At 42.3% G+C, this 72,089-nt stretch overlaps 2 protein-coding genes and 1 long non-coding RNA gene across 5 annotated transcripts; 2 read left to right on the top strand and 1 right to left on the bottom strand.

Moving 5' to 3' along the window:
• The first annotated feature begins 29,775 nt into the window (after positions 1–29,775).
• On the top strand, positions 29,776–68,474 carry cfap96 (cilia and flagella associated protein 96). 3 transcript variants are annotated; one of them, XM_079670423.1, is made up of 10 exons: positions 29,776–29,877; positions 39,702–39,921; positions 40,009–40,146; positions 40,334–40,409; positions 41,158–41,343; positions 41,493–41,656; positions 46,912–47,038; positions 47,248–47,384; positions 47,468–48,533; positions 48,631–48,964. In XM_079670423.1, the coding sequence occupies exons 1-7, from the start codon at positions 29,778–29,780 to the stop codon at positions 46,913–46,915; spliced, it is 888 nt and encodes a 295-aa protein (XP_079526549.1). In that variant the 5' UTR covers positions 29,776–29,777; the 3' UTR covers positions 46,916–47,038; positions 47,248–47,384; positions 47,468–48,533; positions 48,631–48,964. The 3 variants fall into 3 exon arrangements, with proteins under 3 accessions (XP_079526549.1, XP_079526548.1, XP_079526550.1); XM_079670422.1 differs by lacking the exons at positions 46,912–47,038; positions 47,248–47,384; positions 47,468–48,533; positions 48,631–48,964 and adding an exon at positions 67,646–68,474; XM_079670424.1 differs by lacking the exons at positions 29,776–29,877; positions 46,912–47,038; positions 47,248–47,384; positions 47,468–48,533; positions 48,631–48,964 and adding an exon at positions 67,646–68,474 and having other exon boundaries at positions 39,062–39,921.
• LOC307032446 (uncharacterized protein) lies at positions 32,293–34,468 on the top strand. The gene is made up of 2 exons (XM_079670421.1): positions 32,293–32,951; positions 33,450–34,468. The coding sequence occupies exons 1-2, from the start codon at positions 32,340–32,342 to the stop codon at positions 33,966–33,968; spliced, it is 1,131 nt and encodes a 376-aa protein (XP_079526547.1). The 5' UTR covers positions 32,293–32,339; the 3' UTR covers positions 33,969–34,468.
• On the bottom strand, positions 61,235–66,632 carry LOC307032448. Its single transcript, XR_013806258.1, has 3 exons — positions 64,351–66,632; positions 64,098–64,230; positions 61,235–62,035 (listed from the first exon to the last, which is right to left on the bottom strand). It is a non-coding gene; the product is annotated as an uncharacterized lncRNA (long non-coding RNA).
• Positions 68,475–72,089: the final 3,615 nt, after the last annotated feature.

Raw genomic sequence — 72,089 nt, 5'->3', positions numbered from 1 at the left:
CGGCAGGCAGGGGGTGCGGAGCTCCCCTGTCTGAATTATTATTTGACGGTTATTGCTGCTCCCGCTGTGCATAATCTGTGTAATATGTAGCCAATAAATTACACATTGTTGGTAAAATAATATTTTAGCCTGCCCCGAATGTTTTTTCTGTAGCCCCGGACAATTCTACCTCAATAATATAATACATTAACCGTGCTTTACGTGAACCTCATCAAGACACTAGAAAGGACGGCAGGACTGTAATTTCCCGTGTTCAGTGAATGCAACAGAGGCAAGACACCAGACCAATCAGAGAGTTGCATGGAAATAAAAGTGTGCTTGTGTCATTCAAGCTCGCGGCTCTGTGTGTGTGCGGAAATAGCGCATTTAGTGTGTGTGAGAGAGGGGGAGAGAGAGAGGGACCGGTGCCAGCAGCAGGGACCGTGTTGTTAGCATCTGGTTAGCTTAACTGCACTAACGGACATACGGAGCTGTTTGTTCCACAACAAGCTGGAGGAGAGCCCTCCTCTCAGACTGAGAGGCTCAGGTGAGCTAAAGAACTCTCTGAGTGTTTATATAGTTAACTTTAGTCTAAGTTATCTCAGTGGGTCTCAAACGGTTTGGTCAAAAATTATTCAAAAGATTATTTCCGCGGCACACCTTCATATGATCATTATAGTTATAAAAAAAATAAGAGAATAAAGGAAAAACAGTTATGAAATACTATATGGCAGTAAAACAAGAATACAGTTTGAAAGGGGAGTGATTTGTAAAATATCCATAAAGAAAAAGAACATCTGCTTACAGTTGTGTTTCATCTGGGTGTTGAGAGATGTATCCATAGATCTCTTAATGTTGCTCTCAAAGTGCACCAGATTGATGCTTTTAACTTCAATATTTAAAAAAAATCTTCCCGGGGAAGCATCCCCCCGGACCCCCCTAGAGGTGAGGTCCGCTCCCCACTCGTAAAAAATAGCACTTTACCCTTGCCTATATGCCGTGAGCTGATTATCGAACCTTCATTGTAACAGTCGCGGGTTTACTGTGTGTTTGCGTGTGGGGAGCTTTTTTGTGCGTGCTCTATAGTGCCCGTAATAGTGTTCACTGGAGTCCAGCACCTCAGCACCCCCACTCAAAATACCTTCCCGCGCCTCTGCATGTTGTATCATTATTATCTCTGATATATATTTCGTTTCTATACCCTTTGCAGAAACGAAATCTTAAATATTACACCTTTTCTTTAGTTACTTTTCTTTCAAACATTGTTTTAAATTGTAATCTTACTGATTGAGCGACTTTTTACGCACGAGCGTCAGATTACCACCCCGGACTCCCGATATTTTTGTCAAGCTTTATTGGGTTTAATGGGCCCGGTCATATGGCCCCGCCCCCCGGCCCGGGTCTGATATGTGCCGCCAGTGGGAGTGGGGTAACTGTTATGGTTTAGGTGTGTTGCTTTCTCCTCCTCCCCTCTGTCTTCTCTCTCTCTCCTGTGCAGTGTGGTGATCGTTAGAAGGCTCAGCTGGTTCACAATGAGGAGCACCTGTACTCGTCTAATCAACTCCTCCATAAAACCCTGGTCATGTTCACACTCCAGTGCCAGATAATTCCGTCTCACTCGGTAGAGCTGAATGTCGTCGTAGCCTAGCTTAGTGTGATTTTCTCTTGCTGTTTTTGTTGAAGAGTAACCTTGTTTTATCCTCTGTTTTTCCAGTGTCTGCTCGAGCCAGCCTGAGTCCTGCTGCTGCCACCAGCGTGAACTAGATCCACCTTCATTTTGTGGATTGTTTTTTAGTTGCTCCTTTTTTCCTTTATTAAACTTTGTTAAAAGACTGAATCCATCTGGTCGCTGCCATTGTAGGTCCTGAACTTTGGACCCAGCCTTAACAGAATTATCTGGCCCAAAAAACATGGACCCGGCAGAGACTGATTTTTTTAGGCAGGCCCTGTCCTCACAGGGGGCGCTCGTGGGTCAGCATGAGTCCGTCCTGAGAAGCTTGAATGAAAAGCTTGACCAACTCACGACGGGTATGATTCAGCTGAGCGGCCGCATGGAGGACGTGGCGACCTGGCTTACCCAAGATCCTGTTCCATTCCCTCCAGCTCCCTCTCCCGTTTCACCATCTGCTCATCCAGCAACACTGAGTCCAGGTCTCCGGGAGCCACATATTCCCATCCCCGCTAGGTATTCAGGTAATCCAGGGACATGCAGCCAATTCCTTCATCAGTGCTCGTTAGTTTTCAGTCAGCAGCCAGTTACATATGCCTCTGGTCAGTCTAGAGTAGCTTTTGTTATGAGCTTTCTTTCTGAGAGAGCCTCCGCTTGGTCGCTGGCAGTTTCTTCTAACAAGCCTTACATGTGTTCAGATTATAATGCTTTCTCCGGAGAGCTGCATAAGGTTTTTGACCACCCTGTTAGGGGTAAGGAGGCAGGCAGCCAGCTTCTCTCTCTCCGTCAGGGAAGAGACTCAGTTTCCCAATATGCCCTGGATTTCCATATTTTAGCTGCAGAGTGTAATTGGGACCAAGCGGCTTTACAGAGTGTGTTTTTAAGAGGGTTGGCGGACGAAATCAAGGACGAATTAGCCGCTAGGGACGAGACTTCCGACTTAGAGGAGTTAATTAGTCTGGCTATTCGTCTAGATAACTGGTTGAGGGAGAGACGTAGGGAGAGGTCAGTCAGGCAGAGGGCCTTCTTCCCTTCCCCCCTTTCCTGTGTGTCACCAGCTGTTCCTCGCCCACCTCCGGAGCCCGCCAGTGTTCGTTTGCCGTTCTCGCCAGCATCTCAACCCACGTCTCACCAGGAGGAGCCCATGCAGATCGGTCGGATGAAGTTGACTGAAGCAGAGCGCCAACGCAGGTTCCGTCTGAGTTTGTGCAACTACTGCGGACAAGGGGGTCATTACATCGCGGGGTGTCCCGAGATGCCAAAAGAGCGGGCTCATCAGCCATAAGGGGAACGCTGTTGAGCCATTCTTCCATTTCCTCATCCCCTGGTCGTCGTATTCAAATCCCAGGTATGCTACAGGACACATATTCCCTCCAGATCCTCATTGATTCTGGTGCTGATGACAATTTCATTGACTCTTGCATCATCTCTAAGTTGTCCATTCCCACTATTGAACTGGCTAATTCCAAAGAAGTGTTAGCATTAGATGGCAGACTATTAGCTGAGGTCACGCACCGCAAAGCTCCCATTACGCTGACCATGTCCGGTAATCATCAAGAGACTGTAGAACTTTTTGTTATATCCTCTCCGCTGTCACCTGTTGTCCTTGGTTTACCCTGGCTAAAGGTTCATAATCCCCAGATAGATTGGGCAACTGTTTCCATTACTGGTTGGAGTAATCACTGCCACTCACATTGCCTAGGATCAGCTAAAACTCAATTTTCTTCCCCTAGTCCAGCTGAGGAGGTTGATATCTCATCTGTTCCTAGCGAGTACCATGACCTTAAACTTGTGTTTAGCAAGGATCGTGCCCTCTCTCTGCCACCACATAGGCCGTATGACTGTGCTATTGAGCTGCTCCCTGGTGCCCCTTTACCCACAAAAAGACTGTACAACCTCTCCAGGCCAGAGAAAGAGGCCATGAAGAAGTATATTGGGGAATCCTTGTCCACTGCCATCATTCGTCCTTCTTCCTCACCTGTGGGAGTGTGTTTTTTCTTTGTGGACAAAAAAGACAAGTCCCTGCGCCCTTGTATTGACTTTAAAGGTCTAAATGACATTACCGTCAAAAACAAGTATCCTCTCCAGCTCATTGACTCTGCTTTCGGCCCATTGCATGACGCTGTTGTCTTTACTAAACTTGAGCTTAGAAATGCATACTACTTAGTTCCCATCAGAGAGGGTGACGAGTGGAAAACAGCATTTAATACTCACCTGGGCCCTTTTGAGTATTTAGTCATGCCTTTTGGGTTAACAAACGCTCCAGCTGTCTTCCAGGCCCTTATAAATGATGTTTTGAGGGACATGCTAAACCACTTTGTCTTTGTTTATCTAGATGATATCCTGATTTTTTCAAAGTCTTTAGATGATCATGTTTCTCATGTCAAATGTGTGCTCCAGAGACTCCTCGAGAACAGACTGTTTGTTAAAGCTGAGAAATATGAATTTCATGTGTCATCTGTTCAATTCCTGGGTTTCATCGTTGAAAAGGGGCAGTTAAAACCTGACCCAGCTAAAGTGAAAGCAGTTCGGGACTGGCCAGTTCCTTCAACCAGGAAGCAGCTGCAGAGGTTCCTCGGATTTGCAAATTTCTCTAGACGTTTCATTAACAACTACAGTCATATTGCTGCTCCTCTAACCCAGTTAACCTCTATCAAACTGCCTTTTGCCTGGTCCCCTGCGGCCGAGTCCTCTTTTAGTAAACTAAAAGATTTGTTTTCCAGCGCTCCTGTCCTCATTCGCCCAGATCCAGAACTCCAATTTGTGGTGGAGGTTGATGCCTCAGATCTAGGTGTCGGGGCAATCCTTTCCCAGCGCTCGTCCCAGGATCATAGACTCCACCCCTGCGCCTACTTCTCTCGACACCTCACACCTGCAGAGAGGAACTATGATGTGGGGAATCGGGAACTTCTAGATGTTGTGCTAGCCCTGCAGGAGTGGCAACACTGGTTGGAGGGTTCTGTATGTCAGTTTATCATTTGGACCGATCACAAGAACCTGTCCTATTTATGTTCTGCTCACAGGTTGAACTCTCGTCAGGCTCGGTGGAAACTGTTCCTTGGAAGGTTCAATTTCACTCTGATTTACCGCCCTGGATTAAAGAACACCAAGCCAGATGCTCTCTCCCGTCAGTTTTCACCCCCTGTGGAAGAGAGCTCCGTTGAGACCATCATCCCTACCTCCTGTGTGGTTGGAGCGGCCAGGTGGGAGATCAGGAGGCCCTCCAGGAACATCCTGCTCCAGCAGCCTGTCCTCCCGATCGGCTGTTCGTATCTTCCTCCGTGAGATCTCCAGTGCTCCAGTGGGGGCACTCTTCTAAAGTTGCCTGTCACCCAGGTTTTCACAGAACTTTGAACCTAATCCAGCAGAAGTTTTGGTTGCCGACCATGTCTGTTGACACCAGGGCTTTTGTCTCTGCCTGCTCTGTCTGTGCCCGCAGTAAATCCTCTCACCGTGCTCCAGCTGGCCTCCTACGCCCTTTACCCGTACCTAACCGCCCTTGGTCGCACATTGCTGTGGATTTAGTTACAGGACTTCCTCCGTCAGAAGGTAATACAACCATCCTCACCATTGTGGATCGTTTCTCCAATTCTGTCCATTATGTCCCCCTGCCCAAGCTGCCCTCTGCTCTGGAGACGGCAGACCTCCTAGTGTCCCATGTTTTTAGGCTTCACGGCATTCCCCAGGACATTGTCTCAGATCAGGGTCCCCAGTTTGCTTCCCGGGTTTGGAAGGCATTCTGTCAGGCACTGGGGGCCACTGCAAGTCTCTCCTCGGGTTACCATCCACAGACTAACGGTCAGGCAGAGCGGGCCAACCAGAACCTGGAGGCAGCCTTACGTTGTGTCGCTGCCCGTCTCCCCGCCTCCTGGTCTTCGCACTTGGCATGGGTGGAATACGCCCATAACTCCCTGGTCAGTTCCGCCACAGGTATGTCCCCTTTTATGGTCTCTAACGGCTTCCAGCCCCCATTGTTCCCCAGCCAGGAGACGGAAGTGACTGTTCCCTCAGTCCATGCCCATCTCCGTCGTGCCCGCCGAGTCTGGCGGGAAGCCCGAGCAGCCCTCACCCGAACTGCTGCCCGTAACCAGAAGCTGGCAAATCGCCACCGAACCCACGCTCCAGACTACCAGGTCGACCAAAGGGTCTGGTTATCTGCTCGTGACCTGCCACTCCAGACTGAGTCACGCAAGTTGGCCCCAAGATATATTGGTCTATACGCAATCGAACGTGTCATAAATCCCAGTGTCGTCCGCCTTAGCCTTCCTCCTGCTCTCAAGATACATCTCTCATTCCACGTGTCTCTGCTCAAGCCCTATGTCTCTAGTCCACTCTCTCCTCCGGCTGACCCCCCCCCCCCACCCCCCCGGATCATTGATAATCACCCTGCATTTACAGTATGCCGGCTGCTGGACATTCGCCGGCGTGGTTGGGGTTTCCAATACCTTGTGGACTGGGAGGGATATGGTCCTGAAGAACGGCCCTGGATCTCAAAGGCCCTTATCCTGGATCACACCCTCCTCGAAGATTTCTATAGGGAATTCCCTGACAAGCCAGGAAGGCCGCCAGGAGGCGTCCGTTAGGGGGGGGAGTACTGTTATGGTTTAGGTGTGTTGCTTTCTCCTCCTCCCCTCTGTCTTCTCTCTCTCTCCTGTGCAGTGTGGTGATCGTTAGAAGGCTCAGCTGGTTCACAATGAGGAGCACCTGTACTCGTCTAATCAACTCCTCCATAAAACCCTGGTCATGTTCACACTCCAGTGCCAGATAATTCCGTCTCACTCGGTAGAGCTGAATGTCGTCGTAGCCTAGCTTAGTGTGATTTTCTCTTGCTGTTTTTGTTGAAGAGTAACCTTGTTTTTTCCTCTGTTTTTCCAGTGTCTGCTCGAGCCAGCCTGAGTCCTGCTGCCGCCACCAGCGTGAACTAGATCCACCTTCATTTTGTGGATTGTTTTTTAGTTGCTCCTTTATTAAACTTTGTTAAAAGACTGAATCCATCTGGTCGCTGCCATTGTAGGTCCTGAACTTTGGACCCAGCCTTAACAGTAACTGGAAAAGCTTTGTCCAAGAAACGCCTGGCAAACTGGGCCTGCGAGTGCATTGCACATGCCTACGGACAGGCGGGGAGAGCCTTCCCCACAGGGGTCCGTGCACACTCTACACGAGCCATGGCTATGTCAACAGCCTTGTTTAACGGCGTGAGTGTGGAGGACATATGCACGGCGGCATCTTGGTCAAAACCAGGCCCCTCCATAAAGTGTTATCTCTTGGACATGTCAGGCTCCTTTTCATCATCTGTGCTTGCTGGGGCAATGCAGGATTGGTGATGAGGGAAAGGGGGGCTGTGGGTCAGTGGGCATCTGACCCCCTCCCCGGACGTAATGTGCTTACATTCCCTGGGCCCCCGGTCCCGGGGGACGTGACGCGCACATGAGCCCATAGGGGCTGGAGGACTCTTTTTCTCCCCTGCTTTAAGACAGGCACAATAGCGCACACCTCCGCGGGGTAAGCGCACCAGGGTGTGCTCAGCCAGCCGCAGCCTCTTTCTCTTTCCGAGGGAGAGGTGTGTGAGGCACAGCGGCTGCTAACCAGAAAGCCGGTCAGAAACAGGGAGATGGAGCGGTGTTGTTGTGGGACGACAGTGCATGTATACATCGGAGCGTGTGAGAGATATAACGTTGGGTTACGTATGGTAACTCTTGTTATATAAGCACAGATGAGCCCTCTTTCTGTGGAGGCACTGTCTGTCCTATGCTGCTTGCTGAAGAGAAGTAAAGGATGGCAGTGAGGAGGCGAGGCCGCCTTTTATGCGGTGACATTTTCGCGCATTCAGGTAGGCCCGCCCCAGGGCCGGCTACGTCTAGGAAAGTCTCAGTGAAGGAATGCTTGCATGAATAGGATACATGGGAGTACCCATCGAGTCCAGTAGAGGGCTCATCTGTGCTTATATAACAAGGGTTACCATACGTAACCTGACGTTTCAGACAGAGGGTGAAAAGAGGTGCTGCAGCACAGGCAGTATGAGACAAATAAAGAGCTTTTTGAACATTAAAGCATGGAGACATGTCCCAGTAGAGACACTACATACTGATATGAACCTGACAATTAGTATGATATGTCCTCTTTAAAAACATTTGCTAGTAATAAAACTCAAATCCTTACGTACATTGATACTGTATTGTGTAATTAGGTCCAGGCTGCAGATGTACAGTATTTACAGAAGTAATTAAAGTCCTGTTTGCGCGTTACACCAACAATAGAACGTGCTGTAGCCACATGATTGATAGAGAGAAGATAATCATTTTCTAACCAATTTAATATTTAATTCCTTAATTTATCTTATTTTCTCCAGATTTTTATATGCAACATTATCTGATCCATACACTTAGATTCCACACGACCTGATCCTGAGTGTCATTTAGACCCAGGGTCTCTGCTCTGTGTGAAGACCCCTTCCATCCACATGGTACTTTGCATGAATGACCTGAACACATAATGAACTCCTGAGCTCTCCTACAGAGCAGTTCAGTCATCAGTATAAAGTTTCTCTCATTACTCTCATGTTGTGGCATTGTGAGAAGCATCTTCTAACCAGTTCATAAAGACATTATAAATGCCGGCCATTATTTGCTATTTTTCCAACCACACGCTGTAATGTATCACCCTGATAGTGTTTGGATAAAACATTGTCTGATACTTCTGCAGAGCCGTTTTGTTTTGGTAGTATAGTTTCTGTCAAAAAGTCACGGCAGTAAAGCCAATAAATCAAAGCAAATAGACAAATTAAGGTAAAAATGATGAGAGGGGAAAGCATGAAACAGAGAGAAAGTAATATCTTCAGCGGAATGGGGTCAGAGAGATGGAGAGAGGGGGAGAGGAAACAGACACGGACAGGGGGAGGGGGGGAGTAAAGGAGACACAGAGCGAGCTGGAGGATGAATCGACAGCGAATGAATAGGAGCACGGGGGAGAAATAGCCAGGTGAGGAGGGGAGGGATGGATAGGGAAAGGGCAGAAGAAGAATGATGAAGTGGCTGTGGCGGTGTGTGTGGGTTCGGCGGCAGCGAGGGGACATGGGAGGGGAGGGGGGGAGGCCGAGGGGCCGATGGCGATGAGAACATTATGGCTGGATAATGAAGAGGTTCCACGCTGTCAGCCAACACCATTCACCCTGCATGGCTCTGACCCCAAAGTGTCAACAAGCTAAACGACCGAGCAGCAGCGCATTACCGCGTGTACACACTCACCAACACACACGCATGCATGCACACACACGCAGACCGACAGACATACAAGCAGATAACGCCTCAACCAAATGTTTATCTGTGTGTGTCGGCAAATTATTCGTGGAAATGCAAACACACGGAGCACACCCACACTAGTAAAGCAGTAATAATTGTGATTGCTGTGTGTGTGTGTGTGTGTGTGTGTGTGTGTGTGTGTGTGTGTGTGTGTGTGTGTGTGTGTGTGTGTGTGTGTGTGTGTGTGTGTGTGTGTGTGTGTGTGTGTGTGTGTGTGTGTGTGTGTGTGTGTGTGTGTGTGTGTGTGTGTGTGTGTGTGTGTGTGTGTGTGTGTGTGTGTGTGTGTGTGTGTGTGTGTGTGTGTGTGTGTGTTGCAAATAGATACAGATTCACCCACACTGAACAAACTGAAACGCTGACTTTAATTTCATTTATTATGTCAACAAATGTCACATGACTGTATTAGGTTGGTTTGAACCGATAATCTCAAGTTTAAATAACAAACATTAGGTTCAACTTCATATTATTGCTTTCAACTAACCTAATATAGTTATGTTACATTTGTAAAACATTTAATTGAAGTCAACGTTTCTGTTTGTTCCGTGCACACACACACACACACACACGTACACACACACACACACACACACACACACACACACACACACACACACACAGCGGCTCCAGAGTGTGTAGCCAGTTCTTTGCTCTTTGCAGAGTAAATATCATATTCTTTATTGGGAACAGTGAAATTCAATCAATTGAGTCAACAGAGGTTGTTTCATAGAGGTAATCTCTGCTCACACCACAACACAGAGTGAGTTTGGTGAAACCTGCCTTCAACAGTCTCTTTGTCTCTGTCCCTGTCTCCCTCTGTATATCTCTGTACCCTCGCAGCCCTCACTTTATCACACATTTGCACACAGGCTCCCCTTTTCCTCTTTTATTCTGCGCTCTATCTCCGTCTCTTATTCTCACCTTCTGTCGTTTTTCTGGCTGCCAGACGCAAAGCCCTATCTGGGCAGCAAAACATTCCCATTGTGCTCTTTTTCTGTTTCAATTCAATCTCGACTCTGCTTGTTTGACATGACAGGACAGAACCTTTTTTTTTTAAAGCTCTGTGAGACAGGCCGCTGCAGCCCACGTGTCCACCAAGGGTTTCTCCAGAATCCATTTCAATGCTCTGTAAAGCCCCACTACAGCCCTGCAGAGAGAACATGGCCCTATGGAAAGCTTTATAATAGAAGACCTTGGTGTATTATCTTATCGCACTGAAGAGGACTCCCTCTTTTCTGAGCTGACCACGTATTCATTTCCTGTCGCTGCAAACTCAGCACTTCTTCCATTTTATCTGCATGACGAGTGTAATCCTCCACGTCTTGCTTTACTGTTATTTGTGTATGTTGTACATTAATTGTGTTCTCATGTAAACATGTGTAATTACTCCGTGCAGCCATTTTTGGCCTATACATTTATTTGGCCAAAAATATCTCTTGAATAAAGGTCAAATGAGTAAATTGTGGAATAACCTGTCCCTTTGGTTTACTTTCATAGTTAAACATCTGCAGGACAGTGCGTTAACTACGGTGGCCGACAGATTCAAACATTCTACAATGGCCTAAAACACTTCAATTAGGAGAAACGCGCTGTATCTTCAGAAACTATGCAAATATAAAAACACAAATATGTCAAAACTCATGCAAATGAAGAAACATATTCACGTGTATCATTTAGAAAACATTAATCAACTTCACAAAACATACGCAGCATTTACTAAAAGCACTGCATAAAGGAAACGTTGAAAATACAAAACGCTGCAAGAAGCTCAAAACTCAACGGAGACCAGGGGACACTAAAGAGTGACCCACACAGCTGGGAGACCAGGGGACACTAAAAAGTGACGCACACAGCTGGGAGACCAGGGGACACTAAAGAGTGACGCACACAGCTGGGAGACCAGGGGACACTAAAGAGTGACGCACACAGCTGGGACAGCTTGGTGACATTCAGGATTATAAAGCTGATCAACTGTCTCTGTTTCAGAGTTAGTCTGTCTCATAACTGTAATTGTTTGTCAGTATATCTGAAATTAGGTTAGCTACGTTAGCTAGCTAGCTTACAGCAGATCTGCAGTAGCATCAGAAGGAGTCATGTGATCACATTGTTAAAATAAGACCATAAATCCCTTTAGGTGAGTTTCCAACAACAGAGAAGTTGTCCAGCTTTATAATCCTGAACGTCACCAAGTGCACGGGTCCCATTCTGTGTGCGTCCCTTTCTAGTGTCCCCTGGTGGTCTCCCAGCTGTGTGCTTTTAGTGTCCCCTGGTGGTCTCCCAGCTGTGTGCTTTTAGTGTCCCCTGGTGGTCTCCCAGCTGTGCGCGTCACTTTTTAGTGTCCCCTGGTCTCCCAGCTATGTGCGTCACTTTTCAATGTCCCCTGGTCTCCCAGCTGTGTGCGTCACTTTTTAGTGTCTCCTGGTCTCCCAGCTGTGTGCGTCACTTTTCAATGTCCCCTGGTCTCCCAGCTGTGTGCGTCACTTTTTAGTGTCCCCTGGTCTCCAGCTGTGTGCTTCACTTTTTAGTGTCCCCTGGTCTCCATTTTGTTTTGAGCTTCTTGTAGCAGTTTGTTTATGCAGCGCTTTTATGCAGCGCTGCGCATGTGTTGTCAAGTTAGTGAAGATGTTGCTTCATTTCCATGTGTTTGGGCACATTTCTGTATTTTTCTTTTTTTAAACTGTTGTTTCTCCTAAGTGTTTTGGGCCCATGTGACATTGTTGCACCTGTTCGCTACCGAGCATTAAATAGGAAAAAAAGATGAAAGCTTGAGCTCATGTGAAACACAGCTTCAGTGCTGGTGTTACATGAAAATCCCAAAGCAGCAAGGAGCATCGTGGAGGCCATAGTAAAGGTTATTTTTATTATCAACGGGTCAATAGTATAGTATAGCTAAAATATATAATCATCTCAATATCATTATATCATATCTGCCTTTGTGATATGGTGTTAAGATAAAGACATACAATAACCATAACATATTTCAGCCCCTCAACGCCTCTCCTTGTTCTCATTCATGTGTTTATATTTCCACTTCCTGTCACCTCCTCTCTCTGTGCTCTATAGTACAGTGTCTGGAATGTATCCACCTTTTCCTCTTCCATCCTTCCTTTCTTCTTTACATCCCACTCCCTCTTACTCTAGTCTATCTCTCCCTGTCTCCCCCCTCCCACCCACTTTGCCTCTGCTGTGTGTTTTTTCTCATCGGTTACATTGTTAAACTCTATCAGGTGAAGGTAGCCAACATTTCACAATAAGTTCATTCATTGATCAAGTTTTTTTTTTCTCACTCACTAATTGTCTTTATCACTCGGAGTATTTTATTTGCCTAGTATCCCTTCCACACCCTGTGTGTGTGTGTGTGTGTGTGTGTGTGTGTGTGTGTGTGTGTGTGTGTGTGTGTGTGTGTGTGTGTGTGTGTGTGTGTGTGTGTGTGTGTGTGTGTGTGTGTGTGTGTGTGTGTGTGTGTGTGTGTGTGTGTGTGTGTGTGTGTTGTTTGTTGTGGGATTGGCTGGATGAGGAGCAAAGCCTCTGATGGCTCCAGTCACTCTCCCCTGAGCCTGACGGATTAACTGGGACACACATACAAACACACACACACACACACACACACACACACACACACACAAACACACACACACACACACACACACACACACAAACAAACAACGAGACAAAGCACACAAACGCATGTATATATACACACACACACACACACACACACACACACACTGTGAATGCATACACCCACCCTCATAACATTGAATGGAACACACACACACACACAAGAGAAAGATTTGTATACTGTATTTCAGAACACAGATTAAATCAGCACACACTTAAAAACAAACACACAGTTGGTGTATGTTCATCTATACACACACTGAAATCAAAGGAAAACTGCTGAAATACACAAACACACACACACACACATACACACACACACACACACACACACACACACACACACACACACACACACAGATCCAGACTGACAAAAATACACTGTCCAGGCATGGACACAAATAGACTACGCACACTGTGTCCACATTGGTCATAGTGAGTTAGATTCCAGGAAGTGTTGCCTTGGCTGTTTTTAGTCCTGGACATTAAATATTTAAAGGGACCAATCACACGGTTAAATTGAATCTGAGGCCCCTCCCTTCAGGGGCCACGGGCTCCGATCACAGCCAATTAGAGGCAGATGAACCTGACAGTAATGGGTGCTATCTGTTGGTCCCCAGAGAGAGGGAGGGAGAGTGTGTGTGTGTGTGTGTGTGTGTGTGTGTGTGTGTGTGTGTGTGTGTGTGTGTGTGTGTGTGTGTGTGTGTGTGTGTGTGTGTGTGTGTGTGTGTGTGTGTGTGTGTGTGTGTGTGTGTGTGTGTGTGTGTGTGTGTGAGAGAGAGAGAGAGAGAGAGAGAGTGTGTGTGTGTGTGCCCTGTAGAGAGAGTAGAAGGGGGACATGCAAATCTACGTTAACCTAATTATTCTGTTGGTCCCCTGTGTTTTCTCATTAGAACTCACCGCCAGCAGGGACCAGAGATTGACTTAGAGAGAAAAAGGTGGGGGGAGAGAGAGAGAGAGCCAGAGAGATAGAGAGATAGAGAGGGAGAGAGAGAGAGATTTAATAAGGAGGATCGAGCTACAAATGAATAGAAAGCAGAGAAAAAGATGGAGTGTTACAGAGAGACAGAAGACAGCTTGTTCAAAAGTGTATGAGCCATAAAACCCAGAGTGAGTCATGACTGAGGTTCTCATCAATGTTAGACACACACGCACACACACACACGCACGCACACACACACACACACACACACACACATTTGTCATATCTAAATGTGATGCAGCTTTATTGTCATGATTGTAAAACATTTACAGTTTTTCCATGATGATTTCATTTTGGTTTTGTAATCGATATTAGAAACAATCAAAGGGCTATTGGTTGGTAAATCTTCCATGATGCACAACTTGCTCTTTGCTCACCACAAGGTTGGGCACTTTGCGGAGAAAACAGCTGGTTATTTTTCTGGTTACATCGTTAACTTCCCTGATAGCCTGCGCCAAAACACACATCTGTTATCTGATTGGTTGTGCATTGTAAGGTCAGCTGCAATCGAACTCAAGGTTGTGATACAAATATTTGTTTTACTTTGAGCACAGCGCTCCTTGACAATTTTGAAGCATTTTGTTACGTCGAGCTAGGTAGCGCCTCTATCTCCAGATGAACACAACGGCAACTTCAGTGCAGAGTCGTTCAACTACAAGTCATTGACCGTCGTCAATATTGACATGCTCTATAGTTTTTTTCCCCGTACTAAATGTTAATAGTTTGCTGTCTTACATCATGCCGACGATGTACATGTTGCTCCAAAAACTTTGCTACATTTGAACTGTTGTGACTTCTCTTTTCGTCTTGTTTTACTGGAGCTCAGCTGATCAAAGAATTATGTCTGGTGATAAGATCAAATGCTGTGGACTTAAGACGATGGCCGCCCATGGCATCTTCTGACCAACCAGCAGTGAGTGGAGGAGAGCCAAGAGGGGACCTAGGCTACCCCTGCAACTGTTAAGGCTGTTCCCTTTCCCAGCATGCTCCTGGTTGATGTCAGGTTGTGGAAAAAAAAGTTGACGAACAATATAATTCCAATTTGTTTTCGTCAGCCATAATACCTGCCCAGATACTTCACCATTCTTATTGTTTCCTGTGTATAATGGATTAAAAACACTATTGCAGTTCTTTGTGAAACCCTGTGTTGCAAAATGACAATAAACGACACTCGTATACTTGAAGCCTTCTCATTTGAATCTCAGCAAAGCACATCTTCAAACTTTTCCTAGAAAATCTTTAAAGTCAAAGCTTTGGGAACAGTTTCCCTAATATGTGGGAGTAAGCAGACCATCAGAGCAGAACAAGTTGGAGGTAAGTGATGATTGAGACAAGCAGGAACTCAAATCTACTTTCCCCACCGTTAACACAAGAGCATCATCAATAATACATCTGCAATATGCTGCAGAGAGGAGGACTCAGGGGAGACAGACTGACTCTTCAATCCTATTGTTTTTATTTCTGTCTCTGAATAACAGATATGGGTAGCTGTTAGGATTTTAAACGTTGAAGCTTAACTGTTATATTCATTGGTGAATGTTCAACAAGTCCATGAAACCTCTCTGCATCCATGTTTAGAAACAAATCAAAAGCAGATCTCCTCAGTCAGTGACAGTGGATGTGTGTATAGAATATGTGCTGCTTGTTTTCTTTAGCAATGTAGATTGAATTAATTTTAAAAAACACCGTAAATGTTGCTGCAAACCCCTCTGTGAGTGGCAGCTCACTAAATGTAAAATTATGACTCTATTTATCTATTTTCCAGAGGGAAAGCTAAAAGGCCCAAGAGACATCCTTATTAATACAACAGTGGAAAATAATCAATTACAAGTAAAAGCCCTGCACAAAATGATAATTCAAAGTAAAACTGTGTAAGTACAATTCAAAAGTAATCAATGCTAAAAGAAAGGCTCTTGGACTGTTATTTCATATATGTAATGTCTATATCTAATGTCATCAGATTATTGTGATGTGAAAGCTAGTGGATTCATTTGCTGATTAATTTCTCTAATAACCGCCTGATTGTTTGGAATCGTAATGAATGCCCATCAACATACAGAGAGCCTGAAGTGACACCTTTCCAATTCTTGTTATATCAAAAGAGAAATGATTAATAAGTGCGAGGACAACAACCTCACACTGTGGGAGCTGAATCCATGAGATGTGGAATGAAAGGATGAGTTTGTTTTCTGTCAGTTGATAAATGTACTGGTTGTTTCAGCTGTACTACATTAGTGTATGATTTGTTTGTAGAAAGTGTGCTATGTTGAAAATAATATTAAAGATGGAAAAAATAAAATAGTGTTTAAACAATAAAAATGACTTTCTTGTAAATGTATTGTAAGACTCCGGTAGCCATATTGCATTTACCTCAGGATCAATAATCACACAGCTTTGATCCTCTTTGGTTTTTCAATAGGACTTTTATTTCTTTATTTTTTACTGCAGACATGTCATAGCAATCAATACGTCGACTGCCGTCTGCATCATGATGGCTCACTGGCATCCTGACTGGGACAGCTGACTGAGACAGATGCAGGGCAATGTTGTTGGTACCTCTGTGTTTCTGCTAACGACAGACAGAGCTGTGGCAGACCTGCACCTGTGTGTGTTTGTGTGTGTGTGTGTGTGTGTGTGTGTGTGTGTGTGTGTGTGTGTGTGTGTGTGTGTGTGTGTGTGTGTGTGTGTGTGTGTGTGTGTGTGTGTGTGTGTGTGTGTGTGTGTGTGTGTGTGTGTGTGTGTGTGTGTGTGTGTGTGTGTGTGTGTGTGTGTGTGTGTGTGTGTGTGTGTGTGTGTGTGTGTGTGTGTGTGTGTGTGTGTGTTTGTTCTCACCTGCACTGGCATGGAGTTTCAGTAGATCCATTAAAGTCTAATCTCCCTGCCAATATCATACAAACAGGAGATTGACAATAAACTTGACGTTGAATGTACTTAATTTTTCTTACTTTAGTTTTTGACCTGCCCTGCTTTGCCTGTTTTTCTGGAATTAAAAGGTATTTTTGTAGTTCAAAACCTTTGTCCTGCATTTGGGTCAACCTCTCTCTGCTCTCAACAGTGACAGTGGCTCCTTCAAACCATTACATAGCCGATTTACGTCATGTAGTCACATGTAATCCTCAGAATTTAGATTGTTAAATACCGGTGCAAGTACTCAGATCATTAAAGTAAAGGTAGCAATCAACATTGGTGTTGGTCCCCAACACTGAAGCCATCACATAACCTTATTGTGTCAGACAGCATGTACCATATTGTTCAATTCTGACTTTGAAGAAAATGGAATTTGCCAAGAATCACTGGAAAGAGAACCAACATGTTTAGTGAATATAGAATATAGAATAAGAATGAGTTTGATCCTGAGTGGAAAACATAGAATGGAGTGGGGAATGACAAATAGAAAACTGATCAGAGTGAGGGGGGGGGGGGGGGGGGTGAGGCTTGTGTCGTCCTGCTGCCACCTCTGATGCTGCCATGGTCTGTGGTTGGGAAGTTCACACCACTGTGTCCACTGTCCACTCATTCAAACACACACACACACACACACACACACACACACACACACACACACACACACACACACACACACACACACACACACACACACACACGCACACGCACACACACTCACACACATACACTCACACACACACACACACACACACACACACACACACACACACACACACACACACACACACACACACACACTCACAAATACATACTCTCAGAGAAAGGATGACTTCCTTATTATAGGCTCACACTAGACAAAGGACTTTCTGTAATCCCATCCTTGAGAGCTGAGATAGCGGGCTGTATGCTAACCATGAAACATGCTCTGTGTGCACTGATAGCTGTTTGGTGACACTCAACACTTTAGCAGAGCTACATATATCTACAAGCACTGGCCAGTTTGCTAGGAAAATAGGTTATGATATTCATGGTCCCGAATAGGTGAACGATTGTGTTGTCTTGATTGTGAGTGCTTCTACTCTCATAGAAATCCCCATATTTGAGTTTTTTTCCCTAAAGGAAAAGGCTTCCTTCTCAGTAGGCGCTTTCACACCAAGTACTTTGCCGTACTTAGTTCCCAGCACTTAGTTCCCAGCACTTAGTACCCCCATGGAACTAAGAGCCGATTGCGTTCACACCGGAATAAGTTCCCTGAGGGAAGATTACGCAAATGAAGCCACTGACGTCACTTCTTCTGCTTTTGGTTTACTACAAACAACTTCACGGTGTATACTGCCACCCGAAGTCCCCGGCCGGAAGTCCCCGGAGTTGGGGACTGTCTTCAGTAGAAGCTGCTGGGAATGCCGACACCTCTCCACCGCTCCCATGTTTTCTTTTGTGTTGCCATACGTTATTCTCTCTCCGTTGGTGAGCGGTGCTAATGCTAATGCTAATAATGCTAATGCCAGCAAATACAATGGCGGCTTCAAAACACTTTTCAGAGTTTTACGGGGCGTGGTTTGCAATTCACCCAGCAAATCAGAAATTGGTACTTTTTTCTCCCCAGGATAGTCCCACCTCTCTAGCAAGCACTAAAAATGGGGGTAAAAGTTCTCTGAACTAAGTTCTCTTTTTGGTGTGAACGCAAAATTCCAGACACTAACGGAACTAAACAGGACAATTACAGGTAAAAGTACTCCGGTGTGAAAGCGCCTAATGGTGGAGTACTTTTGGATGTGTTCTTGCAGACGAACAGCTCCTAATCCATCTCCACCGGCATCCACCTCAATTTTAAAGGATTACAACAAATCTGAAGCAGTGTGAACAAGAGTACAAGACAGAATACCTTTAGAAAGACTGCAAGCGCTCGTTGGACCAAACAAAAGGCTTAGAAGAACCAGTCAAAGAAGTAAGGTGGGCTGCCACAGTGGAGAAGTTTCTTCAGAACCAACGATATAAGACTTTGATTTCAGGCAAGCAGCACAGTTCACAGTTGGTGGTTGATACTGAAAAAGCGTCAGTGGTTCTGATCTCTGCATCATCAGAAAACACCTGACCTGACCAATCTGCTGCATACTCACATTTAGCTAACAGGCGTTTGAAGAACTTCCCCCAATGTAGTCATGTAGCAGCACAATTTGCTGAAGATATTTTGAAAAAATAAATAAATTTGAATTCTCTGTTAGTATTTAGGTTGCCCGGAGAATGAGTCAAACTATCTCTGGTCATCCCCCTCCTTTTTAAGTGTTACAATTACCCCATAACGGCCAGATTTCTGTGAAATGTACCCAGAGGATGAATCCTTTCCATGTGGACACTATAGGAGCTTTCCTCCAGCACCAGTTAATGGTTATTGCTGATTCTATGCATGCGACCTACGACCTCTGACTATGACTAAAAGATTGTCGGTCACTGACACACTTATTCTCACATTCTCAAACAAAGAGTGATACACACACAGACACACACACAAACACACACACACACACACACACACACACACACACACACACACACACACACACACACACACTCTGAGGGTGACAGTGGTAGGTGTCGCTGGGCAGATAATGGCAGGGTGACAGGTCAGGAGCCGGAGGGGGGTTCGAGAGTTAAGAGGTTTAGGGGGTGGACAGCACTTTGGCTGATTGGTTATAATCCCATGGGACGGGGGAGGCACTGAGACATGACATCATACTGTCCTGAGAGAGGGGGAGAAAGAGAGTGGGAGAGAAAGAGAAGGGTGAAGGTCAGAGGTTCATAAAAATGGTGACAACAAAGCCATCTGCATGAGGTCAACATTGCATCATCATGGAGCTTCCTGGGGACACCTCCAGGTCCCATGAGGCTCAGTTTATCCTGAAGATACGTTCTCCTGGGTGGAGAAACACATTACTTAAGGTAATCAACAGTTTCATGTCATGGTCAGAAGATTTTCAATATAGTCGATATATTTCATGGTTCTATACGAGGGTTGATCACTATCTCAAAAGTTCCTTGGGTCATATTGACCCGTTTTCTTTTTTAACTAAAGAAATTATTCACAGATATTCTTTTAAATCTGAAACTCCATGGCTTTGTAGTACACATGCTAAAATGCCCCTACACATTCATGTCCTTTATATCTTTTGAATATCAACATGATAAACATAAATGAAGAACATTTTCAATTCAAATGTTCCTATTTAAGAGTAAACATGCAACCCAAGTCTTATCAATACTAGATTTTTTTATTTAAATAACAACCAGCACAAAAAAGATTGGCATGTTTTATCATCACTTGGTTAAGCAGAGTATTTGCAAACATTGATGATATATGTTGTCTTTTCGGGTCAGAATTGAGGTTAAAACAATATTTGTAAAGAATTGTGTATGTAATTCTTTATTTCTGTTGCTTTTTAACCACAAATACGTCATGGGTCAATTTGACCCAAAATGTGGCTTAGTAGACATATTATTATCAGGAGACCCTTAATTCCCCTCCCTCCCCTCCCCTCTCTCCCCTCTCTCCCCTGCCCCCACTGGACTATAACTCCCCAAACACACTCAGACACTCAAATCCAGCACAAGACTCTTTTTTTTACGTTGCTATGGACAATCTGCAATAAATGCACATTCTATGGACAATCTTGCACCAAAGATATTGACATTGACTGTTATTTTGTATATATTGATTGTTGTGTTTTTTTTTATCTTAATGTGTGCATATGTGTAAATGTGTCTGTTGATTGTGTATATAGGATAAACATATTTTATACATATCTGTATATTGTATAATTTTATATTCGGGATTGTTCGGGATGTCATTTCGATTTCTCTATCTGTAAATACAAACTGAGTAAGATTGACTTTAAAGGTCCCATGTCATGCTTTTTCTGCATGTAAACGGTCTGCAGAGTCACAAACCCTCAAAGTACACCCTGTAGCGAGTAAAACTCTAACACAGAAAAGACCTGTCTATGCTGCCCCAGAACACCTCGTTGGACATTTCTCTTTTTCCATTTTTTTCTCCCTGAGTATAGTGTCGTAACCATATCCAGGTCGAAATGGACCAATCAGTGGAGCTTCTCACACACACACACTCACTCAGCCTTATCTTTTCTCAGCCTCGATCCTCAAAGGGCGGAGCAGCGAGCCCCACAACGTCCCGCCAACACGGCACCCAGACCCCACGCAGCATTCTCATCTGTTTGTCATTACTGGTGTCATTTTTCTGGTTGCTAACGCCATTGTAACACATAAACACTGACGTGCCGCTGTAACGGTGGTGGACTCATCAGAACAGAGTGGGCGAGCTGACCAATCAGAGCACGGTGGGCTCACAGGGAAGGGGGGGGGTTTGCAGGAGCTCCAACAAGCCGTTTAGGACAGGGAGTGAAGAATACACATACTATACAGAGATGCTGTATGAGAAACCAATGTGAGTTTGGAACATTGAACAATGTAAATCTATTCTAGTAGACCTCAACAATGGAATTATGATCAGTAGAAATGGCCATGACATGGGACCTTTAAGGTTGACTTTGATTGAGAAGTCAAATCAAGTAGCACTGGCAAAAGTATATCTGTGGAGCCTCTCCAGAATATTACTCACCAAAGTGTAGGCTTGCGTTTAGATATAATGCTTTTATTATTTAACATCTGTTGCTGATTGTCACTAAACCTACCTGTTACGATCAATTTTGACTTCTTGACTATACTCCAGCAGGATTGCAATGTTAAGGTACATTTTAAAATAAAGATGAATCTTTTGAAGCCTTTAGGTAAGTGTGGTTGACAATTACTACAGGTGTAGAATTTGTTTTTGCTAGGTGTAGTATTCTTTATTTTGCAGTAATAAACAGTATAACGTAGCCTACTTATTAAATGATTTCTAGACACTTTTAGGCGTTGGTTAATAGATATAATAAAGACATGTTCAGCGTATATAAATGAATTTGTCAAATGGATAACTCCTCCTGTAGAGCACCCATAACTGTTGTATTAACATTAAAGGCTTGTGGGGGGGCATGTTGAGTTGTACCACACTAAAGCCCCATTCAGAAAACATTAAATTGACATTAATGAAAATGTCCCGTCCCCTCAGTAGTTGACATTTCAACAAAAGGGACAAAAGAGTAAGTTAAAAGATGGGTGCAGGACAGATAAAGAGGACATATTCTGTTCATTTCCAGGTTCATATCAGTATGTGGTGTCTCGACATGTCTCCATGTTTTAATGTTCGAAAAGCTCTTTTCACCCTCTGTCAGAAACCAGAGCCCAGTCTGCTCTGATTGGTTAGCTGGCCGGCTCTGTTGTGATTGGTCAACCAGCTTAGACATGTCCCACCCCTTAGCCTTTCACGTACAATGTGTTGGTGAGCTAGCCAATAGAAGCACAAGTGTTGTATAGTGATGTTACTATGTTACAGAAAGTAAACAAAGAAATCCAATAGAGTCGTTTCGGTGTGAGAGGAACATGGGGATTTTAGCCGTTGCAGACCATTTACATGCATTAAAACCTATAGAACACACTACAGGATAGGGAACCCCCCCAAAAGCATAATAGGGCCTTTAATGTAAAAATCCCTCTTAGTGATGGCATACTGATGTCATTGCATTAGATATTGAGGTAATCAAAAGTAAGTATTGATATATAACTTTCACATTTTGATACTCAGATTAAGTTACTGATTTTTACAGTTAACTAGTAATTGTAACCGAATACCTTTTTTGTGAACCTCCCTGGTCACATATACCTGTAATCAGTGATATCTCATCATTCACTAAAGGAAGCACGTTCCACATCAATGGAAATGAAAAGCAAATGAATACAGTTCTAAGACGTTAGACAAAGAGTGGAGCTATAAGATTCTGTCCCTCCTCTTCATTTTAATTCCCACTTTATCCCTTGTGTCTGGCTCTAGGAATCCAGTCTGCATGGGGGGAAGTGTTCATCTGCTCTCATGGACTATTTGAACAGCAATATAAGACCAATAAGGATACAAAATATGTGAAAAAATAATACATCCGTAGCTATAATGCTAAATCCAGTAATGTAATTGCTTCTGTAATTCTCTGCTGTCCAAAAACTGCTTTACTCATATTTAAATTGCTGGAGGAGCATGTCTAATTTTGTTATGACCTTCATTTTGCTGTAAATCTAACTATGTTGCTGTGGAACATCTGAACATGAAGCACATCACCTCTAACATACAGTGTGAATCGTAAAAAAGGAAGTGTGTGCCTCCGTTTTACTACGGCATGTGGAGAGTGAAAAAATCTCAGTGATTTATTGGAGAGTAAAAGATGGCTGGTATCTCTCCTCATCACTACCCACTGCTGAGACTCCCACTGCTTAATGGCTCTGGTGGAGGACGGAGAAGTGAGGGAGGAAGTGAATATTATAAGACTGGATGGGGCATTGATTAGAACATTAGAACAACATCAGGAGGATACGTCCCCAGCTGACCCAGACATCAGCGCAGATTCTGGTCCAGGCTCTCGTCATCTCACGCCTAGACTACTGCAACTCCCTCCTGGCTGGTCTACCTGCATGTGCCATCCGACCTCTGCAGCTCATCCAGAATGCAGCGGCTCGTCTGGTCTTCAACCTTCCCAAATTCTCCCACATCACACCGCTCCTCCGCTCCCTTCACTGGCTTCCAGTAACTGCTAGAATCCACTTCAAGACACTGGTACTTGCGTACCATGCTGTGAATGGATCTGGCCCTTCCTACATCCAGGACATGGTTAAACCGTACACCCCAGCACGTGCACTCCGCTCTGCATCAGCCAAACAGCTCGCTGCACCCGCACTGCGAGGGGGACCCAAGTTCCCGTCAGCAAAAACACGTGGGTTTGCTATCCTGGCTCCAAAATGGTGGAATGAGCTCCCCATTGAAATCAGGACAGCAGATAGCTTACACATCTTCCGACGCAAACTGAAAACTCATCTCTTTAGACTCCACTTCGAGCGATAGAATTACTAACAAAGCACTTATATACTAATAAAGGGCTGGCTTTCTAAATGCCAGTTGAGTAGCACTTGAAATGTTTGGCTCTATGAAACCTGATGTACTTATATGATTCTGTTTTCTTAAAGGTTGTATCTTCCTGGTCGAATGCACTTATTGTAAGTCGCTTTGGATAAAAGCGTCAGCTAAATGCAATGTAATGTAATGTAATGTAACATGAGTTTGAATGGGCTGTGGGACCTTTGTCAAACATCTCCCTCTTATGTCTCCTGCTCTCTTTTTTACATCCACCAAATAAATGTTTGCTTAATAATAATAAATGTAATTTATATAGCGCTTCTCATCTGCCAAGACAAATCTCGAAGCGCTTCACAGCAAAGGACACTGATACAATTTGAAAGATTAAAAAATAAATAAATACAAAATAAAATAAAAGTCGGAGATAGCGATAAAAATGGCAGTACTCCAGGTGTACCATGCTCAAAGTTTATTGGAAGGCCTGCCGAAAGAAGAGGGTCTTAAGGCCGGTTTTGAAGACCTCGGTGGAAGGGGCAGATCTCAGCTGATCTGGGAGGGAGTTCCAGAGGCACGGGGTGAATGAGCAGAAGGCTCGGTCTCCCATTGTTCGGAGACGTGTGCGGGGGATGTAAAGAAGAGGAGCGTGGCTGGAGCGTAGAGAGCGGGTAGATGTCTGGGTACGGATGAGGTCACAGAGTTATTTTGGGCTTTGTCCATTCAGGGCTTTGTAAGTGAGGAGCAGAACCTTAAACTGGATCCTGTAGTGGACTAGGAGCCAGTGTAGTTGTGCAAGTATGGGGGTTATGTGTGCAGACCTTTTTGTACCGGTGAGAACTCTGGCTGTACTGTTCTGGACAAGTTGCAGGCGGTTGATGGATTTGGCTGGGAGACCGGATAGGAGTGCATTGCAGTAATCTAGTCTTGAGAAGACGAGTGCATGAACCAGTTTTTTGGTGTCATCAGTTGAGAGTGAGGGCTTCAGTTGGGAAATGTTTTTCAGGTGAAAGAAGGAGGTCTTGGTGATGTGTTTGATATGGGCTTGGAAAGACAGAGTGGGGTCAAACCTTACACCGAGGTTGGTGACAACGGAGGAGAGAGAAATGAGCTGACCATCAAGGGAGGGGCTGATGTTGGCGGCCTTGGCAAGCTGGTCGGTGGTGCCTATCAGGATTGCCTCCGTCTTGCTGCTGTTGAGCTGGATGTAGTTGGTGGTCATCCAGGAGCAGATGTCTTCCAGGGAGGTGTTTAGTGTTTGGATAGTATTGGGTTGTGTTTTGATATAGACCTGGGGTGTCGTCAGCATAGCAGTGGAAGTCGATGTTATGTTGTCTGATGATATGACCCAGAGGTAATAGATAGATTAAAAACAGGATCGGCCCCAGCACTGAGCCCTGTGGGACCCCGCATGTCACTGCGGTTTCGTCAGACCTGGAACCCCCCAGAGACATGTGGTACTTCCGGTTGGTGAGGTAGCAGGAGAACCACTTCAGAGCTGTGTCCGTCACCCTGGTGTAGGTCTCGAGGCGGTGGAGGTGGATGGTATGGTCCACTGTGTCGAAAGCTGCACTTTGCTTGAGGCTAGTGGCCCGAGGCTGCATGTGCTTATAGCACACACCAATATTCAGCCAGCTGTCAGTGGTCTAGTTCAGGCATGTGCAAAGCAAGTCACAAAAGTAGTTTATTTAACTAGCAAAACAATCCCCCAGCATCCACTTGGCCCTTGCCCCTCTAGCCTCCTCTGCACGTGCCTGGTAAAGTTGGATTGTGTGCCCGATTCTCAGGAGAAAGAAGAATGTGTGAACTAATAAAGACAATATCTTTGGTTCTGGATTGCAACGCTAATCAGTGAGACATTTCAAAAAGGCAGTCAAGCAGCTAAATGCATGAAGTCCTCAGAGCATCTCTGTATCGCTGTATAGAGGAGCTGCAATACTTTGAGTTTCATTATTAGCATGTTGACATTAGCAAGTTGGACTGAAGATGGCACTATAAGAAAGTCACTGATTACAATGTATCCTGTGTTTGAACTAATCAACCATGGATATTGATTATCGGTACCAAATCTCGTGTCCATCCATCCAGTGGTTTTGGAGATATTGCATGCATGCATTGCAGAAGCATAGCTAAACAAGAAGGGCAAGGCCAAAGGGTCAGTGCACAAATATGTCACTTATAGTGCGGGTCCAATTAAAAAAACACTGGATCCTACAATACCCAACTCAAAGCATGTATGGGTCAATTATAAAAATGTTCAAACTTCCCCCTTGTGCAGAATTGTTGTTTAAAATTTCACCCTACACAGAGGGAGCTGCACAACACTTTAAAGACTTCCCTTTAAGCGATGAAGAACTTTGACTAATCTAAAAAAAGCTCCGTGTTTCTGTTGAATGATAATCAAATAGTTTCTCTCGAGTCAGTGTTTTTGCAAGCTTACCTGTCTTTCCAACACAAACAGTCGCTGTAACTTCAGCTATGTACCAGTGTAGTCTGCTCAGTGGATTTCATTAAGATGTTACATTTATTGTTATTAACCTGAACATGCTCAATAATCATTTATTTTTCATTTTTGTACAGTGAAATTTGCAGCCGATTGGATTTACTCTGATGGCTTTCAATTCCTTTCACTGATATTCACATGGCTTTAACAACTCGATAGTGTGAGGGAGTCAGATGTTTTTATCAGGACAAATGCAATAGACATATTTTAAAAGGTGACATATTTGTACAGTACTGTTAGATCAATTAGAGCAGTTCCCATTAACACTGATGATTATAGGAAAGAGATAATGCTGTCAGTGTCCTAGTTTCTCTGTGTGTGACTATGACCACCAGGACTTATCAAACTTAGACTGTGAGTGACACAGTTTGAACTCTGTCATAGGAACAGAGTGGTTCCTAAAACACAATCAATTCTCACTGAAATCTTCAGTGATTTCCCTCTGATCGGTAAGGGAATGGGTTTCCTGCTTTGAGCTGCTTGTCAACAAAGCTTAGAGGAAGAAAAGGGAAGTGAGAGAGGAGGAAAATGAAGGATTGGAATGTTCATTACTTAAAATATTGATTCAACACCAAGTGATTTGTTATACTCAGCAGAGATACAGTTACTGTGCTGCATGATATCTTCACATGTCTTTATTTTTTATTGAATATCTCAGTTTTGAAAATGGTCACTCTGAGTTTATCAAATGTTGTTTCACCCTTATCCTTTGCAGTCTTGGACCGAGTAGATTGTTCCTACCATAGTCCATCTCAAGTACACTGCGCCTGTCATGCTGGTTGTGACTGCCAGTGGAAGTAATACCAGCTCTGACATCAGATCATGAAACAGGAGTGAACAGTAACAGCCTCACATTCTCTGACTCATCGCGAGAAAGACCCAGAGTCATCAGAAGTCCCATGTCTGTGTTTCAGACTCAGGAAATGCTCTGTTGAATAAATTCAAAATTGTTATCTAATAAGAAACTTCAATTTACGCATTAACAGAAGTCCTTCATGAATCTCTCTGTTTCCTGTTGCTGTGAGCTTGTGCTCAGCTCAGCCTGAGATCTCACCTGTGGTGTTCGGGTGCTGTGGGACCGCAGGATTTCTGAGACATGGTGTGTCCACAACCTGTCCTCTGACTTCCCCTCTTCACTGGGTTGCCAGTTTTGGTGGGAAAGGGAGTATGACAAAGTTCTGCAATTGTTAAAATCACAGTTGGGGTTTTTTCTAAAGCTCTGTTCAGACTGGATGAACTCATCCAGTGCACAATGGCTTTATATCCTGTCAAATAATGAGGGTATGTTTTCATCACCCCCAGTAGTAATGACAGCTGCAGTTACTTACTTACTTACTAGGAAGAGAAAGGCCAGTTTAGGAACCCATGTTAACATGTGGCCATCAGCAGAGAGCTGACAGGAGCTGCTGCGACTCGATGTTTCACTCATTATTCATTTACACTGGGGAAATAGTCTGCATTAAAAGTGAATGATATGTGATTAGCCGATGTTTGCAGTGCACTTATGTAAGTAAACACAGCTGTCACTGGATTACTCTCATACTGAAGAGAAAGATAACAAAAGTGTTATGATCCTCAGGCAAGATGCTTTCCTGTAGTGTTCTGTAGGTTTCTGTGCATTTAAATGGTCTGCAAAGCCTGCTTTCTGGATGGGGCTATAGTGTGGTCAACCCCCCCCCATTTTCATTAATGTCAATTTAATGTTTTCTGAATGGGGCTTTAGTGTGGTACAACTCAACATGCCCCCCCCCCCCCAAGCCTTCAATGTTAATACAACAGTTATGGGTGCTCTACAGGAGGAGTTAACATTTTAACCATCATTGTCTAGAAATCATATAGTTATACTGTTTATTACTTCAAAAATAAAGAATACTACACCTAGCGAAAAAACGATATACCTGTAGTAATGGTCAACCACATAATAATACATTACTGTTTTCTGTGTGTGTGATCTGCCCTCCCTGATTCTCCAAGTACGTTTGGCCATCAGAGACATCGCTCTGTCTCAATGTCTCCCTCTCTCTCCCTGTGTGCATGTTGTATGATGTCCTCTCTCTCTCCTTCATGTCTCTGTCTCTGTGTCTTCTGTCTTTGTCCATCAGTGTTTAAAGTTGGGCACTCTCTTTCTGTTCCTCCCTCTCCCTTGCTCTGTACTTCAGCGCTCCTTAATGACTCTCTTAAAGCTTTTATATTAGCAGAGAGCTTTAGTATCATCTCCTCTTATTACCGAGGCTGGCCTGCCCCCTTGTGGCAAAAGAGACAATATCTCAAGATTATCTAATTAGATCATTTTAGGTGAAATAATGCCCAACATGTTCACTGGTTTCTGTGACTTTAGGGTAGGATAAATGAATGAAAGAAAGCCTTAAAGACTCATATCATGAGGAGAAACTGGGAATGGGTCATTGGAAAGTGACACAAAACGCAGAGAGGAGCGGAGTGGTTACACAGTTCACAGTGTTCCACATCCACATGCTGCTAAGTTACTAAGTACAATTAAGTAGCCTACATGTATTTAAGTACAAAACTGAGTACAATTACTCAACTACTGTAATTGAAACAAAGGTGAGGCACTTTGCTCTCAGATCAAGGATTTGTCTTATCTCCAAACATTATTACAAATCTTTCCCTAAATCTACTTTCCAGTCATAATAATGAATGGATACAGCTGAGAAACACTGACTATAACAGTTCATATGCAACAGGGTTTTTGTGTTGGGAGAAAATATTTATGTTAGAGCTGTTTTTTTTAACAATTCAAACATAGGGGTAACATAGTAATAATTCAGTGCAACGCAAAGGACAGTATGACGAAACTATAGAAGCTCTCCTGTGAAATGTGATCCCTGCAGCTCAATTACAAGCCAGCAGAATGGCTCAATGCCCCCCCTCCCCCCTACATGTAATGTAATGCTGCATGTTACAGGTGAGGCACACAAGCTTCCCTATTTTATAAATCCACAGAGGTGCACAAAGTAGTCCAGTCAAAGTAATAATACCACAGTGTAGAAATATTCGGATAAAAAAGTGTTGACATCAACATATTATTAAAATAACCAAAAGTAAGAGAACTCTTTAAGCAGAATTATATGCGTTGTAGACAGCTTTTATTTCCTATTGTGTTATCTTATATAAACTCTGTGTTATCTTTTTTAAATTACAGAGATTTAGATACTTTGCTCATAAAGATTATTTTACATCTGCAGGAAACAGCAGACATGTATATTGTATTGGATGGAGATTTCTTTAACTACCCCTTGAAGAATGTGAACATTTTTATAGTAAAATTGTGTCGTTCACAATCGCTGTATTTCTACATAATTGAAATATATCAATCAAATCTCATGCTTTTATTTTGAAGGCAACAGTGCCTTACTCAGGAAGTATGCTCCTAGCTTTGCACACTTTATATTATTCCCCTTCTCCAAGGTAACCAACCTGTACACAGACAGACAGAGACACACACACACACACACACACACACACACACACACACACACACACACACACACACACACACACACACACACACACACACACACACACACACACACACACACAGACCTTACTGTAGCAGCTATACATCAACCACAGGTATGTTTAAATCCTTCTCTGTGTGCATGTGTGTAAAACGTGTGTATAACGTGTGTAACTTTATCCCTACTGTAAAGTTTACAGTTTTAAAACATGCTTTATCTGTGTGTGTGTGTGTGTGTGTGTGTGTGTGTGTGTGTGTGTGTGTGTGTGTGTGTGTGTGTGTGTGTGTGTGTGTGTGTGTGTGTGTGTGTGTGTGTGTGTGTTTCCAGTGTTTAAAGATGCCATCAGGATATGTGAAGAGTGACATGGAGCGTCTGGGTGTCTTCAAAGAGATGAGCTACATCTCTGTAGGAGACAAGTACAACCCGCCCCACAACCGTGAGTATCGGTCTGATTCCTTTAGTATGTGGCTATGTGATATTGGGATGATGTGCAACAAGGTGGACCGCCTCGTTGCACATTGATATTGCACCACAGTTGAGTTTTCTTCCTATGTTCTCTTTCTGTGTTGTTTTTATTTGTATAATGCGTTCCTAAAAAGAAGCCCTAGACAAAGATTTGCTTTAATCAGTGAGATAAATGACTAAAAACCTGAGATATGTTTGTTTCTCACGTGCCATCAAATGCAAAAGCCTTATGAACCCACATGGAGGTTTGGTGACCCCTAGTGGAGGTCGGGACCCATAGGTTGTGAACCTGTGAACCTTAACACTGTGAAATAATGTTGAAATGATGATAATGTGTCTGAAAACCTCAGGGTTCTGACAGTTATTTTCATGTCTGTATTTTAACAACACCTTGTGATCGTGAATTAAATCAAATCCTCCATCATATTATTCACATTAACTTGGCTTTGTATAGTAGCTGTGACATTTTCAAACAATTTCAATTGTTAGGAAGTGAAACATCAACATTTGTACAAAATGAGTCACCATTTCATTTTTTAAATTGCCAACATACAAACTTTATTTACTCTATCTATGAAACAGGAGTCTTTTAAACAGAATATTTAATTTGAGCTGTTCTAAAAAGGAGATAGGCCTATACATTTACTAAATAATAAAACAGCATATAATAAGAAAATAAGGATAAAATATCAGGATATCTAAAAATAATCCACAATATTCTTTGAATAATAGGATATCTAAAAAATAATCCAGATTGTTTTTTTAAATTGCTAAAAATGTAAAATTATCCACATAATTTGTTCAATTACTAGATATTTAAAAAGAATCAATAACAGTATTGTTTAAATTGCTGGTTAATACAGTTGTAATGGTGATGGACAGCCAACAGACCGAGGCAATGCCAGAGCTCAGAGTGACTCTGCTTCCTATTGTTGAGCCCTTTGTTAAAGGGGTGACAGGAGGTCAGTGGCTTCTATAAAGATCAGGCAAACCTGATGGCCACCTTAATCGTGGTGGCAGACCCTAACTAAGGCAATTTTGGCTTCTTTTACGGGCATGAAGATGTCTGTCTCTGAGGAGAGCATCAGGGGGACCCAGCAGGAGGAGAGTCAGGAGAGGACGAATGTTGCCAAGTCCACCAGTCAACAAAACCAGAAGACCAAATGCAAGCAGGGCGTAAAGCTGAGGGTGAAGAACTGCTTGGCAAGAGAACACTATTATTATCTTTTTATTAATATGGTTTCATTATTATCCTAAAGTAAGTTAATGTAGATGACTCAAAAGTATAATTGCCTGTATTAAAAAAAAACGTCACAAAAGAAACAAACAGGTGCTTGTTACTCTGTTTGACAGAATGAGCACCCCTCCCTTCATTCATTGCATGGTATGGGCGCCTGAGCAATGGAGCAAGCGGAGCAGGTGCATCCCCACAATTGACCTTGGGGGAGCAAACGTGTGCTTTTGAACCCCCACTTTTTGATCATATGAAGAATATGATATGTACCCCCCAATATATCACTGTAAACATAAGTATGTCATTTCAATCGAATTAATAATACGCAATGAAAGAACTTGTGCTGATTATAGACACTTAATAGCGAGTTTTTAAGTTTCAAAAGATTGTGACCCCCCCCCGCATTTCGCTCACAATGGTTTGATCAACTGCCTCCCACCCACAGCAGTCCTGATGCAGGTAGGTGGACACGGCCCGTTTACACTACAGGCATCGAAAAATGCTTTCAACACTTCGCCCATTCACTTGAATGGGGTGACGTAGAAGATTTTTAATCTTCGCCGAACTGCATTGTGGGGAGCATGGCATGGCTTTGCAAGCATCACGAGCATCTATCGGCATCAAAAGTTGAACAATGTTCAACTTTTGAGGCTCGATGCTTGGCATCAGCCAATCAAATCCCGTTTATGCAAATCCCGCCAGTGCAAGCGCAGCCAATCAAACCGCGTGCAAGCTGGAAGAGCCAGACCACAGTTCATTTCCTCATATTCCAAACGAGATATTACGGTAGCAAATCACCCGGTTCTTTACGACCAGAACTATTTACCGGGATACAAACCGGAGGAACCAGGCATGGGGGGAGACAGGTGGCAGAGACAGTGGGTTAAACTGGTAGGTTTTTCGCCTGTTTGGAGAGTTTATATCCAGTTTACTTCGTTTTAACATTGCTATTGCTTTGTATGTCGGGGGCGGGAGATTCATGTGATTGGTTGTTGGTCGCGTTGCTCGCAAAAAATCGCCAAGCTTCAGACACGCCCAGCTTCAAGATTTTTTGATGCCTGTAGTGTAGACGGGCCTCACCGCGACCAGTCTGTCATTGATGGCAGACCTTTTCAGTAAGTTGTTCAAACAAAGAATATGTTAGACATGTCTTTACTTCTACCACTCATAACGGCTCTAACTTTGTGAAAGCCTTTGCCATGTATCAACCGGAATCGCTCTCTGACGACGATGATGAAGAAGAGGTTATCTTCACTGACGTTGCAGACGTGCTTAACACCGCCGCAGAGGAAGGGATTGTTTTACCTCCGCACCAAAGATGTGCATCTCACACACTAAACTTAATTTCATGCGCTGACGTGCTGAAGTGGCTCCTTTCAAATCCTGGGACTAAAGGAATCTACAGAAGCTCTACAGCTAAGTGCACAGCACTGTGGAATAAGGCAAGCAGGTCCACAGTGGCCTCAGAGATAGTGAGCGACGTGTTCACCAAAAAGCTGCTTGTGCCATGCACTACAAGATGGAATTCATTTTATGATGCTGTGGCAAGAATTGTTGAAATGCCTATGATTGACTTGAGTGCCATCTCTGATCGTTTACAGCTAAAATCTATTAGCGACAGGGAACTTCATTTTCTGAAGGAATATTGTGCCATAATGAAGCCACTCACAGTTGCTCTGGACATCCTGCAAGGAGAGAACAACTGTTACTTTGGCACCCTCCTGCCCACTCTAGAAACATTAATGTCAAAGACCCTGGAGATGAAAGACAGTCTGACTGTAGCAACTGGCCTACCTGAAGCCATAGTTCAGGTAAGAAACATTCATCAACACTTTTGTAATTATCTGGTTTTCCCTCTTCACTGTAGAGAAAGACTGCATGTAATCAGCACCAGCAACACCACTCATTTTTATTACAGCACACGTGTTATAATTGTTAACTATAGAATAGATGTCATTAATATTGTTAGCTGAAAGAGAGCACTAATATAGCCAAAGAAAATTGATGAAATGTGCAAAAAGTAGTTTTCAATGCATTCTATTTAAGGGACACAATAAGTCTTGAACATATTGATAAACTGACTGAAATGTATAAACTCTACTCCAGGGTGCAACAGAAATAAATAGTAATACTTTTTTTGGCTAAATAAAGTTTTAGTTTTAGTTTTAAATTATTTAATAACTCATAACAATAGTTCAAAATCACCTGGGGGTGTGCAGCTTTCATGGAAATGTACACAAATAAAATGAATAAATAAAAGGGAATCTCACTTATTCTAATGTCTGTGTCACTGTGTGTATGTTTTACAGGCTATCAAAAAACGATTTGCATCCGTCTTGGAAAGCAACGATGCAATGCTGGCAGCCGTCACACTTCCCAAGTTTAAGCTACGGTGGGTGAGAGACCAGAGGAAGAAAGAGATGGTCAAGGGAATCCTGGCAGCAGAGTGTCACAAGTTTCTCCCTGGCCCTGAGCAGCAACCAGCCAGGAATCCTGTGTCTCCAACAACTCCACCAGCCTCAGGCTCCTCCAAAGACAAGGAACAGGACTTTTTTTGCTTTGAGGATGACGATGAAACCTTCAGCACTGTGGAAACTGAGGTAATGGCCTACTTGAAAACAGCCGAAACAAGCATGGAGATTCTCAAAAGATTTCCCACAATAAAGGCAATTTGTCTGAAGCTAAATGCAGCTACCCCATCCAGTGCACCAGTTGAGAGACTCTTCAGTCTGGGAAGTCTGGTACTGTCTCCAAAGAGGAACAGGCTGTCTGACCAAAGGTTTGAGAAGCTGCTTCTCATGAGGTACAACCACTGGTTCGAAAGCTAAACCTCCACTCAAACATTAATTCAGGTCTTTGCCAATAAGCACTTTTTGTTTTGATTAACTAGGCCCACATTTGTTATCTGTGTGTGTGTGCCACAGTGACACAACAGCACTTTAATTTCTGTTATATATATTCCACAACACTTATTGTATGCTTGCTGGACTTCAGACTTGAACTAAAGGAAAAACACTGACGTTTTTTTATACTTATTTTGTTGGACTACAACAGCAGTTGCCTCTATATGGTGCTGAAAGCACTTTCATTTTTGCACTTTGATTCTGAACAATATATTCAGTTTACTCTCCATTAGTTTCAGAAAAGCCGGCCGGCATACAACTCTTATTTTATGGTATTGCTCGTAGATTTCATTTTTGAGGAGCTGATGTTTTTTGTTTTAATGCATTTATGGTTGTCTTGTCTGTACCAGCATTTGGTGTGAAAGTACATTCATTTTTTCCAACTTGATTCTGAATAATATATTCAGATTGTATTTGATCTTGGGAATGTTAGTGTGTGTATTGTTGAGTGTTTTCAGATCCACCATAACAGGTTTACAGCTATGTTGTGTTAATTATGGCAAACTAGACCTGTAGATTGCAGGCAACTAAAGTTTTGTCAATTTGTTCTGGCCTGAAATAAATTGGCACTTTGAAACATATCTTTGTGTTTGTGTTTGTATAGACCACATTGCTTAGCAGAGTTCAGTGATGCAAATGCATGTCAAGTTGATCAACAGATTGTATTATTCTCCAATGCAATAACAGTACTTAAATGAAGGCTATAAGGCAGGGGTCTCAGACTCAATTTACCTGGGGGCCGCTGGACGTAGAGTCTGGGCAAGTCTGGACCGCTTCAAATATTCCGCAAAACATTTATTAAAAAATACAACATTAACAGTTATTCAACATCTTCTTAACATGAACTGTTCTTCACAACATAACTATGTACAGTTGCTCTTTCTTGCCTACTCCTTGCTGGTAGAGACCTGGCAGCGCTTCCTCTCACACAGCTGAGCCACATTTGGTTTGAGGGAGGAAGCAGTTGAAACCCTCAGTATGGCTTGAAGATGTGCATCAGTAAGTCTGGACCTGTACTTTGACTTATTGAAGTTCATGGTGGAGAAGAGCTGTTCACACATATATGTGCTCCCAAAAAGGCACATGGTCCGCTTGAACATCCTGGAAATCTCAGGGAAGGAGGGGGGCAATTCTCTCATGAACTGTCCAAGCTTGTCTGCTTTCCCATTCACTTCCCTGAACTTGGCTTTGAGCTCAGAATTGCACTGCAGGTCGATGAGCTCCATTTGAAGCACACCAGGGGCATTTTCCACATCAAAGGAGAAGGGGTCTGCAAACATTTGGAAAGTGGCTCTGTGTGTCTTGAAGTCTGCAAACCGCTGATCGAATTCCTCCTGTAGCTTCACAATGGCATCAATATACTTCTCACCACTGAATGCTGTGCCCCTGTCCATGAGAGCCTTGCATGCTGGGAAATGGCAGAGGTTTTTCTGAGGGAGCTGGGCTTTCCATAACATCAGTTTTGTAGAGAATGCTCTGACATTGTCATATGCTGCACTAACAAGCTGGCCCTGGCCCTGCAACTTCTTATTCAGAGCATCCAGCTCCTGCGTGATGTCAACAAGAAAAGCTAAGTCCATGAGCCATTTGGGATCACTCAGCTCGGGAACAGCTCAAAAAACCTGTTCAGGACGTTTCCCCTGCTGAGCCAACGTACCTCTGTGAAGTAGAGCACATCCTCATATTCTGACTCAATTTCCTCCAAAAAAGCACGGAACTGGCGGTGCTTTAAGCCCCTGGATCTGATATGGTTGATGCATTTCACAACGACAGACATCACATTGTCAAACTTCAAGCATTTGCTGCAAAGGGCCTGCTGATGGATAATGCAGTGCAGAGCAAAAGCCTCCTCCACACCCTCCTCCTCCAGTTTTCTTTGAACAAGTGCCACCAGCCCGTTTTTTCTCCCTGTCATTGATGGCGCTCCGTCCGTCGTAATTTCAACATACCTCTTCCATGGCAGACCGATATCCGCAATGGCATCACACAGTTGCTGAAATATCTCCTGAGCGGTGGTCTGGCCATGCATTGGTTTCACTGTAAGCAACTCCTCTGTCACTTCAAAATTGTCATCAACACCACGGACATACATTGCGAGCTGAGCGGTGTCAGTGATGTCTGTGCTCTCATCAAGAGCCACAGAGTATGCATGGAAAAGTTTGGCTTTGTCGCACAGCTGTTCATATATGTCCCTTGATAAGTCAGAAATGCGCTCTGCCACTGTGTTAGCTGACAGGCTGATGTTGTTGAACTGACCCTTCTTTTCCGGATAGACTATACTTGCAGCCTGCAACAAGCATTTTTTTACAAACTCGCCTTCCGTAAACAGCTTTCCCGCTCTAGCAATCATCTCACTCACCACATAGCTAGCTTCGACTGCTAAATCAGCCTCATTGCTTCCTTTCTTGAAGAGATTTTGTTGCTTCCATAGAATGTTTTTTAGCTCTGTGACTTTTTTCTCTCTCTCATCTCCCAGGTATTTTGCATACTCTGCATGTTTAGTTGAGTAGTGACGTTTGACGTTATACTCCTTGTATACAGCGATTTTCTCTGTGCATATAAGGCACGTTGCGTTTCCAATGTACTCAACAAAAAAATATTCAGTCTCCCACTTCTCCTGAAATGTTCTGTGGTCATCATCAATTTTTCTTTTCCCTGAAAGTTTTGATGAAGACATGGCGATATATTTTGCTTCCACTCTGTGTCACTTTTGGATCACTCTGGATTGATTCCGCTGCGCGCATTTGATTGACGTGTTGCGGAGTTCCCTCGGAGGGGGGAGGGGCGAGGGAACTCCGCGCAGCAGTTCCCTGCCAGCAGTAGCAGCAGCAGCAGCGGGAAAAATAAAATTGAAATATAAAGCGCAAACGTAAACGCGCGGGCCAGATTAACACTATTACATGATATCAACAAAGGGGCCATGAGAAACTGTCTGTGGCCCGCGGGCCTGGAGTCTGAGACACCTGCTATAAGGGCATTAATGTCAGCTTTTTTTTTTGGGAGCCCTTTTTCCAAGTAACTAAAACGTTACTTTTCACATTAACGCACTACTTTTGGGTGTAAGTAATCAGTAAAGTAACTGAGTTACTTTTGAAATGAAGTAACTAGTAATGTAACTAGTTACTGGTTTTCAGTAACTAGCACAACACTGGTTATCAGTAACCGTGGAGGTAACTTTTGTTGACACTCCATACAAAGAGTGAATGTGGTCAATCTCACTAGCAATAAGATCGTACGTGTGCCTACCCTTTATCCTTTTACAGGCCAACGCAGCTTTCTGGCGTTGTAAAGTTGTGGGGTTTATCCAGTGAGATGTTATCCCGAGGAAGCTTCTGTTGTGGACAGACCAAATGTCTGCGGTGGTCGAGATGTATTCCAGCCCCTCAAATGTTTTCTTTAGCTCGCTATCCATTTTGGTATATTCTTTCTCCAGGTAGTTGGAAAACGTTTTGCGTCCCATATGCCGTGTGCCGCCCGGACATGGTATCATGCTTACTAGCTCCCTGAAAGCGGGTGACTCCACGGTAGAAATAGCCTGCACGTGTTCAACGACATACCGTGCAATGGCTTTATCCACTTTCACCTGACTAGCAGTCCCTCGGTTGAAATCTAGCCGCTGTTGCTTGGGTGGAGGTGGGGTGGCGTCGGATGGCTCTGGGTCTGTGGTCAATAGCTTCGTCCCTGCATGTTGTTTTTGCAGATGTTTTAACAGATTGGAATTGCTGTTTTGAGCAGTAGATAGGATCTTTGACCCGCCAAGACACAACTTACACTTAACTAACACATTCTTTTCTTTATGCTCGAGAAAAGTAAAATAGTGAGCATATCTCCATGCGGAGAAACTCGACTTGTGTTCCGCCGTCGCCATGATAGTATTGTTAGTAGGCTAACCAAACACAAACACGCCCACAAAGCGTCTCTGCATGTGACACAGGAAGTATCTAAGTACATTTACTCAAGTAATGTACTTAAGTACAGTTCTCATCTCTGTTGGCCTCGCTGTTGGCGCCGCTCACCAACGTCTGGGAGCCGAGACTTTATTAAAAAAATAACGGAGTAACGCACCATGTAGTAACGGTAACTGAGTTACTGAATTTAAAAAATAACGCGTTAGAGTACTAGTTACTGCAAAAAATAACGGCGTTACAGTAACGCGTTACTTTGTAACGCGTTAGTCCCAACACTGCGTAAGTGATACCATAACTGACGTCACAATTGTTTTCCTCCACCAAATAAGAGATAGCTAAGATAAGATAACTTTAACAAGATGCCTGTGTGCTTAGTACCAGGTTGTTATCATACCAGCAATGGGTCTTGCTCGTTCTTTCGCTTCCCGTATGATGAAAGGACCAGCAGTGGCTCGTTCAAGTTAGCTGCCTAGCTAGTAGCAAGCACGCTAGTTAGCATTACAGCCTTAGCCTTGTTGTTTCTATTAGCCTTAACATGAAGTAACATCAAGTAACCCAAAATGTTAAACAGTAAGAGTAGTAGTCATATTTCGTGAACCCTTTGAAGAGTACTGTCACACCGGTGTTATCCTTCTATAGTATACCATTTAAGCCCCGGGGAGAAATGCTAACGCTACATTAGCATCTGCGATCTTTTCTACTTCATGCTATCTGCACAAATGGTTGACATTAAACATTAAAAAGATCAGGCAGTTCAGAGAGAATCAAAGGAAGGCAGGCAGGCAGGCAGCTTTGCATGACATTCTTCTGATAGTGAGGGTAGTCAATCCCTTTTTTGACAAGACAGTAGTGACGGCCATCTTGGTGACGTGTGTTGTTGTGCGAGACCAGAGATGTAGTTCATTGATCGTTTCACACAAAAACGATCAATGCAAAGCCGGCGAGTCGGGCGGGAGGACGTTAGTGTCCACGACAGTGGCCGCAGGTAACGTAATGTCCCCATGATCTGAACTGTTATTACCTGCAGTAGATGCAGTATTATTATTATTGTTATTATATAATATCTTTCACTTTTCCTTTTTTTTTTTTTTTTCACCTTTCATTTTTCAAATGAGTGTGCATAACGACTCAACTGAGGGTGCAATGCACCCTTATGCACCCCGGTAGAACCGGGCCTGCCTCCATCATATGGTAAATACAATAACGTTTGTTTGTTTTTGCACCCATTTTTCATGAACTGAAATCAAAGATCTAAGATTTTTTCTATGTTCTATTTAAAATGTGTTAATTCACAGTTTTACGACACATTATTATTTTTTTGACTTGCAAAATTATCTTTTAAATTGACAAACATCATATGTGTAATTCGTGGCACAATTCAAACGGGATCGAAAGATGATCTTACTCTCTCCATTGACTTCAATACATAATTTTTCCAAAATAAGGTCCCATGGAGCTCCCCCGGAAGGGGAGGGACTTCGCCACTCTATTGGAAAAAAGCTTGGATTGCTGCTCATACCAGGTCTAATAATATTAAAACTAATACAGCTTCTGCGTTTTGCCCTGTGGACCACAGTAGCTATTACACATTTTTTGTAAGGCTGTGTTGCGTGAACTTACCAACTTTTCAATTGTGATACAACATGAACACCGCTACCTACATTGTAGCAAAGTTATATTCATATGTATATTTGCATCTCTAAAGACACAAGGGTACATGTAGATCTCATGTCTTTCATCTGAAATCCAGGTCCTTTTAATGAGTCGGCCCACCGCAGCAGACAGATGCTGGCGGGGGTTTCTAAACAGCGATGTGCTCTACAGAACGGCTTCTTCGATCAGTCCTTCAAACGGATATTTGAGCGAGAAGCTCTGAGTGACCCTGTGAGACTGGCCCGGCAGAACCGCAACCAGCAAAACAACAAGAACCTTGGCAAAGCCTTCCTGCCCTGTAACAGAGTCACACAGCCGTGAGAGATTACACACACACACAGACAATAACACACACATATACAATCATGCATGAGTCCTCTCACAGTCGTATCGTCTCCCTCCAGCTGTGGGTCAGGCAGTTACTACGGGACTCTGTCAGGACCGTTGGAGGCCATGAGTCCGCTATCAGTCACACAGAAAGCCCAACGCTCTCCTGGACGCAACATCGTCACCTCCCCCTCCAAGAAAGGCAGTGGTTACAGGTTTATGGCAAGAACTCTTTCATAAGCACAGCATAATGTAACTTATTGTTTTCTGTATACTCTGGAACAACTAAGATACTACAGTGTGTCCTGTTCTTTTCTTATAAACCGTCAACTCAAACATATTTGATTGAATATTAAGAACAGTTCTAAGGATGCTATGGCTAACCTATCACTTCTCCTGCAGCTATCCCAATGTGACTCTGTCCAGAATTGAGTTGTATGCGTCCGACCCATACAGCAGAACCAGAGAAGTTCTAAAGGTAACGCTTTTAAAATAATTCTGGATTACTATGTTATACCTTTGGGCCTTATATTACTTTTTAGTTTCGGAGATTATTTATCTTGGTTATTATAATACCATATTCACCAAAGTACTGACATTGATGGATGTGGTAACACAACAACTTTCTATAAAGAAGTCAGAGGGGGCAACAAACTAGATAATCAGCTGATCAGATGTGGTGGTAAATAAGTCAGGAGGTTAGAGCAATTATTTGGCAGGTTTATTAAGTTTGCCTTTACTGTAGTCAGTTGTAAAAGAAATGCTCAAGGACATTTGTCTTATTTGTTTCTAACTTATCCCTTTTTTATTGGACAAGGTAGCAAGTCTTTCAAAAAAAGTTTGAATCATTTTTGTTTATTTTCCTGCTTTAGCAAGAGTTAGCTCCCCAGGTGACATATACCCTGTCCTATAAAATGACATACGTATATAAAGTTGTGGCCATGTCGACCATCCTAATGTGTACTATCGACACCCGTTTTATTATTGTCTGTAAACCTCTCATGTGGAGAAGTTTACGCTTTGAAACAAAAGCTTCATTAAAACTGGATGGTGACAAAGTAAAGTTATTTCATAGAAATCCTTCGTAAAGACATTACGGTGAATTACGCATTTTTACAATTTCTTTTACAAACATTTGCTTTAATAAGAACTACTTACATCAATTTAGACATATATTTTCAACCTTGAGTTAAGAATAAATGTGTTTGTGTTTGTGTATGGTACAGAAGGAGGCAGCAATCCATCACTCCAAGTTAAAAGATGGCCCCTTCAGACTCAACCTCCATCCAAGAGATTATTTCCAAGGCAACCCATACCATAGTGACAAGCCCCTCCCACCCGCAAACAAGCCCCTCCCATCTGACCAGAAGATTTCTGTAGTCCCCTTCAAGCCCCCGTCCCCCAACAAAAAGGTAATTCCTCCGTCTGCTGCACCACTGCAGGGTCAGAGGGAAAAAACTGTTTCTGGCCAAGTGGCCATTCTTTAACCCGCTATATATCTGTTGTATATTTAACCTTTTCACATGTGTCTGTGTATTTGTGTGGCTCTATCTTGTGTCAGATTGGAGGAATGAAAGCAGGGACGTTTGGCTCCTACCCCATGCATTCTGCTGATCCATACGCCCTCCGCCGATCCAAACAAGCTGTTCAGGAGCCAGTGTTCTATCCGGCTCCTGGTCCCAAGAGTGTACCTGTCAAGAGTATCATCTCTGTCAATGTGAACAGGTTTGACCCCTACCTCTATTCTTCTTCTTGCCTTTATTTGTTTTCACTTGGAATGCTTTCAGGTGCCACAAATCATCTCAACTGTCTAATTTGAGTAGTAATCTTTTCTTCTGATGCTGCATTTACTGAGATTTTACTGAGTTACCTTGGTTGGTTATTGGCTAATGGTTACACAAGCCAAAAAATCGTTATGACATCATAAAGTGGCCAAAATCTTATCAGCTCATTTTCAGACAGGTTTTTATATAAATGGATCGGAAGGCTTCAGTAGAAGCTGCTGGGAGTCCCAGCATAGGTTGCGTTGAAGCTTGCCGGTGTTGGGTTCAGAATTCCAGAAAAGACAGACAACTTCTAAGTTTAACTATTTATTGTCAAGAGAGCAAAAGATATATTTTACTTGGCCAAGGACTCATCACGTCTTTGGGAATCGCAGGCAGCAAAGCTGTAATCTGTAACCACCAAATCCGTCAAGAGCCTCGAACCTCGTGCGTGCATACATTTTATTACACAGGGCGTTGCCCGTACATTTATGATTGGTCAAGACTAGCTGAAGAGAAACCATGGTTTAGATTTGGTTCTCTTTGTTTGGTGCGCAGACTCAGATCGAGTCTCTTGGCAACACGATCCTCCAATCAGCATTCGGCCGGCCTGTGGAAGTCCCTCCCTACTCTGGCTCTGTCATACGTAATTTGTTTTCTCTAATGTTTCTTCAGATATAGTGGGAAACCATAATGTTGTTTCCTAGCTTTGCGGGGGAGCGCGGCTCCCATACAAAGTGAAGGTCGGTGCGATGTGCTGTTCTGACTACCTCTTTGTGTTCTCTCAGTCTCTGCACTCGACCTTGTTACTTTCAATATTGCAAGCTAAACACTTTCTCATGTAACTTTTCCCTTCGTTCCTGTCCACCCCATCAAAACTTGGGGAGGGTGATTGGGTCCATTTATTCCGAAATCGCAGCACATACAATGAGCACAATAAGCAAATAATGTAATAATAACAATCTTGTAATGTTATATACAAATAGACTCCACAAATCCCTCCTTTCACACCTTTTAAGGTGTGAATCTAATCTACGTCTATTTTTCTTTTTTACTGTGTCTCTGGTGTCATTTATGAATCTCTGCTGGTTATAGTATATTTCGGTCAGCCCATCCACATCCTTGTTGATTGTGGGAAAGAGGAATATTACTTCAAAACCTCCTGATATTTGGTTTCTATCTTTAAACTCATCAGGAGGCACCCTAATGCTGTCTTTAGTTAAAAACTCCCTCCTGGGACCATTTAGTTCTGCTGTCTGTGGGGTGTTCTGCGAGTATGGTTAATTTAAGATTGAGTTACAGCCCTTTGATTGTTCATTAGATATTCTAGTACCATTTCATACTTTCACATCACAAACACATGCTCTTTCATTTACACTTTTCGCTTTAAATCTCACATTCTCTTCATCTTAATTTTCTGTTTAAACCGCATGTATGTCTTTTCTTATCTCTGTAAATTATAAATGGTGTGCTTATTATTTCTAATGTTAATGTTTTCTAAATTAATTGTAGACCTCCTAATTGCCAGCGCAGCTTCAGAATCTTAATACTTGGACTGTGCCAACAAAATTAAACTTCAACATCTTTAGGTGAACTAAATAACATATTTCAATAGCTCTGAATTTCTGACAAGCATCTGTGTTATTCTTAAATCAAATCCTTGAAATCCTATTTAAAATCTAAATATAATAATGAACTGCTAATGTTTCTGGTAAAGAAACACACTCATGTTATGGATTCAAAAACAACTAAAATCATGATACTGTCAAAGTGAATGATTTCCTGGTGATACTGCTTCTACCTGTCAGTGCTTAGATATTATCAAGCTGAAAAAATGAATACAGAATTCCAACATACTGTCATCAAATGTCTTTCTATTATGAAAGTCTATGGCTTTTACTTCTAATTATTTACCAGGCTAGAGAAAGAATGTTGTCTAAATTAAATTCTGTCTCATTACATGATATGTTTTAGCTTAACTTAACTGTAATATGTTGGTTCTACATTTCAAACCTCAGTTACTCTAATATCTGTTAAAAAATCCACATTACAAAATGGTTTCATTATCACAGGTCAACCTCTTTGGTATTCCCATTATGGATCTCACAGTAGCCCCTTGGCCACTGATTCTGCATCTGTGTTACCTGTTATAACTCAATCAATATTTAGAAACGCAACATTCACCCAACAGTATCTTATAGACATGGAGCAGGTTAACTGTCAATCAATGGTCAGATTGAACATCCGAGTTGGGGCGGCAGGGTTCTTCCAGTCCCTAAATGAAAAATGTAGATTGTGAATTTGACAGCCATGTTAATATAATACATTATACACACACTCCACACTCCCCCTTTTTACACATGAAAACATGTGTAACAAAATCCTGTATGAGAAGAAAACCTTCAGGTAACCATTGATTATAAGAAAATACCAAACATTATTCACAAGTTTACATCCATTATTTTCCACAGTAAACACTCCAGTGAAAAAAAGTGTTTATCTCCATCTTTCAGTCCTAAAAGAAACAGAATCTTCACATTTTACTTTGAGCTTCACATTTTGCAAACCGCCACTGCCCGTGGGAGTACAATAGCATCAAGTAGATTAGAAACGGGTCACATGTGCGGATTTTCTAATTTTTGAATTTTAAGAAACCTGTCATTTCCCACAGAGCCCCAGAATAATGTGTTAGTACAAAAACATGTTTGATTAGTCATTTTTTAAATCATGCAGTTGCACTGATCACATGCAGACATACATTCAAACCCACTCAGTCAATCATTGACAGTGCTTTTCTCAAGTAACACTGTCAGTCAGGGTCAAAGTTAATTTGGTCTCAGTCTTTTTGGCCATGTGTCGTGCTCTGCAGAGACTTTGATATTTCAGCATAGGCCAATATCCTTTGTCTACAAAAATCAGTCATATATGGAGCGCCATCATTTATTTATTCACGATTACAACTATAATTTTCCAGATATCTCTAACTTTTCATTGGGACAGCTGTTTCCCACATTCCCTGAAATGTGTTCGCCAAAAATGTAACTTCCTTATAGTACTACTACAGCAGTTTATTAACACCTAATCTATATTAAAATGTCTAATAGATCTATTTCAGAAACTTGTGCATGTCATTATTTTCTTGAGTCAAAACATTATTAGGATCTGTAAAGCTCTGCCATGTATTTCATAATTCATATTCATTTATCTTCAATTCTGGTCCACTTAAAGAACAATGTTAACCTCTTTAACAGTGTGTGGAACCTTGGGTGTACGAACATGTAACAATCTCTCCTTCCTTTATCAAGGATTTAAAAACAGAAGTCATTTCATCAATGGTTTGTAGTTGAATTTAGGAATTATCACTTATGGTAGGTATGTTTTTACTTTTTTGAACATCTCTAAATGTCAGGTCAATACTAATTAAATGGATGTCCATTAGGAGGTGGTGAAACTTGTCTTTTAAACTCAAAATCTGGTGCTGTGCGCTCCCTGTGAAGCTGCAAGTAAGATTTTAAAAACCACTGCAGGGTGGGTTGAGTGACCCCTTCTCCCTATTGGTTGTCAATAATATGCACCATTACAATGGGTGATTGAAGGCCCCACATTTCTTTACTCCCAATTATATTACTTTTTCAAAATTAAATTAGCTATTTTTTTTTTTTTTTTTTTTTTAAACTCTACATATTGGACTACAAACAACAGTTATTTCCCCATAAAAAGTTCTCCTGTAGTAATATATGCTACAATGGTGAAACCAATACTTCAAATTGAAATACTATTATTTTGCTTAGAACTAGCTTTCCCTTCAACATGACCTATATAAATAAATATTTGTCTGATTTTATAGAGTGGTTACTAAAACTCTCCCTTTAAACCAGGGGTGGGGAACCTTTTTCCTCTCAAGGACCATTTCAATTTGTTCAACATCCTCCGAGGGCCGTAAAAATGATTGAACTCAACCTCTGCTTAAAAATACTAAAATCACAGCCCATTCATTTCTTGTTTCTTTCATGCTGTGCAAAGAAAAAGCAACCTCTTAATCCAGATATTTTACTATGACTCACGTATGCATTCATGTGCACGGTTGTGGCATGACCACCAAAACAGAAAGAAATGGAAACAAGATGTGTGCAATTTAGTTTCCTATCCATGTGAACATGATTTAAGTGGAGGGAGGACCTAACCTCCTCTAGGGGGGTCCGGGGGGCATGCTCCCCCGGGAAGATATTTTTTTTAAATGTTGAAGTTAAAAGCATCAATCTGGTGCACTTTGAGAGCAACATTAAGAGATCTATGGATACATCTCTCAACACCCATATGAAACAGAACTGTAAGCAGATTTTCTTTTTCTTTATGGATATTTTACAAATCACTCCCCTTTCAAACTGTATTCTTGTTTATTAATAACAACTTTTTTTTACTGTCATATTAGTATTTTATACCTGTTTACTTTATTTTCTTATTTTTTTATAACTATAATGATCATATAAAGATGTGCCTTTACCTCACTGGTTGGAGAAAAAGCTTCTTATATTTGTTAGCATAGCTAGCTAACCAGATGCTATTAACAACAAAGTTATTGACTGTATGATCAGTATGACAGATGAACAGATCGCCACTGGGCTTTCAACGAGTGATGGGACGAGCAACACTGGTGCGTCAGCACTGTGCCGAGAGCCCAAGAGTGAAACCCCGTATTGGTGCGTGTATTGCTTTAAGAACTAATCACGTGACCGATACAGGAAGTGTATCGGTTGAATTTGTTGCGCCAAAGTGTGTTTATAAGGTATCAAACTGCATCAACATGTCGTGGGTTTGTTGGATGGAGTTTTGCTGTTGCGTTATAATGGATCGTTCAAGGAAGTTTTCCCCAGTGTGGAATAATTTTGATCTTCTGACGCTAAACAAGGTAAATCTTTTTCTCCTTTGAGCACTGTTTACTGTTAGTTTTTCCATTATATACCATATGTTTTTTGGGTGGCGCATTGCATTCACTTTGTCGTCACAACGTCACCTGTGATACATATGATAGTCAGTGAAATAGCCTTACAGTTGCTTTATTCATATTATCTTGTTATTACGAGATCCTGATAGATACCCTATGTCATTGTCATTTTTCTTTGACAAGTGAATGCAGTGCGCCACCTTAGTTTTTACTCTGTTCTGGTAAGTGGTTTGAATAGTTTTCTGATAAATTAAATGTTTATGTCATTGTAGGTGAAGTATCGGCTCTGTTCTACGGAGCTATCTTACATCAATAAGAGCACTTCATAAATGCTGAGGCATTATAGAGCTCTGCATGGTGGCGATGAAGAATCAGCAGATACCCGTGAGAATACCCCAGGTATGTTGACATGTTCTCCTTATTAACTTTACAGCCCTGGTGGTCTAGTGGGTAAGATTCAGAGCTCACTCCCCAGTGACCTCGGTTCAATTCCCGATCAGGGAAGTTTTCCTCTATTGCATTTCTCTGCTAGATTAACATTGTTTGTAAAAAAAAAAAATACAGACCTTAAATAAGCTTTTAACTAAATATTTCCTTTTGGCTTGCAGTTCCTAAGCAAGCAGTGGATGAGGCAGTGGTCAACATGATCATCAAAGACTGTCAGCCACTCAGCTTGGTTGAAAATTAGGGATTCAGGGAGCTCTTGAAGCTCATCATACTCTCGTATGTTCTACCAAGCAGGAAGGTATGTTTAAGAAAGGTTATTATTATGTTTTTGTACTATATAACTATATTTTGGTATAAGAATATTTGTATGGTTATTTTCAGACCATCAAGGATTTGGTGAGCCAGAGGTATGAGAAGGAAAAGGAGAAAACAAAAAAGGACCTCCAGAGCGCCGTTGCTGTTAGTTTAACAGCTGATATGTGGACATCCATGAATATGGAGGCATATCTAGCGGTTACTTGCCACTATGTGGACAAAGAAAGCCATGAACTCCATACGTCAGTCTTGGGAGTGCAGCATTTTCCTGAAAAACACACTGCTGAAAACATGGCCACAGTTAAAAAGAGCCTCATGGAGGAGTGGGGCATAGCTGCAAAGGTCAGGTATCTTGTCACTTATGCAGCAGCAAACATGATTTCATGTGCTCGGATGCTGCAAATACGCCATACCATTTGTATAGCCCATACCATGAATTTAATGGTGAGGAAATCATGTGATCAGGTCGAAACACTTACAGAAATACGCAACAAAACACGACAAATAGTGACGTACTTTCGATCGAGCACTACTGCCAAAGAGAAGCTCACTCAAATACAGCAGCAGCTGGGAACACCGGTCCATAAATTAATCAATGAGGTGCCAACAAGATGGAACAGCACCTACCACATGTTTGAAAGAATGGCTGAGCAGAAGGAGGCAGTCTGGGTGTCACTGGCCTCATTAAAAAGGGACATCACTCCACTGACTACGGAAGACTGTGAAACCATTGAAGAGATGCTCAGGGTGCTTGCTCCTTTTGAACAAGCAACAACTGAACTGTCTGAGGAAAAAAGAGTCTCTGGGTCAAAGGTTATTCCCATCCTGAAAATGGTCCACGTTGAGCTTCACCGTCAAGCGTCAACGGTGAGAAAAACAGCTGCTAAACAGCTTGCAGAAAATCTGAGAAAGCGGCTAACAGAATGCATCTCTAGCATGGAATCACTCAGTGTGATGACACTGGCAACACTTTTGGATCCTAGGTTCAAAACAATTGGATTCGTCAGCTCACTGAAGGCAACTGAAGCTGTCAAAAGACTGAAGTTGGAGTGTGCTGACCAAATGAGGAGCCAAGAGCCTGACCCAGCAGAAGAAGGGCCTAGCTCTTCACATGGATCAGAACCCAGTTCAGGTATGAAAACACATTTCTTTCTGTTTATTTGTATATTTCTGTGGCACTTTGTCATGTGATAATATACTTGTGATTATTATTATTATATTTTTTTTAGGGCACAATCTCTGGGAAACATTTGACATGGAGGTTGAGGAGAACAAGAGGATCTCTAATGCCACAGCTGATTCGATACTAGAAGTCCAACGCTACCTGGCAGAAAGCAACTTACCCAGAAAACAAGACCCATTGCAATATTGGAAGAGCAACAAAAGAGCGTATCCACACCTTCATGAACTTGCACTGAAATGTCTCTGCTCACCATGTTCATCTGTGCCGTGTGAGAGAGTATTTTCTAAGGCGGGGGAACTGGTATCAAAGAGGAGAAATCGCCTTGGAGCAAAGACACTACAAAAGCTGTTGCTCCTCAATAAAAATGCATAAACAAATCACTTCTTTTCTCAAGTATTTTATTTCATATGATTGAACAGTTAAGTTAACAAAATTGTGTACATAAGTCACAAATTGTAACTCTGAATTGTAACTCAAATTTGCTAAATTTTACATACCAACTCAGTTTAGCATTTACATAAACAAGGAATTTCTTTACCTGCAATGATTTTCTAACAACTGCAGGGGGCACTATTGGGTGACCGGCGCAGTATCAATACAGTGCCGACACAGTTTGTATAGTGTGTCAATACACTCCTTAAGGTATCATTATCCCATCACTACTTTCAAGTAAAGACACAGCCACGCAAAAAACTGCGACATGTGTACGGCTCCTTATGGGTACTGAAATGTGTGAAGTCCCTGCCCGGAGCGACGTCCTGGTGCTCTCCGGCTGCTCTAAACCCCTGTTGGACGAGACATATACCACGTGATGGGACGTTAGGCTCGTGTTGTGTTCAAGGACCCTGACATTGGCCAGGAAAAACAGGCACTCGCTTGTTTAATTATTTTGCGGTCTAGATTTCTTACTTTTTTTTCTTTTTTGCGTGCGTTACCTCGAGGGCCGTATCAAATTGTCTCGCGGGCCGTATACGGCCCGGGGGCCGGAGGTTCCCCACCCCTGCTTTAAACTGTAGATTAATACTGTAACAAATTAAATCTCTACCAAATTCACACATGAATAAAAACTCTCAAAGAATAATTTCTAAACATGATAAAAAGATTCAAGAATCTGTTCTACTCTGTACTTCTTGACTCCAAAACAGCCACTGCTTACAGTGTAGTGAATATTTCCATCATGTCTCCCCCTTTATCCCACAGTACCCTCAGTGTGTTTAGGATTATTTCCTCATTTTATTTTAATAGTTTCCTCTTTACTGCTATTTTTAATTTACCAATTGATTAATTCATGGGTAATAAATCTTTTTATCTTTACTTATTTATCAAGTCAATTCAATTTCTTTAAATTTGGTTATTTTTATGTGCGTTTGTGAACAAGTGTGTTTATGTGCAAACTCACTCATTCCGGTTTCCTTCCCGTCTCCTCTGGTTTATCTCGAGCCGTGACCCCGGCCTCCTCACATTCTGCTCGACCAACTCCTCTGATTCTGACTCCTCCCCCTTTTTCCATCAGCTCTTGAATCTATCCACTGTAACTCTTTTATGCAGCCATCTGCCCAGTTTCATCTGCAGCCCCCATCATGCCACTGTTCTTGTACTGCTTTGCATTTCATCTCCTCCTTTACAGTCTCTTTGCTGTTTTATGGAGCTTTGGTTCTGGATGCCACAGGTGGAGATAGTTCTGGATGCAGTTCTGGATGCAGTCTTGTTGTTGGTTCAGCTCTGGTTCTCTGTCTGTTCGATGGAGAAGCAGCAGTCTCCTGCTTGGGTTAGGTCTCTGTTTGCTCAGGCGGATCGGGGTCTTAGCCGTCTGACAGGCAGAGAGAGAGAGTCCAGGTCTCGGGACGCATTACCTACAGGACTGTCTCAGAAAATTAGAATATTGTGATAAAGTTCTTTATTTTCTGTAATGCAATTAAAAAAACAAAAATGTCATACATTCTGGATTCATTACAAATCAACTGAAATATTGCAAGCCTTTTATTATTTTAATATTGCTGATTATGGCATACAGCTTAAGAAAACTCAAAAATCCTATCTCAAAAAATTAGAATAGTTCCTCAGACCAAGTAAAAAAAAGATTTATAACAGCAAAACACAATCAAACATTTGAAAATGTCCATTAATGCACTCAGTACTTGGTTGGGAATCCTTTTGCACGGATTACTGCATCAATGCGGCGTGGCATGGAGGCAATCAGCCTGTGGCATTGCTGAGGTGTTATGGATGCCCAGGATGCTTCAATAGCGGCCTTTAGCTCATTAGCATTGTTGGGTCTGGTGTCTTTCAGCTTCTTCTTCACAATACCCCACATATTCTCTATGGGGTTCAGGTCAGGGGAATTTGCAGGCCAATCGAGGACAGTAATGCCATGGTCAGTACACCAGTTACTGGTGGTTTTGGCACTGTGGGCAGGTGCCAGATCATGCTGGAAAATGAATTCCTCATCTCCATAGAGCTTTTCAGCAGACGGAAGCATGTAGTGCTCTAAAATCTCTTGGTACACAGCTGCATTTACTCTGGGCTTGATGAAACACAGTGGACCAACACCAGCAGCTGACATGGCTCCCCAAACCATCGCTGACTGTGGGAACTTCACACTGGATTTCAAGCAACTTGGATTTTGCTCCTCTCCAGCCTTTCTCCAGACTCTGGCGCCTTGACTTCCAAATGAAATACAAAACTTGCTTTCGTCTGAAAAGAGGACTTTGGACCACTGTGCAACTGTCCAGTGCTTCTTTTCCTTAGCCCAAGTCAGACGCCTCTTCCGTTGTCTTGAGTTCAGAAGTGGCTTGACCATGGGAATACGGCTATTGTAGCCCATTTCCCGGACACGTCTGTGAACAGTGACTTTTGATACCTGGACTCCAGCTTCAGTCCACTGTCTTTGAAGCTCCCCCAAATTCTGGAAGCGACTCTTCTTCACAATGCTGTTAAGGCTGCGGTCATCTCTCTTGGTTGTGCAGCGTTTCCTGCCACATTTCCCCCTTCCAACAGACTTTTTGTGGATGTGCTTTGAAACTGCACTCTGTGAACAGCTTGCTCTTTGAGAAATTTCTTTTTGTGTCTTACCCTCCTGATGGAGGGTGTCAATGACGGTCCTCTGGACAGCAGTCAGATCAGCAGTCTTCCCCATACTTGTGATTTAGTTTACTGAACCAAGCTGAGTGTTTTTCAAGGCTCAGGAAACCCTTACAGGTGTTTCGAGTTAATTAGACGATTCAAGTGATTCGTTGAACACCCTACTAGTATACTTTTTCATGATATTCTAATATTTAGAGATAGGATATTTGAGTTTTCTTAAGCTGTATGCCATAATCAGCAATATTAAAATAATAAAAGGCTTGCAATATTTCAGTTGATTTGTAATGAATCCAGAATGTATGACATTTTTGTTTTTTTAATTGCATTACAGAAAATAAAGAACTTTATCACAATATTCTAATTTTCTGAGACAGTCCTGTATAGACATTTTAGCACACTGAGGTTAAATAAATCCCACCCTTTCCACTCTGTCTTTTTCTAATCATACTATCTGTCTTGGTTGTTAAATGCCATCTTAACAACAAAATGAATGTCTCCTAATGATATTACAGAACTCCTTTAAAAAATTTATTTCAACCATTTGTCACATATTTACTCAAAACAACTTTTTCAGTAAACCATTTTCTCCTATAAAACTCACATATTTCAAGCTCCATATATTTCACACAAGAAGAAGATCCCCACATATTCCCCAATATTTTAAATCCTACTGTTACTTAGGACAACAGTGAAAACCAGCAGAGAGCATACTAACAGATCACAACAATGTACATTGACTCAAGAGTAGGCCTATGTTTTCTTTCTATTATAATTATTAATATCATCACTTTTATTGAACACTTATTCGTATTATCTAAATGCCCTGTCCATAATCCAGAAATGCAAATTGTTTGAGTGTAAAAATGTGTTTTTTTCTCTATCTGTTTACACTCTAAAGATGCTTTGAATTATTATGGATTAATTACTAATCCCTTTTGTACTTCTGATCAAAATTATTTATGTGTAATGCTTTAAATATACAAATATGTGTTAAATGTAATAGTTCTAAATGTGAACACAGTGGTTCTAGATCTGACTAAAACTACCAGGAATGAGCTTCACTTCTACCACAATACCTCAACATTTTAAAAATGTTTTATTCTCACATAAGTTGAAATGCCCTAAGCTGTCCCTGCCATCATTTTAGGATAATATAGTAAGTCCATAGGAAGGAATGAGACAATTACGCTGTCGTAACTCACCTAACGTAATCACCCTTTTAAACCTATGCCGTCTTGACGGGCTCTCCGTAAAAAGTCTTCACTTACTATAAAATATTACTTTAGATCCAATCACTTGCCCTATTCTTCGTTTCCCCCAACCCACAGCCTCCACACGGCGGTGGAGCCTCACGGCGGAGGATTTAATCTCTTTTCTGATAAGGTCCCAGACTCTTATCTTTAATTAATCTATAAGGTCCCAGACTCTTATCTTTAATTCTATAAGGTCCCAGACTCTTATCTTTAATTCTATAAGGTCCCACACTCTTATCTTGAATTCATCTATAAGGTCCCAGACTTTTATCTTTAATTCTTAACATAGGTCCCAGACTCTTATGTTGATCACTAATTCTTAACACAGGTCCCAGACTCTTATGTTGAATTTTTTAACACAGGTACCAAACTCTTATGTTTATGTTCAATTCTTAACATAGGTCCCAGACTCTTATGTTGCTTTTCAATTCTTGTCATAAGTTCCGGACACCTAAATCATGTGCACACTTATCAGAAATATATCCCTTGCTCCCCCCACACCTCAGTTGTCTCATATGTTTTACATTACCTCCTCTGTTCATCCACCAACACTCACAGTTCTAACCGTCCTATTCTACCTATGCAGAATTTTGGTAGTTATACAACAGGCTTCTGCTTACCTTTTATTTTGGCCCTGTGAGTATTGGTAGGAATCCGGAGGAGGTCTCCGCCGTCCTTCAGTCCCTCGGACTCGAAGACGGGAGTTCCCAATCGTCTTTCTGGAACCACGTCGTGGGTCACCATTTTGTTGGGTCCAGAATTCCAGAAAAGACAGACAACTTCTAAGTTTAACTATTTATTGTAAAGAGAGCAAAATATATATTTTACTTGGCCAAGGACTCATCACGTCTTTGGGAATCACAGGCAGCAAAGCTGTAATCTGTAACCACCAAATCCGATAAAGAGCCTCGAACCTCGTGCGTGCATACATTTTATTACATAGGGCGTTGCCCGTACATTTATGATTGGTCAAGACTAGCTGAAGAGATACCGCGGTTTAGACTTGGTTCTCTTTGGTTGGTGCACAGACTCAGATAGAGTCTCTTGGCAACACGATCCTCCAATCAGCATTCGGCCGGCCTGTGGAAGTCCCTCCCTACTCTGGCTCTGTCATACGTAATTTGTTTTCTCTAACGTTTCTTCAAATATAGTGGGAAACCATAATGTTGCTTCCTAGCTTTGCGGGGGAGCGCGGCTCCCATTCAAAGTGAAGGCTGATGCGATGTGCTGTTCTGACTACCTCTTTGTGTTCTCTCAGTCTCTGCACTCGACCTTGTTACTTTCAATATTGCAAGCTAAACACTTTCTCATGTAACTTTTCCCTTCGTTCCTGTCCACCCCATCAAAACTTGGGGGAGGTGATTGGGTCCATTTATTCCTAAATCACAGCACATACAATGAGCACAATAAAAATCGACTCCACACCGGCGGGCATGTCTGATGCTCGACCAACAACGAATCACATGAATCTCCCGCCCCGGACTCACAAGCAGCGGTTTGGTTGGCTAGAGCTTGTACTGGCATATGATTCGATTGGCTGACGCTTCCGTTGTTACGCTTTGCTCTCACAATGCAGTTCAGCCGAAGCGTGACGTCACCCAATTCAAAGTGAGTGGGCAGAAGCGTTGAAGCTTCAACGCACGCCGCCGTGTGTAAACTCCGTAATCCTAACCCAGGATGGGAACAACTACAAAATATGTCAATCACTTTTAAAAGTGTGGTAAATGAAGCCACATTACATTTTCACCCTGAATGAGAACCAACAACCTCCGGTAGAGGCAACATCTGTTTCCATACCCAACACACTCTCACTCCATAAACGTCCAGGAGCGACGCTTGGTCAGGGTCCCGTGGCGTGCAGTTGGGACGCTCCTATGCTCCTTCAGCTTCATAAAGGAACGCGAATAGCTTTCAACTGATTGCAATGTATTCCCATCTGCGGCGGGATTTGACGCTCATGGAAGCACGGCATTCATTTGTGTCGGCTGCCCTTAAAGGCAATGTGAGCGTCCATTCCCATTGGATAACAGATAATTGTACACCAGGAAGTAAGTATTCTCCTTACTGTCAATTGATTTGACAGTGATATCTGCACTACTCATCAACTCAAAAACACCAGATTATCCTTGTTGATTAAACGACATTGATAGGTTTTGTGAACATTTTCTTGTTGCCCCAGCTGGTCGACACCTCTTTTAGCAGAAACAAAGGCTACATTAATGTATTAAATCGATTGTAACACACGGTTCGGCTGCATTAAATATGAAATATCTGTCGTAGTTGTATATTTATAGAGCCCTGATGAGAAACATGAGGGCTTTGTAGAGACAAACAGGAGGAAATGCCGCCAAACTGAAAACGTGACATGGATCCTAAATATATCAGCAGTTAAACAACATCTTACATTTCTTTTCACACAATACGCCTCCTTGCAGTATCAACAATAATTCGGCTGACTTTTATATTTGATCTAATTGTTAGATTGATTGTATTTACACCATAACGGTGCACAGCTGATAGAAACGGGCACCTGGTGGTTAAAGCGCGTTATTGCATTTTTATTATTTTTATTATTAGATAGTAATAGAATCCCTAGAAAGTATATTCATTACTCGTTATTCTCTACTAATAGTTAATTAAAGACTGTATATAATTACTATTTTGCACATCCCTTTCAAGATTTCAAGATGTTCTAAGGTTTATTGACATATCATAGTATACACAACTACGGTGTATTTGTATTTGTATTTATTTATAGAAGGACCATGCATACAAAAACATTAATCTCAGCAAAGAGAAGAGATACAATATGCCAGATTATAGCTAATAGCTCATTTCCATCTATGGTTCTCAGGCAGGTTCATAACAATCAATAAACAAATAATGACATTGCATGATCTCTATCAGTCAAACAATTTTAAAACCTGATTTAAGTACAGCTCAATAAATTAATACATAGTACACTGGAAATACACTTACATGATCTGCTTAAACAAGTGCTTAAACATAGCAATGTTAACTATGTTTAAGCACTTATTTGAACTGATATTATACATGTATTATTCTCTTATAAGATGTATGTAGATAGTATAAGAAATGTGCATAATATGACAGTTTAATGGTGGAGGTATACACACATATTGATACAGTAGACGTCTTGTAATGCACTGTTGAGGAACCTGCGACCCAAGTTTTTAATTCATTGCATAACTACACCGCAGTTGTGTATATTACATGACAATAAACCTTAGAACATCTTGAAATCTTGAAAGGGATGTGCAAAATAGTCATTATATACAGTCTTTAATTAACTATTAGCAGAGAATAACGAGTAAAGAATATACTTTATAGGGATTCTATTAATATCTAATAATACAAATAATAAAAATGCAATAATGCGCTTTAACCACCAGGTGCCCGTTTCTATCAGCTGTGCACCGTTATGGTGTAAATACAGTCAATCTACCAATTGGATCAAATATAAAAGTTAGCCGAATTATTGTTGATACTGCAAGGAGGCGTATAGTGTGAAAATAAATGTAAGATGTTATTTAACTGCCGATATATTTAGGATCCACGTCACGTTTTCAGTTTGGCGGCATTTCCTCCTGTTTGTCTCTACAAAGCCCTCATGTTTCTCATCAGGGCTCTATAAATAGAGAACTACGGCAGAGATGTAATATTTAATGCAGCCGAACCGTGTATTACAATGCCGTTATGTGATGACTTTCAAAGAGAAAAGCAAGCACACTCGGAATAATGTATTATTTTATTTTTAAAATATGTTTTCGGATTTCACATTTTATAAACACCAAATCCCAGCGTGCTTTGCGGCTAAATCGAGCTGAGGATCTTACCTCCGCCTGTTTCCGGTTTCGTATTTCGTAAGGATGTATTTTCTTGTACACACATTCCTTCACATTTCAATTTTAATTTACATTAAATTATTTCGTGAGGCCTTCTAACACGTTTCTAAATATAACTACGGTTGTAGTTGAAGAGTTTGTAAATTAACATGAACCGAAGCTGTTGCCTGGCAACGCAATCACACAACGTCACGTCCGTTAATTCCACATCCACCTGGATTAACATCGATTTAATACATTAATGTAGCCTTTGTTTCTGCTAAAAGAGGTGTCGACCAGCTGGGGCAACAAGAAAATGTTCACAAAACCTGTCAATGTCGTTTAATCAACAAGGATAATCTGGTGTTTTTGAGTTGATGAGTAGTGCAGATATCACTGTCAAATCAACAGGTTAGTTGCACAAGATGGCGTCTATCAACTTCCGGCGGCTGGGTGTGAGCCTGAGTACTTCCGGTCTTCGGTGTGGAGTTGTTTGGGGAGTTAGAGAGAGAGAGAGAGAGAGAGAGAGAGAGAGAGAGAGAGAGAGAGAGAGAGAGAGAGAGAGAGAGAGAGAGAGAGAGAGAGAGAGAGAGAGAGAGAGAGAGAGAGAGAGAGAGAGAGAGAGAGAGAGAGAGAGAGAGGAGAGAGGAGAGAGAGGAGAGAGAGAGAGAAACGATATAGTCACTGATAGATAGCATAGATTGGAAAAGTCTACAGTTAAAATTGAAATTGAGCAATTTTATTTCTCTGAATGTTTTTAAAGCATGTCTAAGTGAAATGCTTTCTGAAACTATGTTGATAAGTATGATATCCTCTATTGTTTGTTTTTATGTTGTTTTATGTTTCATGTGGAACTTAAATTGCTGCAGGTCTCCCTTGTAAAAGAGATCTATGATCTCAAGGGACCAATTTGAATAAATAAAGGTTTTGAGGTTATAATTCATTAGTTATATATAATAGTTATATTCATTAGCCGATTCTTTTGAAAATGAAAAATGGAAAATGAGCCAAACGCAGCAGCATTTCATTTCATTTCATTTCAAACCTTTATTTAGACAGATTAGTCCCTTGAGATCATCGATCTCATTTACAAGGGAGACCTGCATCATTTAGTTCCACATGAAACATAAAAACAACATACAAACAACAGAGGATATCATATTTACATATTCAACATTTACAAATACCCAGAGTGTCAGAAAGCATTTCATTTAGACATGCCTTAAATACATTCAAAGAAATAAAAATGCTCAATTTCAATTTTGCCTGTAGACTGTTCCAAGCAAGTGGAGCTGCGCACATAAAAGCTGTCTTACCTAAGACAGTCCTTACTCTTGGCACATCTAACAAGACTATATCCTGTGATCGCAGACAATAGCTGCTTGCAACTTTCTGCTTTATCAATGAACAGATATAATACGGGAGTTTGCCCAACATAGCTTTATAGATAAAAGTGTACCAGTGACTGAGCCTCCGTACAGTGAGTGATGGTAAACCTGCCTTGGTATACAATGTACAGTGATGAGTAAGTGCTTTACAGTTAGTGACAAATCTCAGAGCACTATGATACGCAGCATCTAGTTTGCTTAGGTAGTTGGCAGGTGCATTCATATACAGCAGATCACCATAGTCCAGCACAGGTAAAAAGGTCACAGTGACTAGCCTTTTCCTGGCCTCAAGCGAGAAACAGGACTTATTCCTGAAAAAGAAACCTAGCCTAACCCTCAGTTTTTTAAGCAGGTTATTGACATGAAGTTTAAAAGAGAGACAGTCATCAAGCAAGATACCAAGGCATTTGTAACAGGCAACAACTTCAAGTTTTGTTCCTTGCGTTGATACAATATCTAAAACAGGCTCTGGTGACTTTTTAGCTTTTGAAAAGAGCATTATCTTGGTTTTATCCACATTTAAAAGAAGCTTTAGTTCAGAGAGCTGAGTCTGAATAATGTTAAAAACAGCCTGTAATTTAACAACCGCCTCCTGAATGGAGGGACCTGCACAATACATCACGGTATCGTCCGCATAAAAATGTAAAGTAGCTTCATCCACATTTTCACCTAAACTGTTGATATATATGGAGAATAAAAGTGGACCTAAAACAGAACCTTGAGGAACACCATTAGCAATGTTTAACCACTCAGAAGACAGCCCATCAAAGTGAACACATTGGGACCTTTCAGAGAGGTAGTTCACAAACCACCCCACTGCATGGCTGGATATGCCAGTACTGAGTAGCCTCTGTTTTAAGACACGATGATCAACGGTGTCAAACGCTTTGGAAAGGTCAATAAACAGAGCTGCACAACTCTGTTTATTATCTAGCATACTAGTAATATCATTTACCACTTTCATTGTTGCAGTGATGGTGCTATGTTTCTTCCTGAAGCCTGACTGATGTTTAGACAGGATATCATTTATACATAAAAACTCCTTTACTTGTTCACTCACAAGTCGTTCGAGCACCTTAGCCAAAACTGACAATTTAGAGATTGGCCTATAGTTATTTAAAATAGTTGCCTCCCCTCCTTTCAGTAGAGGCAGGACATAAGCAGACTTCCATACTTTAGGAATTGTATTTGTGCTGAGGGAGAGGTTAAAAAGAGAAGTAAGAGGTGGAGCAATAAAATCTGCAGCTATCTTTAAAAAGAAAGGTTCTACGTTGTCCGGGCCAGCCGGTTTCTTAGGATCTAACTTGGATAAAGCTTCATGGACAATACCAACAGTTAAAGGAGTAAAACTGAAAGGGTTTTCCAGACCACATTGTTCAGAGTCAAGGACTGGAGCGCTCACAGAAGCAGAAGCACAGTCAGTGACAGAATCAAACAGAGAGCCACAAGAGACAAAATGCTTATTAAAGCAATTTAGCATGGTGGCCCTGTCTGATATAATGCCAGATGCTGTGGTGAGGTACGGAGGTAGCTCATTTGGGATATCACCAGTGGAAATCGATTTTATGGCTTTCCAAAATTTACTAGGATTATTCAGGTTTTCTGTGGTAACTGACAAATAGTACTTTGACTTAGCACTTTTGACATTTGAAGTAAAGCTATTCCTTAGCTGCCTAAAGCGTAGCCATTCTACCTCTGAGCCTGATTTCCTAGCCTTTGCCCAGGCATTGTTTCTCTCATGAAGGAGACTGGACATTTCAGCAGAAAACCAGGGATTGTTTCGTCCCTTCACTCTAAATTTACGCAGAGGTGCATGTTTATCTATAATTTTTATAAAACCAAGATAAAAATAAGACCATGCAGTTTCTACATCAGCACACAGATCGATTTTTCCCCAATCAAAATCAAACAGATCATGTAAAAAACCCTGCTCCACTAAGTGTTTTTTATCTCTCTTTGTGATGATGCGTGGTTTAACTTTTTGGACCTTAGTGTCCCTAATTGTGGCTACAACACAGTGGTCACTCACATCATTAGCAAATACTCCCACAGATGAGTATTTATATGGAACATTTGTTAAAATTAGATCAATTAAGGAGGATTTATTTGGGGACTTAATATTTGGGCGAGTAGGACTGTCTATAATCTGAGTAATGTTCAAAGAGGTACACAGGTTTTTAAAATCCTCTGACACAGAAGTTAACCAATCCCAATTAAAATCACCAAGCAGCACTATTTCCTTGTAGGAAAGTTGAGATAACAGTTTTGCCAATGAAGATAAGGAGTCCTTGACAGCCGAGGGGGCCCTGTAGCAACCCACCACCATGACCTGTTGACCCTTTGTTACTTCGACATTCACAGCTAAAAATTCTAGTTGTTTACTAACAGATTTGGAAACCATTTTTGTTACACAAAACTTATTTTTGACATAAATGGCAACGCCACCACCTTTTTTAGGACGGTCAGTGCGATATACATTGTAACCATTTATGTAAATGTCAGAGGCCAAGATCGATTTGTCTAGCCACGTTTCTGATAAGACAATGACATCAGCATCAGTTGAACTCGCCCAAATACGGACAAAATCTAATTTAGGTAACAGACTGCGCACATTTAAATGAATTAAACCTAACCCCGATCTAGAACTAAAATCAGCAGGAGTAGCTATTTGACTAAAACTACCAGGTGGACCCGGATTTGGCTGTACATTTCCTGATAGTAACAACAATAAAAATACCAAGCACCTTTTCCTCTTAATCAACACACATACATTTTCAGCTGTTCTAGAGTCACCAGCAAACTTCGCAAAAGTGAGATTAGAGTTCAAAAAACAATTCTGAAGGACCATTGTGGCAGGCATGTGAGAAAGACAGACATTTGACGAAATGAATGTCCGCGACAGTGCAACTAGCAATTGTTTGTGCAACCCATCCGAACCTGTACAGGGGATGTCCACTGCGGGCGGCAGAACGGACCCGCATCCAGCAGAATTGTCAGGATGACTAGCGAACTTCTCCTTGTCCAGCACAGTCAAAAAAAACAGTGCATTTGGATGCACTTAAACCAAAACCCAGGCAGTGATAAAGCGCACCATTTGTAAAGGCAAACTATCCTTTAAAGCAGGGTCAACAAATAATCTCCATCGCCACTTAAAAACACAGTATCTAATATAAAGAGTTGCGTGAATTCCATTCAAGGCAAGACAACTTTATTTACTTAACACATACAGAGGGTCAATTCAAAGTAGTTCATTCACTGACATGGATATGGCGCCACCTTGTGTCATGTTTACAAAGAAGATTATTGACATTAGGTCTGGCAATACAGTCAATCATTATCCTGGTGATTATTTCGCTTATTTTCCCTTCAAAGAGTCATAATTCCCATCACTAATTGCTGCCCAGGCTTGCCCATGCTTTTACCAGCGGTCCGTTCTGGTAGTTGACCAGGAAGCAAGCCACATTGAAGAGCTCCTCAATGCTTCCACACACAGAAAGTGGTATGGCTTTGTCAAATAGTTTGTTCTCTTTGACTCTTCTGATGCACCTCTCCACATGGACCCTCAGACATGCAATGGATTGAGTCTGCCTGACATCCTCCCTGCTCATTTGGGTTTTTTTGTGCAGAAAGGCAGGCCGATACACTTTACACTCAACCAGATTGTCCACAAGGAACCCTTTGTCGACCATTATCGCCATGTCTGGTGTGAGCAGGCTCACGATGCCAGACAGCTTGAAGATCTCCCGGTCACTCAAAAATCCTGCATACAGGCCAGACGAAAATAATTCTGCTGACTGTGGTGCGGTGAATGCTAAACCCTTCTGCTAGATCCCTCAGATGTAGGCCCACTGACAGGTGCACGAGGAACAGCAGCAGCTCATCTATGGGTGGAAGTTTTTGTGAAAACAAATAAGTGTTAGACATACTGTAGATACTGTTATAGGGGAGACCGGGTACAGTTGTAACACATTTTCCTGGGGTTTGTTGTTCTGTGTGTGTGTGTGTGTGTGTGTGTGTGTGTGTGTGTGTGTGTGTGTGTGTGTGTGTGTGTGTGTGTGTGTGTGTGTGTGTGTGTGTGTGTGTGTGTGTGTGTGTGTGTGTGTGTGTGTGTGTGTGTGTGTGTGTGTGTGTGTGTGTGTGTGTGTGTGTGTGTGTGTGTGTGTGTGTGTGTGCAGGGGCGCCGCAAGGGGGTGAAAGGTTAGGACGGTTCTAAGAGCCCGTGACTGACAGGGGCCCCACACATTTTTAGAACATTAAGAACAATTTTTTAAGTAACCTTTCATCAGTCATCAACAATTAACATTAATATAGAGTTAAATTGATAATGTACTCACTACACTTACGATTCATTTCACTTTTTTTCTGCCAAAGGTTAATTATCCAAAGCCTCTGTACACCCCTCTCTATTTACATGTAATGGTTTGGTCCTGCCTCCAAATGCTGTGCGGCACCGCTCTTTCTGGCAAAGAGTGAGAGCATGTGAGGAGCAGGGATGTTAGTACTTACGTGTGTGCCATGTCTCAACCACTCACAAAGTCAGGCTTTCAAGAAAGAAAAGAAAGGAGAGAAAGACAAGAGAGAGGGACTAAAGGGCGACAATATGTCACCCAGTTTTTCAAAAGAAAAGGTGGGTGGTCCATGGTGGAAATTAGTCTGTTAGCTAAGCTTAGTCCATTGTAAATAATAATTGTAATGTTTTGCTGACATTAAGTACTGTTAATATCTTCACAGAAAATGAAGAGGTTTTTCATTTCACTCCTCTTTTAGCTGACATTTAATAAATGCAGGTACATTTTTTTGCAGCTATTCATACTAAATCAGTTGTCCCTCCTCCTGGTGCCAGGACCAACAGATCCATATTCAGGCTCCGCAGCGCTGTCCCCCCATAATGCTTTGCAGTCTTGCAAGGCTGGACTTCAAGGACTTGATCAGTGGGCTAGGCGCTGGACTCTTGGTGAGTTTACGGCTGAGCAAGGGCTCGCAATAACTGTTGAAGGGCAAAGCTATGGTAGCGATATTGGATCACACAGAAGACGCATGATGAGAAAAAGACTGAGAACAGGTAATAGGCTCTAATTTAGCACCACCATCAGGCCTTTTCACTTCCATTTCCGTTTTGTTGTCCGTTTACACTTTAATACCCGCTTATTTTGTAGTTGGTATGTATTTTATTTAATAAAAAAATCTGCTTCTTATGTTTGTTTTTTTGTTATAGCATTTTATAAATGATAATATTGGTGTTAATGTTCACTTTATTTTAATTTGAGAGGTCATGTATATTTAAGTTATATTTATTTAGATTTATGAATGTTCCATTCAGAAATGTTATTAAAAAGGTATGTACACCATAAAAGATGACTATTGAGATCTATTGTCAGGAATGTTAGTCTTATATCAAATAGTGAATTCTACTGTAGAGTGTTGCACGTCTGCCCAGTGTTATATGTTCACAGCTCAGTGTCAGTAAGTATTGTGCGGTTAGTATTGGACTACAAGATAGAGGCAAGCCTGAACAGGTAGAGTTATTTAAAGCATAAATGAGTGGGTTGGGTTCTGGAGGTGTGGTTACAACAATTGTGCTTGGTTGGCGTGGCCTGGGTCTGGGTCTGTGGTGGGGCCCAATGTGATATCTTTTAATGGGGCCCAAAATCCCTGGGTGTGTGTGTGTGTGTGTGTGTGTGTGTGTGTGTGTGTGTGTGTGTGTGTGTGTGTGTGTGTGTGTGTGTGTGTGTGTGTGTGTGTGTGTGTGTGTGTGTGTGTGTGTGTGTGTGTGTGTGTGTGTGTGTGTGTGTGTGTGTGTGTGTGTGTGTGTGTGTGTGTGTGTGTGTGTGTGTGTGTGTGTGTGTGTGTGTGTGTGTGTGTGTGTGATGCACTTGTTAAACGGTGGTATAGTGCGCAGTGTGCATAATTATTAATATACATCCATGCTTGTATGCTGCTTACCGTTGTTGATGGTTGAGAGGAATCCGAGCTGCTGGCAGAGGATGCCTTGGCGTTGGTGATCCGCACCATCTTGGTGTTGGCTGCTGGCTCCACCAATTTACAAAAGGCGAGGAAATGCTTGTATGTGGCAAATCTAAGAATGTAATATCGTTCATGTTAGACATAGTTTTGTTTCTTAAATTAGCTTCCCCAAATGAAAAGTGTTTATCAAACTAGTGGCCAAAACAACATCCTGATAGCCTTACAAACAAACCTTATAAAAAGACCTGGTGTAGAAACGAATGTCCTCGTCCGACCCTGCCAGGCGTTGTATCTCGAAACGAGATCTCAGTTGTAACACTTCCAGCTGGTGTTGGAGCTCCCTAACCTGGATTTTCAAGGCTTCGTTCTCGTCGGCCACCGGATTGATTTGCCATCACTGCCGTCGCTGGATTTACAGAGTAGTCATGATCCGGCGGAGCAAGTGTTTCCACCTCGTACTCAGCTGTCAAGTCCGGGGTGGGACTCTCTGCCCTCGGCCGACGCTCCCAAACATTACTTCTTGGTGTAGGTAGCTCGTAGTTATTCCAAGCAAAGAGAACAGGTTTAGCTCCTTTCTTTACTCTGTTCAGTCCTCCAGCTGTGACCAATACGTCTCCTGGTCGAAAATGCCTACTACACACAAGGGTATTTGTTGTGGGGCTGAAATTGTCCCTACGGACCTTGATCAGCCACTGAGCCTTTACCTCAGCATCAATAGGTAATGAATGGAAACTTATCTCCCGATTATAACGGGACTTTTTTGTACAAAGGGGCACACAGCAATGTAGTGCCGACTTTCTTACCCGCTGGAAGGCCAATCGCTTTTCTTTACCGCTCATCATCTATGCTATCTATCGCTATCTGTATGCTAACTGTATGCTATGTATCTTGCTATCTCTCTCTCTCTCTCTATCTATCTATCTATCTATCTCTCTCTCTCTCTATCTATCGTATGTATATCGCTAACTCCCCAAACAACTCCACACCGAAGACCGGAAGTCCACAGGCTCACACCCAGCCGCCGGAAGTTGATAGACGCCATCTTGTGCAACTACACTACTTGCTGGTGTACAATTCTCTGTTATCCAATGGGAACAGACCCGGCGGCAGACATACGTCTGCGCGGACATTTGATTTACCAGGGCGGGGGCGGGCCCACCCCGAAACTGACATTTCCCGGGAAATCTGAATTGTCAACGGGGGGGGGGGGGGGGGGGGCTCGTGAATGTTGTTACGGAAACAGAGGGGTTTTAGGTTGCCATAAGGCTGTTGACGGTCTTATTATAGGCTACATCCATTGGTTGGTTTTGTGGCACATTTGTAACGCTGTGCCAACTTGGGCAAGCACGCAGGCAAACTTGAGGAGCGCACACAGGGTGGAGTGAGGTTGAGCAATGGAGAGAAAGGGAGAGAGAGAGAGTGAGTGAGGCAGATAGCGTGTGTGCAGCGGTCTGCTTGCGCACAGAGCCGGAGTTTGTGAGAGAGCCGGCTTGAGAGTCAATTTCTCTTCAAAATATAATTGGTTGCCAGCCTCCCTTGTCCCTGGCTGGCTTGCTAGCTCGTTGGTAACGTAACTGATTTCTTCTAATGTGCCTGCATCTGGCGCTGAGTTGCCATATTCCTTTCATGAACCACTTCCTGATATCCATTGTTGCAGATAAATATAAATGATAATAGCCAAACTAACCTAGCAAGAGTAAACTGACAGGCTGCTGTGCCGCATCTCACTCAAACACCCACATGACTCAACGCAGCGAAAAACCAGTCGCGCGCGCAGCCTTTCATTCAGAATTTCATTAAGAATTTCATAGCAAAATATTAAACTAATCTTTCAACATAGTTTAAAACAAAAATAAATATTAGGACAGAGCCCTACAAATAACAACCATAAACATAATAATAAAACAATTAAAATGTTGTATTCAGCCCTGATTAGAACTGCGAGCCCAAATCCTGGATGGATGGGGCCCGCCCATGACGCCGGGTCTGAATGGGAATGGACGCTCACATTGCCTTTAAGGGCAGCCGACACAAATGAATGCCGTGCTTCCATGAGCGTCAAATCCCGCCGCAGATGGGAATACATTGCAATCAGTTGAAAGCTATTTGCGTCCCTTTATGAAGCTGAAGGAGCCTAGGAGCGTCCCAACTGCACGCCTCGGGACCCTGACCAAGCGTTGCTCCTGGACGTTTATGGAGTGAGAGTGTGTTGCCATGCCACATGTGTGCTTTCCCATTTTCTCAAGATATCCTGAAGGCTTGAAGAGCCTGTGTGACAGCCTCCCAACAACTGTTGTGCAATGAAATATTGGGCTACTAGTCATCTCGAACCGTCAGTTTAAAAAAGAAGGTGCGATATCGTTCCGATAAATATCAATAATTTCGAACATCGCGGGGAAATTCCTTTGACTCATTTTGAAGTTTTGGGGGAAGCCGGAAGTGACGTCAATGCGGGAACGCTTCACTGTGCGGCGAGAGAGCCAAACACGGACAAAGTGTGTTGTCATGCGTAGAAATGGTGAATTACTGAGTTTAGGCACGTTAATAACGTCTTAATGAAGTTGACTACAGTATATTCATATTTGTCAGTGCTTTCATGTCAATTCGGCGAACATATGATACATTAAATATTCGTAAGGATGATGATTTCAAAATCGTTTGTTTGAGCCGGTCTGCATTTCCTGATGAAAAAACAAACCGATGCTTTTTGTAGTTGTAGTACAACAACATGGATTAAACGTGTGGTTTTTTACCACAATGTTGGGGAAATTAATGGATAAAATGCACGGATTATTATTATTATTATTATTCCCACTCCGATCGGGACACTAGGTCCACCGTTTCCCCGCAGCAAAGCTCCCCCCGTTGACAGTTTACGTGAGCTGGGCTGGGTGCAGTGGCGGACTGGCCATCGGGACGAATCCCGATGGGCCGGTACCGAAGTGGGCCGGTTGGATAAGTCACTAGCACATCCCCTACATCCCCCACTCCCCCCGTTGATCCCCCACTCCCCCCCGTTGACAAAAAAACAGATACAACATAAACCGATCCTTCAGCCTCATATGAGCTCTCAGACACGTTCAAAATTAAACTGTCATCACTGTCATCGCTTTCTGCTGTGTGCGCCATCTTGCGTTTACATGCAGATGCTGGGATCCTGAACGGTGCAGCTGGAGCGCTGTGCCCGCAATGACGTCACACATAATTTGGCGGGACTTGAAGAATCCCCGAGAAGATCTAGAAAATTGTCAACATTAAAGGGCAGATTAATGGTTATCAAAGTACAAATATCCAAAATCAGTTCAGTAACGGTTTTCAAGGGGACAATATTTACTCAAATTGATGGGTTTGGATGATGGGGGAAACTCGTGTCACAGGCTCTTTAATGTCTTAATGTCTTGTATATCAATGTTATTGTCAGTTAGCAATGCTGCTGTTGTTGTTGCATTACAAGTATGTGTGTGTGTTAATTAGCTTTACTAAAACGTTTAAAGACATTTGAGCTAAAAGTAAATGTTCTCTTTCAGGAATGTGCACTCTTCAAACTACACCTCAACTGTTCCAGCTGTGATGACCTTCTGACTACATTACCCACACTGCAGAAACTGCAGACCTTACTCTAATCTAATATTTTGATTTGAAGTCTAGTTAGTCTTTTTGTGAGTACAAGTGCTTAATTGCTTTCAGAAGATACTAAAGCATCCTGAAGTAAATGTTACTTGTACTAGTCTTTATAAACAACTATGTTGATGTTTTTTTAAGTAGGTGGTAGGGGACCTGTCTGCGAAAAATGTAAGACCAACACTGCCTGATTTTTGCGACCGTCAACCATAATATTTCTATTATATATAGAACTCTTGAAAACGTTTTTATCCCAACATGTTACAGTCTTTGCCATCTTCAGTGGCTATGACCTTTGGCTTCTTTATTTCCTTTTTCTCATACTCAGTAACAAACAAGATCTGAAATAAAGCTGGAAAAAGTTTCCTTTGTCTTCCATTCTGTGACACAATGCTTTGATTCTGAGAAACATTAGCCGAATGTTGAGTAATAATATCTTATTTTTAATATTTTGAAAAGCATGTTTCATTTATAATATTACATTTCCTCGTCAATATAACATTTTCTGATACATACAGAAGTTATCAGAAATTCAAAGAAAATAACAGTAGGCCCTAGGTTAGGGTGACCAGACTTCCCGTTTTCCGGGGACAGTCCCCGTTTGTATTGGCCTGTCCCCGGTTGAAACTGTACCCGGAAATGTCCCCGTTTTTTAATATACGTTAAAAACACATAGCAAGGTGAAATAAAACGTTTCATGTCAGGAAACACTGGGTAAACATACAGTGGTCAAGCCAGCCCCCATTTTGGAAAACACAATCAAGTCATGGAGGTCCACCGGAAGGGGAGGGACTTCGCCACTCTATAGAGAGCCGAAGTCCCTCCCTTTCCGGTGGACCTCCATGGAACCTTATTTCGGAAAAAGTATGTATTGAAGTCAATGGCGAGATAAAGATTATCTTTCGATCCCGTTTGAATTGTGCCACGAATTACACATATTATGTTTTTCAATTTAAAAGAAAATGTTGCAAATCAAAAAAAAAAAAATGTGTCTTAAAACTGTGAAGTAACACTTTATTTTGTGTGAAACCGCTCTGTTAGCAGATTTAGACTTATACCTTTTGTCTCTCTGCAGCAGAAAGGTGAATATTCTCAGCAGTTCAAGTTTAGCCATTCATCACAGCGTTATTTATTAGATGCACACAAGTCAAGAGACTTAAGGACAGAGAGAGAAGGGGCGTGACTTCCAATGGTCTTATACCCCAGGTAGTGACATCACAATCATGTGCTACAGCGATATCCAATGAACACAGTAGTAGTCGCAGCTTCTTACATAAACAATATGGTACACAGTATTACATGGAGTCATACAATATACATGTCTCTGTATGTTATACGTTATACCTCAACACTCCCACTTATGAATTATGTGCTTACTGTTTACCTGTTCATATTTTAAAGCAAAAATATGGTTCAAATGATTTAAATGTGGGCTTCAACACATTTTACATATTCAAATGTGGACTTTCTCAACACATTTTACACACCAAACATGATCCCTTCAAACTTCCTCAGCTTCAGTTTGGATACAGGCTTGGTCATCACATCTGCGACCATTTCATCTGTAGGACAATATGTAATGTAAATGTAGTGACATCTTTTCCTGCCTTATGGTGGACCTTGGTAAGTGGTACTTAATATCCACGTGTTTATATCTTTGTCTACACACAGGATTTTTAGCAAGGGCTATTGTCCCCTGATTGTCCTCGTTTACGACTGTTTTCTTATACACGTATGTATCTATCCCTTCTAGTAGCTGTTCCAAGTAAATACACTCTTGTATAGTTAGAGCTAGAGCCATATACTCAGCTTCACATGTGGAAAGCGCAACTGTAGGCTGTTTCTTGGATTTCCAAGAGACTAGTGAGCTGTCCTTACTCATGCTCACACAATACCCTGTCATACTGCGTCTATCTGTTTTATCTGAAGCCCAATCAGCGTCACTATACGCCCGTAGGCCTAGTTTCTCGCTGCTCTTTTTGAAACAAAGCTTTTTGTCTGCAGTACCCCTGACATAACGCAAAATGTGTTTTACTGTAACCCAATGTTCATCTGTCAGTTCAGCAAAATATTGTGATAACTTGCTTACCACGAAACATAAGTCTGGACGTGTACAGGTAGTCAAATAAATGAGGCTGCCAACAGCCTCTCTGTATTTCTTCACATCCACCATTTTAGGTGCATCTTCAGTGTAATCTAACTTTTGGTCAAAGTATCTTTTCCACATATCTCTTTTGAGATACTTTCACACAGCCGTCAGACTGACTGAAATCCATGCCCAGAAAATGATTCAATCTCCCCAAATCCTTCATTTTAAATGTTGTGGAGAGCATGTTCTTCACTTTCTCTAAAATCTTGGTGTTGCTGGCTACGATGATAAGATCATCGACCCAGATAGCGATTATTACTTTCCCCTCTTTAGACTCCTTGGAGTACACGCAGTGGTCTGCCGGGTTCTGGTCAGGTTGTTCCATGTAAATGTCATGATCGATGGGTGCATGCATGTAGGCTGTCTTTACATCCACCTGGTGTAAAATCAAATCCTCTTGGGTTGCCTTCTGCATTAATATACGTACACTTGTCAGGTTGGCTGTAGGTGAGAACGTCTCCCTGTAATCTATCCCCGCCCTCTGACTGTATCCTTTCGCTACAAACCTAGCTTTGTATTTGTTGTGTCCGTCAACGTCTCCCTTAACTGAATAGACCCATTTACCCACTGTTTTCCTGCCTTCTGGCAATTTTGTCAGGGTAAAAGTCTGATTGTCTTCTAGAGACTTAATTTCCTAATCCATCGCTTTTCCCCAGTTTTCTGACTCAGTCGATGTCATGGCCTCTTTAAAGGTCAGAGGTACACCGCAAACTACTCTGTAACAATAATCTATACTAGTGAGTGTTTTATCCTCTTCATCACTATCTTCCTGAGTATAATCTCTCAAGTACTCTGGGGGTTTGCGCTCCCTACTGGGATATCTCCAGAGATGGGGTCGTTACTAAAAAAAAGTAATATATTACATATTACTTTAAAAAAAAAAGTAATATATTACACTACTTCGTTACTCTCTACATAAAGTAACTTGTTACTTTACTCGTTACTTTACTCGCAGGGCCGGCCCGCCCCTCCCTACAGGCAGATCACGCAGACTGCTAAAGTTTCAAATGTTCTCTTTAGTTCAGTTTCCATTGTCGCATAAAACTGATCCAGATAGCTCCTGAATGTTTTCCTATCTGACTATGGCTGTCCTCTGTCTCCTGCTATCTGTATTTTGCGTAATATCTCTGAACGATGGTGATTCCACTGTGCAAATGGGCAACATTTCTACTATGAAGGATGCTACAAGCCTGTCCATCTCTGCTTTGGTTACCGGTCCTCCAAATTCTAATTTTTGTTGCTTCGGGGTCGGCGGCGGCGCACTCACAACATCCTCACTCTGGGTTCGGGGGTCCTTAGCTATTAGCTTCACCTTAGCATGTGTTCTTTGCAGGTGTTTGTTGAGGTTTGACGTGGTGTTTACAGCAGTGGATAACAGCTTCTGGCCTGGACACAGTTTGCACTTCACCGTCACATTCCTGTCTATTCTTCTGACAAACTCAAAATAATGGGCATACCTCCGCTCCACCCCTCGAAAGTTATCGCTGACCCAGCCATGTTTATGCAGCACTGCACGTTGAGATGTGGATGCGCAAGTCATGCAGATTACGTACATATAAACCTGCGGCGGAAACCCCTCTTGTCTGTCAGTGTGATTATGACTGATTTTATAAAAGTAACGAAGTAACGCGTGTCGGGGCAATGTTAGTAACTGTAGTGTGATTACTGAATTATAAATGCGTTACTTTGTAACTCTGGATATCTCCGACTGTCTGAGGCATGTGATGACACCCTGGGGTGCTGTTCGCCATCATCCTCTGGTGCTGACTGTGGAGTGTTAGTCTGTACATCTTTGCTCAGTACACTAGGCTGTGGGGCCTTTACTCTCTCTTCACAGTCTTCCTCCGAATCCTGTTCTAGCCACTGTGTCTGAGTCTCGCTATCACAAGTTGTGCTGGTGATAAACTTTACTAGTCTGTGCTTCTGCTCCTTCTTTTTGTTGGGGTAGTAAACTAGGGAAGGGGCTTCCCTTGTCAGCCCCTTCCCTAGTGCTGAATATGGCGTAGTGCCCGTGTGCTTTTTAAAACACCGATTTCTGGTATGTGCTGCTTCCTGAATGGCATAGTGCCAAAGGTTTTTAGGCAGATCACTGTCAATAAACATACACCTCCTCATTTCAAAAAGAGTGCACCCTTCTCTTTCAGCTGTCCCGTTTTGATGTGGAGAATAAGTACAAGAATTCTCATGTCTGATCTTGTTCT

The sequence above is a fragment of the Notothenia rossii genome (assembly GCF_949606895.1).
Source record: "Notothenia rossii genome assembly, chromosome: 3".
Classification (NCBI taxonomy): Eukaryota; Metazoa; Chordata; class Actinopteri; order Perciformes; family Nototheniidae; genus Notothenia; species Notothenia rossii.
The sequence above is the reverse complement of the archived record's forward strand: the minus strand, read 5'-3'. Positions and strand labels throughout refer to the sequence as shown.

Excerpts from the sequence above, each read along its gene's own strand:
- cfap96 (XM_079670422.1), top strand. The coding sequence starts at position 29,778 with ATGCCATCAGGATATGTGAAGAGTGACATGGAGCGTCTGGGTGTCTTC. Across the intron at positions 29,878-39,701 it reads GTACAACCCGCCCCACAACC|GTCCTTTTAATGAGTCGGCC; the intron begins GTGAGTATCGGT and ends TCTGAAATCCAG. Across the intron at positions 40,147-40,333 it reads AAGAAAGGCAGTGGTTACAG|CTATCCCAATGTGACTCTGT; the intron begins GTTTATGGCAAG and ends CTTCTCCTGCAG.
- LOC307032446 (XM_079670421.1), top strand. The coding sequence starts at position 32,340 with ATGTATCAACCGGAATCGCTCTCTGACGACGATGATGAAGAAGAGGTT. Across the intron at positions 32,952-33,449 it reads TACCTGAAGCCATAGTTCAG|GCTATCAAAAAACGATTTGC; the intron begins GTAAGAAACATT and ends TATGTTTTACAG.